Here is a 72089-nt window from a genome sequence, read left to right as displayed (position 1 = left end):
CATTTTATCATGCATCATATTTAATATAATTGTTATATTGTATAGTTGCATGATATATCCTAAGCATGCTCATGCATCATATTGAATATAAATGATAAATTATATGTTTGCGTGCATAATTAACATGTCCATGCATCGTACTATAGTATAAAAGTTATATTATATGGTTTGTATGATGGATATATTTTATTTTCATTAGTTTGTAATATAAGTGTTATATTATATAATGGAAATGAAATTGCATTGAGTATGACATTACTTACTAAATATAAGTGTTATATTTAATGAATGTCATTAGATGCATGATTATAGGTTTTAATTATTTCATTAATTTTATAAGTGTTATAAGTTTAGTGATTAGAATTAAAATCTATAATCAAGAGTTACATGTAAACGTAGATTTCAATTAATTTTAAATGGTTTAAAATTAATTCACCTAGACATATATTGAATATTTCTAATATGATTAGAAATAGTTTAATCTTTTATTTTCTTTTTAATATGATTAAATTGGAAATAATAATAATAAAAAAAAAGTTTATAAATATATAATAATTGTTTGTAAAGGACCTTTGTCCAAGGAAGGTACTATGAAGACTGAGTATTTAAGTTGATGGAAATGAAACACCCCTACCTGGGAACCGACTTGCAAGGTGAATTAGACAAATATTTTATAAGCATGCAATACATAATTAGGTTGATTAAAGTGTAATAAACAAGAATCATATATTGTTAAACTATCCAGCATAAGAGTTATATTGGGCAAATTTAACAATACACCTAGATAAATTGTTAGCCGGGTTTACCTATGTAACAAACCCTAGGTTTAAAACACTTAATGGGAGGAAATGATGTATCTGATATGTCAATTTTTTTCTTGTTCTCCCTAATAATTCACACATTGAGATCTATGCTCGGCCTCATGACATCGTTTGCTTGTGTTCCCCTAAGGAAGATGTTTGCATAAGTCAATATCAAGGTGAATGGAGAAAATGTTTATAGTTAGTGGGAGAAGGATATACCATATGTATACAAAAAACAAACATGACACAGCAAGTTAGTGGGAGAGGGACGTGTGTCAATACATCCAACGGTCTCTTTCATTAGTTTGTAGTAAGGTTTCATGCTCATCCTCAAGGCAACGTTTGCTTGTGTCCCTCTAAGAGATATCATAACAAAAATAAAAAAAAATAAAAGATAATTACGGAGAAGAAAGAAAAGCCAAGAAGCACACCCCCAAATTTTACACTTGTGGTGGGGGCTCGTTGTTGGGAGGAGGTTGTAGTGCTGCTGGCGGCACCTCTTGTAAGTACAATGGCTAATGCAAATGATTGGGTACCATAGGCCCATGAAGGTAAGCAGTTAGAAAGTTGAAGTATTCATGGTTGCACTCAGCTAGTTGTCGTTGGTTTTGGCGAATGGAGAAAATGTTGCGTTACACATTGACCATTGCCTAGCACAACACATCATTGCTAGCGTGTAACTCTGCAAGTAATTGGCAGAAGATGAAGCCCTACATCTCATCGGCTGCAGCAACTAGGGATGTGATGGATGGGTGATGGGGGGAAGATGCCTTCGATGTCTCACAAGCATCATTTTGAGCTGATTTGAGGGGTCGACACCAAAATCGTGTGGGTCATTAGCACGAGGCAAGGATACGGTGAAGAATGGGTTGGTGAGTGTTGGCTGGATGAAGTTGCTAGTGATGATGATCCGAGTCTGGGAGGAGGAGATTTGTAAGAGTTTTAGGGAGACGGGATAGAGGGATAATGGTGCTAGGAGGGAGGATGACAAAAGGTGGAGGCTGGTCAATGGGCTCATCAGGTTGATTGCGTTCAGAGCAACTCTGCACAACTTCCTCCCTTTGTCATTTTTGCACCTCCTTTTGGGCTGAGGAGGTTGCGACGCATTCAAATCGATATTGGGTCGTTTTAGTGGAGGCTATGAGCAATGGGGCGAACCTTTCAACAAAATCCTTAGAATTTTTTTGTTGATTAGGCCGTGGACCTCCAGCATGGGCTTGTCTTCAATACCATAGCCCACTAAAAGGCATACACTAGAGACTGTCCACGGAAAGAAGAAATGTCCTCGAATCCTGCCAACATGACCCCTTATCTGCCTTACGATCAATCTTCCAACATCAATGGGAATGTCGTGCACAATACAATATGTGGCCATGACTCGATCTTTTGAGATGGTTTTACGTGTGTTGTCGGGATGAGTCTCTTCTTCACAAGATAAACCCAAAGGCGCGCTTCAGGCAGAAAATGATTGGACGCAAGTGTTCGAATGTCGATCAGGGAGACGGTCCATGTGCTTCCTCGTTGCGCCAATATTGTCAAAGCATCTTCCAAATGCTCGTCTTCAGGATTATCAATCAACCTTTTGCCTGGTGCCTCTTGAAAGTCTTTTAACCTGTAAAGTTGGTTAATATCCTGGGTGCTGAACGACACGACCCTCCCTTCGACAATTACTGCATCCTCCATTTCGTGCAGGCTGCCTTGGTAGAAGGCCCTCACAACCCTTGGAATGACTATAGATGGACATGGACACAATGTGTCCCATCCAAACTTTACCATTATGCTTGTGATGAATTCTGGTAGTGGGTTTGGCGTAGCGAAGAAGCCTATCTCCATTAGGATATCATCATTTTCTTTTCTGGCCTTTGGGAATCTTCGGGCTAGCAATGATTCAATACCTTCAACCTTCTCCTTGCCCTTATCTTGAGCGGCTGCAAGTCGGGCTTTTTGGCACCTCATACGTGCCCTTTCCCTCTCTTGATCAGCTTTTTCTTTTTCCCAGTCCTATATCTCCTTGCGTTTGAGTTCAATGTTGTGCTGGACCTTCCTTCCGCGCAACTCCTTCTCTTCCTTCTTTCTCCTTTCAGCTTCCTCTTCCTCCTTTAATTCCTCCTCAAACTGTTCAAAGTCGAGAGCAATGCGCCACTCATCCTCGAGCTTCTTTTCGGCCTCTTCTTTTGCCAATGCGTTAACACGATGCACTTCTTCATCGTGAAGTTGTCTAGCCAAATCTGCGGAGGCGATGATTATGCGCGCCTGTTCCAACTTTTCTTCTTTTTCTCTCAACTCCCTTTCTCGTTCTTCCTTCTTCTCTATGTGCTCAAAAAATTCTTTGTGCACAGAGGACTCTTGGTGATTTACTAGAGGTGCGTCCACTATCTCTACCTCCTTATCTTTGGTTGTCAGTGTTCTTGATCACTGGACAAGTGGGGTGACAGGTGTGTCACCGTCTTCTTCCTCAGACCATCTAGGTTAGGTCCCCGAGGTGACCAAGCCATCGTGCGGAATTAGGGATTGGCTTTGCATTGTTTGCTCTTTAGGCGGCGTTGCCACAGATCCATCTACCCTTGCAGTGGTTAATTCTCCTTCTACAACAAAGATCTCAGCCCTTTGTCTACGCTCCTTTTCGCATTTGAGGCGTTTTTCCTCGTGATTGCATTGTTTCTTTCTGGCCCTCATTCTCTCTTTCCTTTCCTTTTTACGCTAGGCCTCTTCTTCATCCTCATCATCTTCTTGCTTATTTTTTTCCTTTTTCTCCCTTTTTCATTGAGCTTCCTCGTTTCACCAGCATCTTCCTTCTCCTTGGCGAGTTGCTCAACCCTTCTCTTTAACTCCACATCCTCTAGCATTGCTCTTCAGTCGTTCATTGGAGTTTGCTGGCGTATTCTCCTTAGGATCAGTTAAAGCAAGGACTTGTCCTTGCGAAGAAATGACTGCCACATCTTCTTGAGGAAGTGGCTTGTTTAGCATTCTGGCCTCCGGTAACTCTCCATCTCACTCCATAGTGCTTAAAATACTTCAAAACGTCTCATAATTATAATAAGTGCAATGGACAGGAGGATGTAGATCGACTTTAACATGGCAACAGGCGAGAAAGTCTCCTCATAGTCGACTCCCTCTACCTGGGTATAACCCTTTGCCACAAGTCGAGCCTTGAAGGTTTACACCTTCCTATCAGCACCCCGTTTACGCTTATAGATCAATTTACAGCCTATAGGACTTACCTCATCAGGCTTCTCTACAAGATCATATACTGAGTTGAAGTACATCGACTCCATCTCGAGATCCATGGCTTTGACCCATTCATCCCGCTCTACATCCTCCATTTCCTTCTGATAAGACAATAGATACTCAACGTCGCCATCTACTACCATAGCAAGAATTTTCGTAAAACTCAGATAGCGAATGGATGGGTTCGCAACCTTCCCACTGCGTCAAGGTTCTCTAAACTCTTGAGGTGGAACCGATCTACTAGATGAACTACCATCAACAGCTCTTGTTGATGAAGCAGGCTCTCCAACAACTCTTGTTGAAGTTTTAGTAGTATCATTGGAAAGCTCACGCAACACGACTTTACTACGTGGACTGTGCTCCCTAATAAGATCCTCCTCTAGGAAAGTAGTGTTCGTTGAAACAAACGCCCTATTTTCCGACGGATCATAAAAATAACCCCCTCGTGTACCTTTGGGATAGCCTACAAAGAGGCATAACCTTGACCGTGGTTCCAACTTCTTGGGATTTGCCTTAAGCACATGTGCAGGGCAACCCCAAATGAGGAAGTGACATAAACTAGCTTTACGCCCGTTCCACAAATCTAGAGGTGTTCTCACAACACTTTTGGAAGGAACACAGTTGAGTATGTAAATCGCAGTCCCCACTGCGAAACCCTAAAACGAGTCCAGTAAGAAAGCGTAACTCATCATCGAACGAACCATGTCCAACAAGATTCTATTTTTCCTCTCCGCTACACCATTCTGTTGAGATGTACCCGACTCTGAGAGTTGGAAAACGATTCCATGTTCTTGGAATGACGAGTCTAAAAACTCTTCACCTCGATCCGATCGAAGTGTTTTTATCCATCTATCCAATGCATTTTCAACTTCAGCCTTGAACTCTTTGAACTTTTCTAAGGATTCAAACTTTCGTTACATAAGATAAACATACCCATACCTAGAGTAATCATCTGTAAAACTACTAAAATACTCGTAGCCACCTTGGGCTTGCACATTCATAGCATTGGGGTTGATGCTCTAAAGTCTCGTGTTCTGTAGTTTGTACGAACGTTTGTGTTGTATAATATATGATATTTACTTGATATCTTGATTTTGCTCAGTTGTATACTTTATTTGCTTTACCACAAACCAATAAACATAAAATTCCTGGTTATCTATATGTAACTTAAGCATGGATGTGGTGACATACAAGTGGATCATGTCTTGAGTGATAACTAAAATGGTCAGTAGTATATGGATATAGGAGGGAAACCTTATCCTGGTAACACTATGGATGCGGCTCACTTTGTGGAATGGTCACAAGTGTTGATTATATATGATATAATTGAACTGGTTTATTGTATATGATATAATTGGCTAAATGTATGAGATACATTATTTTGGAGGAAATTAAATATAAATATGATTTATATCAAGTGGAGAAGAAATTACTGTAGTAGATATGTGATATAAAACTATAGGGTAAGGATATAATATGATTAAATTCATTTATTATTAAATTGGTTAATTATGAGATAATTGGCCGTATTATTCTCCTCAATCGTGTGTTAGTGGGAGCAGCCACATTCCGTTATAATAACCGATGAATAAAATGAAAATTGGTTTCATTTTGCAAAAAGTTTAAAAAATTCGCATTCGGTGTGAAAACGTAATCGATCGCCTAGCTTGAGAGGCTATACGAAAGAGTCTCATTGTCTAAACGATCGCACACCTTTCCCTAAGCGAATGCTTTGCTTTCCTAAATGATCGCATAGCGTGCCGCGTCTTCTAAATGATTGTATATCTTTTACTAAACGATTGCTTAGTAAAACCTACACAATCGTGTAGCTTTATCTAAACGATAATCATCCCTGCTATACGATAGCTCTTTCTCTCCCACTTGCTTATTATCTACACGATCTGTCTTTTCTCCTACCTCTACCAAATTTACCAAAGACCACACTTTGGATTATCCTCTGAGAATACCAAGGGCTCAAGCTGGTGGTGTCACCCTGCTTCTTACTTGTTCGTGACTGTTCGTGTTGTTGTCGTTCATGTAGATGATCGTGCTGCAGCAACCGACTAATTTGTTGAGCGATAGAGTTCGTGTAGAGGTTCTTCCATTGCTTTGAGTTTGACGTTTGAAGATAGTCTTGAACTAGTATGAGAACTTTTTCCCTTCTGTTTTCTTGTTCAAAGCATGTCATTAATTAGTGTTAACTTGCATAATTATCTGTTAGAATGTATGTGTTGTATTTCGGGCACAATGAAATCAGAAAGACCCAAATGCGCTCATGGATGCTGTTCGTTAAGAGTTCCATCAAAATGTCATCTTACCCTCAAGAGGCTCTTTGCAAAATGAAATCGGAAAGGTCAGAATGTACTAACTCAAGAGGCTCTTTGGTTCGATAACCTTTTCCAGTAAAAGGTCTTTTAGTCATCTTACCCTCAAGGCAAGATTCGCACACCGGTAAAGAATTTTCTTCTAACTCACTTAGAAGTTCGTTCTTCCCCAATCTCTCAATCCTATTAAGATTGATATGCCTTAATCGAAGGTGCCAAAGTTGCACATTTTCTTTTCGAGAAATTTGTTGATGTTTAGATTGAGTTACGACAGTTTTAAACAACTCAGTGTTATAGAGGGAACTTATGTCTAACAGGCTTAGCACACTAGATAAGCTGTACAAATATAAACACCAACTTTATGAATAAACAATTTATCCACATTAAAAGAAAACGTATATTTACATTACAACAGGCACTTTACAGAAAAAAAGTTACTTTTAAGTTCAGGAACAACATACACACCATTTAAAACTAGAAACCTATTTTGTAAAGATAACTAGATCCCTCCCACTTCCACAGCTGAGATGACGTGCCTGGTGCCTACTCGCATCGTAATCTCACCAGCCTCCAGCTATAGCCAAGATCTAATCCCCTGAAAAGAAGAACAAACGTGATTAGTGGCACTCGAATCAATTATCCAGGCAGAATAATCATTCTCCACTAAACATGTTTCAAGTACAAATAAATCATATTTACCTTTATCTGCCTTGGCGGACTTCCTTTCCTTAAGCCAGCAAGGACAATTTCTCTTCCAGTGTCCATCCTGATTGCAGTGGAAACATTTTATCTTTTTAACCGGCAGCGGACGCCTCTTGGGACGACAGGAGGCGGGTTAACAGACGCCTTCCCTTTCCCCTTACCACCCTTTTTCTTCTTTCCCTTTTCAGAGTGAGAAGTAGAAGGTGCAGACTTCATTCCTGAGGTCGAACCTCGATGGAACATCCTTTAGGATGAACCAACATTGCCTCAGCCCTCTTCCCCTTCTTACTTTTCAATAAAGATTGGTATGTCTGCAACTCGTTGAGAAGAGTTATAAGGGTGTATTTCACTTTGTTAAGAATCATATTACTAACAAAGTGCAGGAAGCTCTCCAGCAACGAATGTAGGATTATGCTAACCTAACTGCCCTCATCGATCATAGACCCATTCAACTCCGCCACATTGAAGTGGACCATCATGTTAAACACATGTTCACGAATAAAGGTGCCTTCCTCTATCTTAGAGTTGAATATATACTTAAGAGCCTCGTCCTTGAGCTGTTCAGACAATTGTCCAAACATCCCTCGCAGGGACTCCATGATCTCACGCGCTGAGACCAGGGGCTCATGCTTCTCGGCCAAGACGTCATTAAGACTTGCTAAGATATAGGCTCGGGCCTTCTCATTTACCCGTGTCCATCGCTCGTACGCCTCCCGAAAATTTCAAGCGGCATTCGAAGCTGGAATAGGAGAATATGCCTTTGTAAATGCACATGAGAGCCTCGATGATTAGAATAGTCGTGATCATGTGTTTCCATGTTGAAAAATTGTCGCCAGTAAGTTTCTCGACGCTAAGCAATGTTAAAGTGGTTGTAGCCATTTTAAAAACTTGTTGCTAAATAACGAACAAACCTTTATAAGATTTTGCTAAACCACATTTTAACCAATTAATTTTGCAAAACTGTTTCCAAGTACCCTAAGTGTAAGACTTCTATTTTGCAATGATGCCTAGCGAGGCAGGACAAACGTCACCGGTGGGGTGATCAAATGCCCCTTCACTGGGATGAGACATTCTCAACCATTAGGCAGAACCAACACGTGGAACTGAACCTAACAACCATCATTTATTTGGTCCAGAACTGTTAACCCTTAATAATTCTGCATAAGTGTGACCTCTCGCTTTCGGTACCAGAGTCCCGCCCTAATGATCCCACCGTACAGAAGAAGTAGATTAGGACAAGAGACTAAGTAACCTTATCCACTTTCAGAAGATCAAATAAAGAAACGCCGCAAAAATGTCATCCTATAGGGGGACACTCCCAGGGTGCTTCAAGGTGATGCGCAGAAACTTTATTCAATCCAATGAGGGAGACTGTGGGATATGCTGTCGCACTTCCCACTCTCACTTACTATGAACACTCTCTCCATCCACCTAGATATTGACCTACCCAAACACCATACTTTAGGGGGAGACTCCCAGGGTGCCACGAGGACTAGGGTAAATCTCACGGCGTGAACTATGTAGAAGAAACATGAAAGGTTTAAATGAAGTATCATATGCCCTAAGTACCTACCACTGAATGTTCTACTTAGGGGTTCATTAACCTAGACAATCCGGCTACTGATTTTAGTCTAAGTCATCTTTTTAAGTCCACTTATAAAAAACTTTTGTCATTGAAATAAACAAGTTCAAGTAGTCACATTTAAACATTTTAATGGTCTGTCTTTAACTTGCATGCATGCATCAAATCTATCTAATTCGCCTTTCCAAGTAGGTTCCCAAGTAGGGGTGTTACGTTTCCATCAACTTAAATACCCCAGCCTAGCCAGTACCCACCTTAGACAAAAGGTTCCTTATAGATAGATTTGCTACATTTTAACCTTTTATTAGTCAATTTAATCCTATTATACTGATTAAAAGATTAAAACCTAAGGGTTGCTAATTATATTAGAACCGTGATCTTAAGTCTATGTCATCCAAGTTTTAAACATTTTAAAACCATGAATTAAACCTAAGTGAGCATGCATGTCTTTCTTATTGCTTTTAGTTCTAATTTCTCTTAAACCTATAAAAAGAAACAACTAAAAAAAGAACATTGCAACACAATGATGTATTTATAACGCGTATAAAATAACCTATGTGACATGCTTCATGCAATGTCCGATCATTACTATACATAACTTTTATATACAAGTAATAACCAAGAAAACATGCTTTCCATACACCCTTATACTATAACAATTATAATATAAAGATCATGCATGTCAATGCTTTAATGCATGCATAAATATAACTATTATATTATATGATGCATAAGCATGCTCTTACGTAAATAAATCATGCTTCTCTAAATTATAACATTTATAATAAAGAGATGATGCATGACCAATACATAACATAGGTGGGATTTTCTATATGTACATACCATATGATATATAAATGAACCATACATCTCATGTAATAGAACAAAGATTAATGGACTAGGATGAACCTTTACAAAAGCGGAATGAAATAATTCTATCTATTACAATTTTCATCGAGCAAACCGGTTCACAGGCGAACCGAGTCTTTAACGGCCGGGTGAAGCTCTATCGTTTAGTAAATGCCGCAGGTAAATGATCACTTAGCGCACACTAGACAATAGTGTAGAATTGTTAAACTATCGCTTAGACGACATCGAGGCTGCGAAGCCTAATCGTCTAGACGATCGCTGAACACGCAAAGAGGTAAATGATTTACCGTGTGATTTGCTCTGCAATTGTTTAGTCAGGTACTAAGCGATGAAGCTTGCTGAGCTACATGGTCGTCTAGTTCGCGTGCGCGTTAAACAACACCCGAGCATTCGATACTCAGCGATCGCCTACGCCATCGTCTATGCGATCCGACCAACTCTTGATCGTCTTCTTCCTCGAAGAACAGCAACCCTTGCTCTGAAATTCTTCACGAACGACTCAAGACTCAAACTAACTTTGAATTACAGACTTGATAGCAATTAATTATGCCCAAAAAATGCAGGGGCCTTTACAATTAACCGGAAATGTAAAAGAATTAATCAAATCGAGGTTTCATCACATAAAACTCCATTAATCCGCACATCCACAAACGAATTTAACTATTAAAACGAAGACATACATGTTGCACCCACCAAGAATGTATATGCAATTCTTTGAATAAATGAAATTGGAATATCAGAAACCTGGCTGTGACATCAATTGAAGGAACTCTTATACAAGAGTATCCATGAGCATAAACGGATCTTTCCGATTTCATTCTGACAGAATTACAACACATACATTCTAACAAACAGATATGTATTGTAACACTAATTACTGGCATGCTTTAACAAATAAATACTAGAGACGGAGAAAACATACAAGTTGAAGACTATCTTCAATCGAACTCGGTCCAATGAAAGCAAACTCCTCATGCTCCTTATTGTCCAGCAAGCAGTCGCCTAGCAGCACCACGGTCGTCTACACGATCAGCAGCGCACTAACAAACAACAACTCGAAGCCCTCGGTATTCTCAGAGTGAGAATCAAAGGGTGGACTTTGTTGGAAATGGTAGAGGGAAGGAGGAAAAGAAATCGTGTAGAACGAACAAGCAAGTGGGAGATAGTATAAGACTATCGTATAGTCGAGTGTGCTTGATCATTTAATTCGAGGTACACGATCGTGTAGGTTTAGTTAAATGATCGTCTATCAAATTGTAAGCGATCGTTTAGTTCCACTCGATGTGCTAAGCGATCGTTTAGTAAACTTGAGCGATCGTTTAGAAATTGCGGGCGATCGTTTAGCACGTAGATGTGCGATCGTTTAGGAAGACGGGCACTATCGTATAGGCTCTCAACGCTATGCGATTGTATGCTTTCACACCATGAGCAATTTTTCGGATATCTTTCATGTATCTTGTAAAATGAAAACAATTTTCATTTTATTCTTCAGTTACAATAACTGAATTCGAAGTTCCCACTTTCGCACAAATCTGGAGAAAAATTCGGCCAATTATCACATAATCGCCCAATTAATTATTAATGAATATAATAATACTATATTCTTAACCTATAGTTTGATATCATATATCTACTATAGTGTTTTCTCCTCTACTTGATATAAATCATATTTATATCCAATTTCCTCTAAAATAATGTATCTTCTATATTTAGTCAATCAAATAATATATAATTAACCAGTTCAATTATATCATATATAATCGAACTCCCTCTTGTCAATTTGAACATTTCAAACTGACCCAAAAACTGATTCTCAACTTTATCCAGGCTGACTAAACTCTTTAGCCACAAGATCCACCATTTGTTAACTACCAGACATTCAGCTAAAGACCAACAGCTGAACTATTCTTACCACAGATATATTTCTGTGTCCATTGGATATAACCAATCATGATTACGATGACCCTTCACAGATGCTCTAAGTACAGCTGGGCTAATTTACCGTTTTGCCCCTGTAGTTACATCCCACTCCTTAAGTACCACTAATCCCACTAATGAAAAATACAACATAGTCCAACTATGTGTGAACACCTTTCGGTCCAAGAGAAGGTGTGTGGCGCCACATTGTTGCCTTAGAATTAGCCCTTAAAGGTGCTATCTATCTATTTTCCCTTGCTTTTGGGAAAGAGTGAATTCCATCTTGTGTATTTGAGTTCCCAACTCTCAAATCAAACGAATCCCCGAAGTGGTAGGTTTGAGTCGACTACCTGGCCACTCGCACCCATGCAAATCAAAGGACTGCCCTTGATGGCAGGAGTTCCTAACTCACTCAAGATTGAGGACATGTTTCCTATGGTCATCCTAGTGAAGTGAAGTCTATGTCATGAACGGTGTTATATAACGAGACGTTAACACTTCGTGGTCAGGTCTTATACAAACTCTTTGTATAGGACGCCCCTGCTCGCATGTCCCCTAAACAAATGATCAGGATCAGATCATCTATGACAAGTTACAACACTTGTAACTATTCCACAAAACTAGCTGCATCCGTAGCATTACCAAGATAAGATTTTCCTCCTATATCCATATACTACAGACCATTCTGGTTACAACTTAAGACATGATCCACTTGTATATCACCACATACATGCTCAAGTTACATACAGACAACTAGGGATTTTAGTTTATTGGTTTGTGGTAAAGCAAATAAAACATTCAGCTGAGCAAAAACAAGAAGTGAAGTAAAATATCATATATTATACATTACAAGCGTTCGTACAAACTATTTACAAACTATAGGACACGAGACTTTAAGACATCAACCCCAATAGTTTGATGGAATCCTGGAGGGTTCCCTCTATGTCCTTGATGATTCTGTTGTAGATTCCTTTGTCCTCCTTGATCAGTGTTACCTCCCCATCCAAAATTAGGGTGGTTCTCCAGCCAAGGTTATATGTGTTACTGAAGGAGTTATTGTGAATGGAGAATATAGATTGCTAGGTAGCTGGGCAGACATCAACTGAATGGGCTTCACTACATTGAACTCAGCTGATTGCAACAACTTGCGTCAATGTATTGGCTTGTGCGGTGTTTTGGGTCAGTGCACTGTCATTGATAGCCGTGGTTTGAAGGAGAGAAGTGACTACGACCATCAGCACAGCCAATGAGGTCACTGTGTCGACTAGGACAATCGCTCCCCTCGTCTTTCTTCTTTCAGTAGTCTGCTTCCGTACCCATCATCAACCCAATCATCCATATTCCATGAAATAAGATCCAAGATCACCTTCGCTTCAGTATAAGTCTTGTCCATGAACCCTCCCCCCTCCACTATTGAGGCATCTGCAAAGCTTGCGTTGCTCTGTTTAAGCCATTATAGAAGGTTTCCATGAGGACGCAATCTGGAATGCCAATATGTGAGCAATTCTTCACTAAACGACGAAACCTCACCCACGCGGTGCTTAACATCTCGTTATCATCTTGCGTTGACGGTGGGTGGAAAGAATTTCTTCATAAAACGCTCAACGAGTTGGGCCATGAAACGATCTCATTTGGTTTTAGTGAGTGGGCCCACCTTTTGGCCTCATCTCTAAGTGTATATGGAAATAAGTAGAGTCTGATTCCTTCAGGAGTCACGTCTGGTATGGAGAATGTGTTGCACATCTTGACAAAACTGGTGAGATGTACGTGTGGATCTTCGCATTGCATGCCTCCAAATTGGCCTGCATTCTGGATCATTTGCAACATTACAGGCTTGATTTCAAACCTGGTGTTCTCATCAACAGTGGGTCTTGCAATGCCTGTTGAAAAGTCATACAGGTTAGGCGCTACGTAGTTCCGCAGGAATATTACGATCGGCAGCCAACATGACAGGGTCTTGCGGCGGTTGACATATTCCTTCATTTAATCCTGCTTGGTTGTTTTTATTGTTTTTATTAGTTATGTTCCTTTTACGCCTATTACAGCTTTGGCGTACTATTCGGTGAAAGGTTCTCTCAATCTCCAGGTCAATATTAAGTTATGGATTCGTCCTAGTACTCATATACTGTCATCAGTTTTTCGCTCAAGTTTGCAGTACTCCAGAAAGAAAGTCCTGCACAAATTCACAAACAATATCAACACTTACTCGTTTTTGCAAATCCCCGGCAATGGCGCCAAAAACTTGCTGATTCGTACATGGATGCGTTATTCCTGAAGTTAATGAGAGTATGTGGTAATGGTTGTGTGCAAACAGTTCAAGAGTCATGTGCTGGTCACAAGTTTTCTCGTTGATAAGCCAAGTATAACCTAGCAATAAGTGTCTTAGGATGACCTAAGGTCGAACATGGAGATTTGATGCGATAGTGTTGTAAAATGATGAATCATGCGATAATAATAAAGATGCGTTAATTTTGGTAATGCGATAATGAAAATGCGTTAATAAAAGGCGATGTCTCAGAAAACTTAATAAATGCAGGATGAGAACGGATGAGCAATGCAGCAAGTTTTTTAGCAGACTCTATAAAGATGAATAGGTTAAAGGAAAGGCTATTTGGAAATCATTAATCCATACAAGAGATGTGATCGTGGTTCTTACTTCCCATTGGCTTACACCTTTCAATCACTACCGCACTAGTCATATCTCTATGATTCAAAAGGGAAGTGTTGCAGAATGCAAGGTTATTTCTATCTCTAGAAGTACTTCTTGCTTTGCTTAACAAGTTCTATCAACTTTCTCTTTCGTGAAGTTGATTATCATACTCAACTTTGCTTTCACAGGCGAGTATACCTTTTAAGCCTGTGTTAAGAAAACTTGATAACAACTCACGGTATGGATCACATTATTCGATTAACCTTCCTCCATACCCTGGGGGTTTAGTGACTCATAAGCAAGGAAATGAAAGATGAATGAACATGGATAAAGATGGAGATGAACATGATAATAATATTGAATTAGTAAATCGTTATGATAAAATTTAACTAATATCTTAGTTAACAATGTTTTATAAAACGGTAATACAGAGAGAGCGGAATGGTTACGAGATTAATGGCAATCTCTTGATAAAATGAATTGATGGTGAAATCCTACTGGCGTGATGTGTCTCATGGAGTGGATTGGTGAACTTCCTTCTCAGGTAAATTCTCTAGTGGCTTTCTATGTGGGGATTTGGAGTTTTGGAATAGAAGGTTCCCTGCAAAAGTTAGGCTTTCTGATTTTGTTCGCTATATGTCACTTTTCTGTGCTGAGGCTCTATTTATAGAGCCATGTGCTTGTCTGCCTTGATAATCCCACTCTGATTGGTTGCTATCATTGATCGAGGTAGGTGAGAATGTCAGTATTGCATCATGTTCAACAATCAGGACGTACGTCAGAGTATCTACTGTGCGATTTCAGAAATCCCGAGGCATGCGTTGTTTGCATCTTTCTTTGAAGGATTGTCGCATGCGATGATTCCTATTTTCTTGCAAAACATAGACTTTGACATTCTTTTGCCCATGAAATACGGTCAGTGGGTGTGTTTACGATATCTTTATAAAACTTTGCTTTTTTATACTAATTTAGCCATGACTGACCCATCTTCTTCTTATCTATTGTTGCATATTTTAAGAATGTGGTACCAATAACTTGTATTTCTACAAGTTATCAGTACTAGACTTCTCAAAACTGTTGTAGACTTTGATCCCTTTAATCCTCAGTTGATGAGGGAATTCATTGTCCATCTTCCTTCTAAGTTCAACGATCCCAGTTATCCTGATTATAATTGAAGAAAATTACAAACAGAGATCTCCATGAGCAGCGAAAGGGATCGTTCCAAATTCCATTTAGAATGAACATAACGATTACATTATTAAATGGAAACATACAGATTATGAAAAAACAGAATTTACAGCATGCTACAATAGAATTCAAGGGATAGAGTATGCATCTAAGCGATACTTGAACGCACGACCAACACAGCCACCAGCATAAACCCGAACACAACCTCCACGAACGTTTGAATGCTCCTCGAACCCAATCGAGTCCAACTCGATTCACAAACTGAGTTAGAACACCACCACAAGTGTTACCTTGGTATTCTCAGTGTGAAAATCCAAGAGTTGTGGGCTCTGTATGATCTTGGATTGAGGAAGAGAGGAGGTATGCAATTAAGTAGACGATTGAGTAAGTGAGAGATAAGAACATTGTCCATCGTATAAATGATGTACTCGATCATTTAGTAAACGGAAGCCTATCGCATAGACTTTGCTACTCGATCGTGTAGCAATGATCGTACAGTCAACTATCATATAGTCAACTCTCAACGATCGTGTAGTCTCTCAACAGCTATCGCTTAGTAAAACTTTTTTACTTGATAGCCTTTTTCCGTGAGAATTTTTCGAGTGATTCAACACTTAATCTTGGAAAAAAAACAATTTTCCTTTTATATCATAGTTACCATAAAACTACCAATAACCTCCCACTCAAACGGTTTTTAGAGAAAAATAATTAATTATTATATAATTAATATATTATAAATAAATATACTTATCATATTATATTTATAACCTATAGTTTTAATATTTTATCATATGAAACATATAAACCATAGTTCTTTTTCTATTTTATGGTAATTAATATAAATCATATTTATATTAATTCCTCCAATTAATGTATCTAATACACCACATCAATTATATCATATATAATTGAATTTCCTTTTGTTAATTTGAACACTTCAAATTAACCCAAAATCTGATTTTCAACTTGAACCCATTGAGCTACCAAGGGGACCTTACGGACCTGTAGCTTGAAACTCCAATGCTATGTGAATAACTGACTAAACTCTTTAGTCACAAGATCCACCATCTGTTAACTGTTGGGCACTCCACCAAAGATCGACAGTTGCACTCTTCACACTACAGATATATTTATGTGTCTATATGACCAATCAATAGTGCGATAACCCATCACAAATCGCTCGTAAGTACATCTGAGCCAATTTATCGTTTTTCCCCTATAGTTACATCTAACTTCTTAAGTGCCACTGATTCCTCTAATGAACAATAAGTCATAGTCCTACTATGACTGAGTCCTCTCTTCCAAAGAGAGGGTGTGGCCACTATGTTCAACACCTGAAATCAGCCCTTAAGGGAGAAATTTATCTACTTACCCCTGCTTCAGGGAAGGAGTGAATTTCGTCTTGTGTAACTGAGTTTCCAGCTCCCCAATCAGACAAATCCCCAAAAAGGTAGGCTTGTTGAGTTGGCAATCTGGCCACTCTCACCCATACTAATTAAAGAACTGCCTTCAAAGGCAGGAGTTCCCAAAACACTAATGCTTAAGGTCATGTCACCTATGGTCATTTTAGTGAGATGTAAGTCTCAATTATAAACGATGTTGTATAGAGAGACGAATCATCTCGTGGTCCGGTCTTATACAAACTCTTTGTATAGGACACCTCCGCTCGCATGTCTCCACATGAATGGTAAGGATCAGACCATTTGTAGCACTTTACAACACTTGTAAATATCTACAAAGTGGGTCATATTCGTAGTATCAGCAGGATAAGGTATCCCTCCTTTATCCTCATACTACAGACCATTTAGATTATTACTTAATGCATGATCCACTTGTATATCTCACATACATGCTTAAGTTTACATTAAATAACCACGGATCTTAGTTTATTGGATACGAGTAAATGTAAATAAAATAACATTTATTTTATTAATAACAATGTGTACAAAATATTTACAATCTACGAGACTACTGGGAGAATTAGGACACTAATCCCAACAATCAGAAGGTCTATATTAGAGGCACATGTTTCACAATTCCTCCTGTTGTTATTAATGATTATCTTGGGCATATTGATTTCCATCCTCTTGGTGAGCTGATGACATGTAGAAATGCATGTCATCTTAGGCATTTTACTTAGAATTATGAAGGTTGTTAGTCAGAATATGCAACAATCATGATAAGGAATTCACGAGAAAAAGAGTTTGTGTCGATCAGCATGTTGAATCTCAGCTAACTCGTTATTTTGTGTTATTATGCGTTTAATATTCTATTTTTGTAGCTAATGTAGGAAATGAACTTAAACACGAAAATCGGACCATCGCATAGACGACCGCATGCAGAGAAACACTCAATCGCAAAGGCAACTACATCGATCAACGCATGGATGTTGCGGTAATCAGTCGTATGCGTCCATTGCATGGGAGTTGCGCTCGTCAAGCGATTGCGGTCATCATGTAGAGTTGCAGTGTAAAGCAAATGCGGCCATTGAATGATTGCGGCTATGAAACAACGCATTCTAATGGGATCAACACAAGGTAGGTGGAATGAACGCATCAACGCATCTACCTCGAGAAAATCCAAAGTTGAAGCTGACATTTCACCTACTGCATTGTTGGTGGCAGAGGTTCAGAAAGGACTAACACGTCGAACGTCAGACTCAGAGCAGTCCAATTAATGTTGTCGGCGGTCTAAACTCTATAAATAGAAGCCGATGAACAAAATTCCAAGTCATCTGGAGATTATCCCTCAACTGGGGATTTTCCCCGCGATCTAGACAAAATGCATGAGAAGATGCCTAAGAGTTATTCACCTCCTTCATCCATTCCGAGTGACGACCGGAGCCTTCGTCCGGAGCTAGATCTCGAGAGAGTCAGCTCTTCCACCCATCCATGGCACCACTAGTAGCCTTGACGCACATCCGCTGGGAGCAAATCTTTGCTTCCAACCAGCCATTTCTTTTTCTTTTCTTTTCCTAAAGTATATTGTATGACATTTTGAATTAAGAAATTAATACAATGTGTTTTCAATGCATTTTTCTGTTTCCTTCGACTCCATCTCCATCTTCTTGCTTAGCATATTTACTTTCATTGCAACACTTAGTGGGAGTGCTTGGGTATTGCATACTTAGTCATGTGGATTAGAAATATGAAGCATGAAGCAACTCACCGAGAGGTGCACGTTGCGCGAGTATATGAGTAATCTTATTTGCTTAGTGTGAAGCTGCTACAATACCTGTCTATAGGCTAACACATTGCTTGTTTATGAGTGAAGTTAGCAACAATCAACTGCCCGAGAGTGTAAGTGGTTGGACGCATTAAGCAAGGTATGCGTTGTTCACTAGGGATAGTAAGAACCTTGCGTCAACCAAGTTCATGCGTTTGTCTTGTTTTATGTTGTGCTCAAAACCCCTTTAGAGCTACTCGAGAGAGAGTCTAAAGAAAGAACCTAATGACTCAAGAAAGCTGGGTTAGAATCTAGACTCGAGAGAGCGAGATTAGATCGACATAAGCAAGAGATACGGACTTAGGGATAAGCTCTATTTGTCAACACTACATCGCATGCACCCTAAGAATAGGAATGATGATATGTGGTCGCCTTGTTTTGTATCATCGCATAGACAATAATTAGAGGCTTATGTGTAGGCCCTATAGACACCTCTGCACATACATCGCATGCATTCTAGCTTTAAAAGCCATAGCATTTGCACCTCTCGGTGGTTTAATATTGTATGAGTGTTGCATGATCGCATTAGTTTGTGTTGACTAAGGTTGCCCTTGCGATCACTCTTAAGTATTGCAATGAAAACATCTCCGCATTTTATCTATTTTCCCATACATTTATTTTATGTCAAGGTTTGTCGCATCTCTACCTTTCATGCATATTCTTATTGCGTTGTCTGTTAGATAGAAGTAGGAGTAGGATTAACTTAACAAAATCCCCTCCATTCTTTTATTTATACCGCCGTATGCACATCACTGCAAACATATAGTTACAAATCCCTATGTTTGATCTCGGATTATCCGAGAAACTTGCATTCATGTTATACTTGCCGTGAACGCAAGAAAACTTGTGGCAAAACGCATGGTCATCACATACATTTGTTGGCGCATTTTCATTCCAACACATGACCATCGATGCATGACTATCAACGCATATCTTAGGAACATGCATCACATAACACGTCCACGGGATTTTGGTTGTCAAGTAAAATTGACTTCCAATCTACCATGCACCATGAGCCTCATCCCTCCACTGCAGATCTTGTTGTTGAGCTTACAAGTGGTACTAGGTCTGATAGCCTCCATCTGGACAATTGTCTGCCTTTACCCTCAGTGTGAAATATGCTATTTTGTTTCGAATTGGCATTGCTAATTGGTGCCCTTCAACTCATATGTCCAGTCTTTCTCTTTCTTAAGCCAATTTTCTGTATCAGATTAGAACTCTGTCTACTTTTGATTTTGATGTGTTTGTGTACAATAAGCTTCTTCGACGTGTTGACTCCTTTTCTATCAAGCTCTCTATCTGTTTACCATACTTATTCACTGGTATCTTGATGTCTCAGTGTCCTACCATTCTTGGTTCGAATAATGGCCTTGGACCTGATCCCAAGTTTCTTAATCTAAGTCACAAGATTTTTCAGGGTTCTCATGTGCCTAACATTGTGCATAACATCCGCTCTCCCAAGACTTCTGACATTTCACTTCTTGAGGATTTGTAGGTTCTGAAAGGTGATTTATTTATTATTACTGTGCTTGGGACTTGCATCTTTTTCATTTTGGCTTCTAAGTCTCGTACTCTGATCTCTATTATTCATGATTTGACTGATTGTCGGGCTGAAATTGATGTGTTAGTCCACACTTAAATGTGTCGCTTTTGCGCTTTGTTGATGCTTCATCTTCTTAGCCTCCGCCATTTGATTGATTTTCTTCTTGGTAAAAAAGGGAGATGATTGAATGGGTTAGTTGTTGTGTGTTTGGGCTATTCTGATTGTTGTGGTTTTGGGTTGTTTTTGTTTATGTTGTTCCTTCTTCTTCTCTTATCTAGTTTTGTCTAGTTGTTGTTGTTGCTCGGGCTGTATTCAATTTTTTTTTATTAATATGATTTGGTGTGTACTTTCGCCCTGATGTGTCTGGTTGCCTTTCCAATAAAAGAAATCTTACGCTAAAGGGGGAGCTTATTATTGTTGGGTTGTATGTCCTAAAACTCACAGTTTGTAATGTTAAACATTTTCTATTATCAATAAAGATGTTATTGACGTTTATTCAATAAAATTGTTGTTGAACATGTAAATTGCACTTGTAAAGACTAAATCTAATAAACTAAAGTTCTATGGTTATTATATGAATACTTGAACTTTATGTGGTGACATAAAGATGGATCAAGTGTTAGGAATGGTGTCCTAAATCTCATTGTAATCTCATAGTTTGTAAACTCTGTATAAACATATTGTTGTTAATAAAACAAGTCTTATTTTATAAGCATATACTCAATCCAATAAACTAAGATCTGAGGTTATTTCATGTAATTTAAACAAGTATGTAGAGACATACAAGTGGATCTTGTTTAAATAATAACCTAAATAGTCTTTAGTATATGGATAAGGTTGGGTACCTTATCCTGGTGACACTACAGACATGCCCTAATTTGTAGATATTTACAAGTGTTGTAAAGTACTACAAATGATCTAATCCTGATCATTCATATGGAGACATGTGAGCGGGGGTATCCTAAATAAAGAGTTTATACAAGATCGGACCACGAAATAATTAGTCTCTTTATATAACACCGTTATTAATAGAGAGTTTCATGTCACTACGATGACCATAGGTGACATGACTTGAATCCTAAGTGAGTTGTGAACTCCTGTTCATGAACGTGGTCCTTTGAATTGTATGGCTGAGAGTGGCCCGATTGCCAACTCAACAAGCCTACCATTTTTGGGATTCGTCTGATTTGGGAGCTGGGAACTCAACTACACAAGACGGAATTCACTCCTTCCCTGATGCAGGGGCAAATAGATAAATTGCTCCCTTAAGGCCTGATTCTGGATCTTAAACATAGTGGCCACATCCTCTCCTGGCTCGAGAGGTATTTGTCATAGTGGGACTATGACTTATTATTCATTAGAGGAATCAGTGATACTTAAAGAGTTAGACGTAACTACAGGGATAAAATGGTATTTTGGCCCAGCTGTACTTACGAGCAATTTGTGAAGGGTCATCGCACTGTTGATTGGTTATATCCAATGGACATATAAATTTATCTGTAATGCAAAGCTGTTGGCCTTTAGTGGAATGACCGCCAGTTAACGAATGTTGGGTAATTTAACTAAAGAGTTTAATTAATTATCCGAGTACCGTTGGAGCTTCAATCTACAAGTCCATAAGGTCCCCACTGTAGCTCAATAGGGATTTAATCTTTGGATTAGTTTGAAGTGTTCAAATTAATTGACGGAATTAATTATATATGATACAATTAATTATAATGTATATGATACATTATGAGAGAAATTTGAATATGTTTCAAATACCAGTTATATGAATGAGATTCATGTAATTAAATATAAATATGATTTATATTGAGAGGAATAAAATGTTTGGATATGATCGAAATATCATTTATATGAATGAGAATCATATAAGTGAATTTAAAATAAATGTAATTAATATTAAATACCATGTATAGTTAAGAGAGAATAAAAATCTATAGTTTATATTGTATTTGATGCAATATAAAACTATAGGCTATATGTTATATTTGATATAACATATAGGGTATATATAATAAAGTAGTAATTATATATTCTACTTTATTAATTCATTTGAAATTAATAAAAAAGATGGAGTTATAACTCCCTCCCATTATTCTCTCAATAACTAACTTATGATAAAAGAAGTTGAGAGATCATCTTCTTCCATCGATTCATAATCTGAAAGATAAAAGTTTTCTGTGAAATCTTCCCTAACATCCTCTCCTTCTCCTTCCCTCTTCCTAGGACTCAAGCAAAGCCCACAACTCCTACTTGAGTCTTTGAATCCCAAAAGAGAATAAGAGGGTTCTCACTTAGTAGTGTCCGTGTGAGAAGAAGGAGATCCACAAAGAAGAAGTTCTGTTCATGGCTAGTACGAGGGATTACTTGAAGAAAGGTTGTTCAAAGGTGAGGTTTCTTGAAACCTATTTACTTTGTAAAAGCATGTTGTAATTTAATTTTGAAAGCATATCTATTTGCATGTTTACTGTAAATTTTGTATTCAATAATTAATGAAATTTGGACAATCCGCTTCCGGTCAAGGATCTCCTCATATCGAGTTCCCTTCATCAAGTTCGAGTAAATAGCCAAAACAGTCTATAGTATATGAATAAGGTTGGGTACCTTATTCTGGTAACACTATCGGATGCGGCCCACTCTGTAGTTATTACAATTTGTTGTAAAGTGCTATAAACGAAGTGATCCTGATTCGTTCTTGTAGTGACATGAGGAGCGAGGGCGTTCTATCAATGAGTTTGCATAAGATCGGATCAAGAAATAAGTCACTCTTACTTTATAACGTTGTTTACTATTTAAGATTGACTATTTCAAATTGATGACCTAGGTAACTCAACCTTAATCTTGAGCTAACTATGAACTCCTGAAGCTTCACATTTCAGGGGTAAGACCGGATAGATAGCTGGAGACATAGGGTGCAAGACGAAATTCACACCTACCCAATTTAGGGATAGTAGAGAGGTTGTTCTCTTAAACACTGAATCTAGGTTTTGAACAAGTGGCCTCACTCTCTCATTGGCTCAAGAGGAGCTCGGTTTAGTGATTAGATTACAAACCAATTGTTCATTAAAGGATCCGTGGGACTTAAGGAGCAAGATGTAATTTCAGGGGTAAAATAGCATTTGACCCAGCCGATATTATGAACAACTTATGAAGGGTCGACTTATTGTTTATGGTTAAATCAAGTGGACGAAAATATATCTACAGTGAGAAGAGTGCAACTACTGAGCTATAGTGGTGTGTCTCGATAGTTAACGAATATTAATTAATTCGGTTTAAAGAGTTCAGCCAATTAATCTCAAATTGTTGGAGCTCATGATCTGTAGGTCTATAAGGTCCCTTTACTAGCTCATAAATCATGTATTATTATATTGAGTGAATTTGAAGCGTTGAAATTCAATTTGGGAATTTAATTTGAACGGTTCAAATTTTAAATTAGGATTTGAATTTGAATTGTTCAATTTCAAATTAGGGTTTGGATAATTATATTCGATATGATTAACGTTTAATTTATCGAAATTAAACGTAATTGCAGAGTTCAAAAAATTTAAATGATGATTTAAATACTAATTACATGAATAGGATTCATGTATGAATTAGGTGTTTGGTTAATATAATATTTGATATTAAATTATTTTTTTAATTAATTAATTAAATATATTTAATTAATTATTTAAAAATTAAATTAATTTTCAATTATCAAATTCAATTTGAGAAATTGAATTTGTATTTGATTAAATTTTTGAAAATTAATCCATAAAAGTTGAAAATGAAATTGAGATAGTGGAAATTTCCAAGCTTTTTTGTTGTGAGGTGGATTAGTCTCAAATCCAACAGCTAACCTACTTTCAAGTGCCAATTAAAGTATCAATGGTTGCTTCATTGAGTGCTTTCATAAGTTGAAAGAATAAAAGCTTCAAATTTTGGAAATTGAAGAAGAGGATGTATGCAAAATTTATGAAATTCTGAGAAACTCTTCACTCTCTCTATAACCCTCTTTGTTTCCTCACTCAATTCCCTTCATTTTTTTAGTTCCACCACTCAAATACAAGTTGAAGAATAGTAGAGAAGACTCTCTTGGTGGTCTACTGTTGATTTGAAGCTCAAATTCGTAGAAAATAGCTTGGATTTCGAGGAATTCTTCAAAGGTATAAGTTCTTGAGACCCTATTCTTTGAAAATCTGTTTTTGCATGCTTTTAGAACTCAAATTAAATATAATTAGAGTGCTTATTGATTCTGATTGCTTCCGTTGTCTGTTTATACTTTCCATCAGTTATGATTTTGATTGGCTGATAATATTTTTTTTTTTTATTATGTTGGATATTTTGTCTTTTTCCTTATTGGTGGTAGATTTGTTGATGTGGTCTTTTCCTTGTTTGAGTTGTCGTCTTTGGTGATTTTCTTAGCTTATGACAATTATATTTATTTATGTCTCATCTGTAGTTTTAGGGCAAGCCGTATTTTTTGTCTCGAGGGCCGATCAATTGAAAAACAGAGAATGTATGCATTGTGTGGCTACTTAATCAATGTGATAACAGAAGTCGTGTGGTTCTTTTGAAGCTTGATCTGACTAAGTAGATTTTTCGTAGTGTTGTGGCAAAGTGTTGGTTGAGTGTTCTTTCAACTAGTAGGTGAAAAATGGGTAAAGTTATTGTTGTGGCATCAAATTTATGATGAGCCTAAATTTATAGACAAATCAAAAGCAATATCAATATTAGGGGAGCCTAACTTGCTCACTAGTATTCAGTTATGAGTATACTGATTTTATGTAATCTCAGTTGAAGTGTATGTAGTAAAAACTAAGTTACATTCTAATGGATCTCTTTTCACCTAGGCGGATAGCCTCCCAGACGTAGGTGTGATTACGCCAAACTGGGTTAACAAGTATGTGTGTGCATCTTTTCTACTTATTACTTCTGTCTGTTTTTCTTTATTTTTGTCATTGCCATTTTTTCTAGCTTGTGGTATGATTGTGATTCACCTAATTTTCATATCGATTTTTATCAATGTCTATCACCGATAGACATCTATTAATGTCTATAACTGATAGAAGAAAAAAGAAGAAGCCTATCGCTTATAGATCAAGGTAGATTTCTATCAGTGTCTATCCCAAATAGACATTAATAAACATCAGTGTGATAGTAGAAACTATGATCACAACACAACCAATTACAATATCCCGACGATAAGGAAGACGGTAATGGTTCTCTCATAAAGACAGGGAAATTTGTAGTGTTGATCTCTCTAGCAACCCTAGTGTCACTAAAACTCCAAGCCAAAATCCTCCTCGTCTCAACCCATTTTGTCTTCAATGCTGAAAATCCCACTAACATTTCAGTTGATACATAATTTTGCTATCACAGGATCTCTAAAACTAAAAATGGGAATTAAAGGGCGAGCAATTTCCAATTGGGGCAATTGTGACATTAATTTCGAAATTGGACCCATTTAATTTGATCCAAGCGCGAAGATTTCGCCCATTTCTCATCTAAATTGGAACAAATTTTCCAATAAAGTCAAAATATCTAGAGTCGTTTGTTTGACTCGACAACATATTATTGGAATAAGCGATCGGAATCCCACCGAAATTCGTCGTTGCAGTCACGAAAAAATCCACACACAGAGAAGGGGTAGGTATAACGCACGTTGTGTCGTTTTAAGTTGGGATGGTTTCCAGGAGAGCTTGCATGGGGTGAATTAGGTTTTTTTTTTTTTTTTTTCATTCTTATAATTTTTCTGCGTATTTACTGTATTTGTAAATTATTTTGGTCCAATTTACTATATCTAAAATCAATCCCAAAAAAAGAGATTAATTCAATATTATCTTTTTAAAAATTTCTAAAATAGTTTATACGAAGGAAAAAAAAAAAGGAGGTGATCGAGCCTCTTCAAACTAGAAGAAAAATTGATCTTGATATCCAAAAAAAATAAAAATAAAAATAAAAATAAAAATGACCATTGAAACATGTCAAACGTTGACAAATTCAACAGTTAACTATAAATTCTGAAATTTGAAAATTAAAAGTCAAATCAAATTTGTTTTAATGTTTTGACTTTTTTTTTTAAAAGATATCCAATTTACAAAAAATAATTAAAAGTCAAAATGCGCCTCATTCAAAACATACCATAACACAATTACTTAGAAAAAGACCTTTTGAAATTTGAATATTTTCTCTCCCACATGCATATTACATATCTTCATAATCTTGTGGATAGCATGATTTGAATGGAAGAAAGTGATTTGAAAGAAGAGTGAACTCAAAAATGAGGAATGATGCGCGTATTAAAAAATAAAGAACGATATCAATTAAAGAAAATAAAATTAAAATAAAATGAAGTTCATCCAATGCATCAAAATCGATGCAAAATGTGATAGTAATAGGTATTGATCTACATGTGACTGCAGGAATACAATGTTTATCAAATTTTCGGCTTATCCAAATATTTGCAAAGTAACTATCACAAAATCAATATCACACCTAAGAAACTTTGCTAATAAAAAAATACACACGTTTGTTACAGCTCTCAAAACAATTTTCCTTACCACTTTTATAATTGGTAACACCAAAACATTGAGATGGTAAACTATCAAACTTGCTCACCATCATCCTATAAAATAATTGACACCAATTTCACCAAATTTTATTTTGATCATCCTTTAAATCCTTAATTACAAGTGGTGATAAAAGAGATTCAAATATTGGATTTTAATTCTAAAATGGGATCCATATATAGTTAGGATTTTTGGATTAAATATTGGAGTTATTATTTTTTAAAAAAAAAAAAGAAAAAAAAATACATATAGTAGGTGAACAGATGCACCTGATTATTCCAATTAAGTTGGCATAACCGTAGCATCTTCATTATCTCTCACTTTCCTTTGTTGATATTCAATATAACATGGAAAAACTATAAGGGCTAGTGCGAAGCTCCGAACATGACTGAAAATGATGAAGAAATAAAATTTAGAGTAATGATTAGGTGCAGTTAGATTGCACATAATCCTTATATTCCCCACTTATTGACCGCATGAAAATAGAATTTTAAAAAATTATCTTTTAGAAAAACAAAAATGCCACATGGTAGTATTTTATTAGATAATAGTCGGGATGTACCAATATAGATGCATCTAAGGGAGCACCCAAGTTTTTTTTTTTTCTAAAACTTAATCGTTTAAGTGTTTATTTTAAAAATATATATTTTGGTGATCCAAAATTTTTATTTGGTCCATAAATTTTGAAATATTCACTCCTTTAAATCTATGTTCATTCTCCCACTTCAATTTTTTTTTATACAATAATAAGATGGAATATCGAACATTTTGACTTCTAAAAAAGATCATACCAATTATATTATCGTATGGAATGAAACGTTATTTTCTATCAAATTTAGATATCAATTTTATCCATTAAAATTGATCTTCTTTCTTCAGTATATTTTATTTTAAAATATAAATTATCAATAAAAAAAATATGTAAATTTTGGTAGTGAGTCTATTTTAGTAATTATTGTAAACCACAATGATTCAACTTTATTATGATCCATAAACTTCAAATTTAGTCCCTTTCGTGCATGAATTCATACTTGATCAATCTGTACTTCATATATTATTTGATATTAATTAAAAGTTTTTTTTTTCAAAAAAAAAAAAAAAAGTGTAGATTTATTTTTCATGGTTCCTTGAACCAACCCTCAACCCCAATATAGAAATAGAAATTGGTACTATAGGAAAATAGGTCTATTGCAACAATTTTTTTACAGCGATTTGACAAATGTTGCAAACGATTATAACATTGCAGCATTTTTAACAACACATGACCAAACTGCTATTCTTGATACAAATTGTAACAGTTTGGTTATATCGTTTATTAAAGTGTCGTAATTGAGATTCTATTACAACAATCGTGTCAATGATGTATTTACAATATATTTATTGCAACATTTGTTTTTAATGTAGCAATAAAATCAACTGCAATAGTTAACTTACAGCAATTAGTGCATTGCCCCGATAGTTTAGTACAACGGCAATAATTAAATAGCAATGCTTAAGATTATCGTTGTAGTCTATAGTTGAAAGTGAAACTTGGTATTTTTCTTAAAATTAAAGAAAATAAAATAAAAGACGGGAAAATAAAATAAAAGAAAAAATATATTTGTTTTCTATTTTTCTTATAACACAAAAAGTGGAGATCTCAAAACAGTAATTTATTAAGAAAAAAATGTAAAAATAAAAATAAAGTAATAACAGCAATTATAACCGTTGATTAAAAGAATTGAGTCCTGCCGACGGCTTCAACTCGCATTAAGGTAAAAAAAAAAAAAAAAAAAAAAAAAAAAAAAAGTAGTGTTGCTCCACATCCTCATTACAGCAATAAATTATATAAATTTAAAAATAAGAAAATAAATAACAAGTTGCATTTTGTAGAGAATAATAAAAAATATATATATTTTTTAATCCTCTTGGACAAGTTGATCAGTTAATTAAAAACTCAAGCCCTCTATTCCAAAATTTCCCTCAACATTGAATTCTTCAAAACCCAAAAGTTAATTGGGATTTCTTTCTCCCTTTTTTTCATTTCCGTTCATCCTAATTCCTACATTTATATATTAATCAAATCTTCTCATCTAAATTACTTCCTTGAAAATAACTCTTCAAAATACTGTATTTTTAAAGTAAATCCTCTTAAATTATTGATTCAATTTCCATTTTAATAAGAAATTGACGGAAATTAAGCTAGTTTCATGATACCAAACACGGAAATTCAATGCCCCATCACTTATACATCCAAAATGAATAATATCTATACATATATAGATATAACAAAAAGAAACATATATGGATTTACATTCTCATTTTTCACCACCAGATCAAAGACCTTAAGATCAAAACATGCGCATCAAATTTCTATAATATTGAGTGAAAATGCAATCAAAATCTCACGTTATATCATTATCGAGATATCTGAACATAGATTTAAAAAAGGCCCAGTCCTTAATAAAGATCATAACTACCATTAAAAAAAACAAAAGGATGATATCAATGGAAGTTAAAGTCTGGACCCAAAAAAAGAAACAAAAAAATTGAAGCGATTTAGCATTTGATTATCCACATTATAATGCCTAAAATAGTATATGATTTCTTTTTATATACTTTTGGTCTTTGATTTGGCAATATTCTCCGATACTCGAGCCAACGATTGTAAATTGCACCGCACGATCGTATTTACGAACACGCACGTTTCTTCTTTTGTATTTCCCGGCGGCACGTCCACCACGTACGACTCCACGACCACCGTTCCTCCGCCACCCGGTGCCACGTGTAAGCTCGTCACCGACCGGTAATTCTTCAGCCTGTGGTCCCCTCCTACAACGCTGAAGCTCATCACGTGCTTTTCGTCGTCCAGAATCTCCAACCGTTCTTTACTCGACAGCGCTGGCAGACCTGACACCACGTGCACCTCACGCACCGTTCCAACCGTTTCCCCATCGCCGTCCACAATCCGGCAACTCTTCAGAAAGTGCTTGTACGTTTGTGGGTTGTCGAACCGCCGGACCAACGACCAAACGACAGCCACCGGAGCGTCGATCGTCTGCACCACGACGGAGCTGCACTGGTCCGACGCCACCGCATGTTTGTGATCAGCGACCGGGCACGGAGGCGGCACGAATTGGTTTTTTGGATTAACGGCGGCGTGATGACAATTGAAAGCGGCGGTGGGTTTAGTGGCGGTGTGGCGGTAGAATTGAAGGGAAGACGGCATATTTGATTTTTGAGGTTAAGGGCTGGGTTCAAAGAGAGGATATATAATTAAGAGAAATGATATATAATATATATTTATTGGTTTTGGTTTGAGGGCATTTAAAATCTTTAAATATTTTTTTTGTATAAAGAAAATTGGAATTGAGATCCACTTGGAACAAATTTGATGTTATTAGAACTTACTTTGAGCAGTTGCCTTTGCCTTAGAATTGCAAGTGGAATTAGCAAGTGGCAAGCCCTTTGTTTGGACTTGGTATAATAATTAAATTTTCCACCTTATTTCCAATTCAAACTTCAATTTTGCCATTCCAAACGATTTATATGAAATACGTATAATTTCTAGACGTTTAAGGACTTGTCTAGAAACAGAGCATGTTCATTCTCTTGTCGATTGCCTTTACTTTTTCCTTCTCTTACCAAATTAAACACTAATTTATGTTCTCTATAAAATGAGATTTTCCCCAAATTTTCAAATCATTCTTGACCAATTTAAAACAATAGTGAGGATTGAAGCCTACTACAGTGTGTATTCACGTCATAGCATTAATATAATTTATCAATTTTTAATAATAGTATAAAATGTCCGGAATGATCATTTCCACTATGTTAAAAGGGTTATGTGAGAGAATTTTTACATCTCCCTCCTATTCTTACATTTTTCATAAATTTTCATATTATCTTTTGTCGATTGATTGTGATTTTTCGAATATAAGTGTCTATCTCAAAGACAGTAGAGGTGACTTTTCCAATTTTAGTTTACTATATATCTAGTCTTATCAAATAAATGCAATTGATATTAACGAGATGCCACTCTTCGAGATAGGATGCAATAGATGTCAATTGGATGCATTTGTTTGAGGTGGGATGGTCGTTACACATATCAAATTGGTGCATTGATTCTTCTAATGTATATGTGTGAGATGCAAAATAATTCCATGTTGTCCAAAGTTTAGAGAAAAATAGAAAATTTTTAAAAAAAAAATAATAATTTAATTGAATGAAAGTAGTAATTAATAAGGTAAAACAATGCATCCTTTCATGCAACTTCATAGTAGATATATAATAACATTAGAATAAAAATTATTCCATTATATATACTAACAATACTAAAATATTAACAAATTAATTCGATAATTTAATTGTTAGATCAATTTTTTCTCTTTTTATTGGATATAAATTTTTTTCTTTTTTTTAAAGACGATAAAACAATAATATTAAAATAAGAATTATTACATTATCTAACTTTTAAGAGTTAAGGGTAACTAAAACAAAATTGTATAATATTGATTTATTATATGCTAAAAATTACTATTTAAAAAATAATTACAACTACAAAATTTTACGTGCATTCTATGTATTCTTTTACTAGGTTATATAAATATAAAAATTTGTGCAGTAGGTGCTCGTATTATTATGCATTATTCACTGAACTATATAGCTTAAGGTGTTGTGAAATGAGGAACACAACGGAGCACACCGGAGCACAATGAGAATATAGATATAGAGAAAATATAATATAATAATAAATAAAATAATTAAAATTATGAAAATTGGATATATGAAAATTTGAGTAGAATTTTGAAGTGGATTTTCTCACCAATGTGTGTACTTTCAAGATCCACCAAATGTCACTATTTATACATAAAGTGGCAAGTAGGATGTGATCTTACATGCACACCAAGCATGAATAATTACAAGGCACATGGACAACATGAAGATTGACATTTAGCTTTTAGCACACTAAGCATTGGGCATCTATTTTTATAATATTTATAATATTCTTCCTTAGATACCCATATATATATGAAATATGCCTTGTCAAAAACCTTACTAGAAAAAACCCAATGAGAAAAACCCCTAGTGAAGGAAAAAAATTACATATTTCATATAATATATACTCCTAAAAGAATACAATATATTTACTCCCCCTCACCAAAGAATTAATTAAGATGTCTGAGTCTGCATTCCAATATTGTGTACTAATTTTTCAAAAGTTACAATTGGTAATGTCTTTGTAAATAAGTTTGTTAAGTTATCCTTTGAATAAATTTATTGTACAGTGATGTCATCATTTTCTTCAAGATCATGAATATAGAAAAACTTCAGTGAAATATGTTTTGTTCTATCTCCTTTAATATATTCTCATTTGATTTAGGTTGTGCAAGTTGTGTTGTTTTCATAAAATATTATAGGAAGATTTTATTAGAAGACAAGCCACATGTTTCATGAATATGCTGAGTCATTGTTCTTAGTCATACACATTCTCAACTAACCTCGTGAATTGCAAGAGTTTCAGCATGTTTTGAGGAAGTGGTCATTATGATCTATTTCACCGATCATCATAATATAGCAGTTCCTCCACAAGTAAACATATAATCTATTTGAGATCTAGCTTCATGTGAATTAGATAAATATCCAGAATCTGCATAACCAATTAGATCAAATTTTGATTTATTTGAATAAAACAAACTCATATCAATTGTTCCTTGAAGATAATGAGGTATATGCTTAATTTTATTTCAATGTCTTTTTGTAGGAGAAGAACTATATCTAAATAATAAAATTATTAAAAATGCAATATCTCGTCTTATATTATTCACAAGATACATAAGTGCGTCGATTGCACTAAGATATGGTACTTTAGGACCAAGAATTCTTCATTATCATCTTGAGATTGAAATATATCTTTCTTTATATCCAAGGAACGAACTTCCATTGGAATATTTAATGAATGTGCTTTGTCCATATAAAATATTTTCAAAATTTTTCCTGTATAAGTTGACTGATGAATAAATACCCCATTTGCTAAATGTTAAATTTATAAACCAAGGCAAAACTTTGTTTTTCCAAGATCTTTCATCTAAAATTCTTTCTTAAGATATTTTATTACCTTTGAAAGCTCTTTAGAAGTTCCAATTATATTTAAGTCATCAACATATACAATTATCATAGTAAATCTTGATTGTGATTTCTTTATAAAAACCCATGGATATATTCGATTATTTTGATATTCTTCTTTCAACAAATATCCATTCAGGCGAGTGTACCACATCCGTCCTGATTGTTTCAATCCATATAGTGATCTCTATAACTTTATTGAATACAATTCCTGGGAATTTGATCTATATGTTCTAGATACCTTAAATCCTTCTGGGATTCTCATATATATACCATTATCAAGAGATCCATATAAATATGTTATCACTACATCCATAAGATGCATATCCAGACTTTCATACATAGTCAGGCCAATTAAATATCTTAATGTAATTGTATCCACCACTGGAGATTATGCCTCCTTATAATCAATATCAGGTTTTTGTGAAAAACCTTCTGCAACTAGTATTGCTTTATATCTTGTCACCTCATTATTTTCATTTCTTTTGCTCACAAATACCCATTTGTATCCCACAGGTTTGACACCTTCTGGTGTTTGAATTATTAGTCCAAAAACCTAATGTTTTGAAAGTGAGTTTAATTCTGCTTCGATTACTTCTTTCTACTGAAGCCAATCTTTTCTATGTTGACATTCTTCAATGGATTTTGGTTCAGAATCCTCATTTTCAGATCTAATATCAAAATTAACATTATACACAAAAATGTTGTCAATAATTGCACGAGTTCGGTTCCATCTTTTTCCTATCATGACATAGTATATTGAAATCTCATTATTATCTTTAGGGATTTCACCTTCCTCACTATCATGTCAAGGGTTTCTTTATGGGTATTTACTGTTGGGGTTGATGCCTTAAATCTTATAGGGTCCTGTAGTTTGTAAACACGTGTATGAACATGTTGGGTTTTATGTCCTAAAACTCGCAGTTTGTAAAATAATAAACATTTTCTATTATCAATATACTTGTTATTGATCTCATAAATTGTTTGAAAGTCTAAATCCAATAAACTAAGACCCATGACTATTGTATGAGTACTTGAACTTTATGTGGAGACATAAGAGTGGATCGGGTTCGAGTAATAGTCAAAATGATCTATGATACATGAATGAGGTTGGGTACCTTATTCTGGTAACACCATTAGATGCGGCCTACTCTGTAGTTGTTACAAAGAGTTGTAAAGTGCTACATACGATGTGATCCTAATTCGTACATGTTATGACATGTAGAGTGGGGGCGTCCTATGCAATGAGTTTGCATAAGATCAGGACCAAGAAATAAGTCACTCTTACTTTATAACGTTGTTTACTGTTTAAGACTGACTATTTCACCTAGATAACCTAGGTAACTCGATCTTAATCCTGAGCTAACTATGAACTCCTGTTTATTCGGGATTGCTCTTAGATTTGCATAGTTGAGGGTTGGCTCAACAGCGCCAACTCAATAAGACTCCCATTTCAGAGGTAAGACCGAATAGATAGCTGGTGACATAGAGTGCAAGACGGAGTTCACGCCTACCCGATTTAAGGATAGGAGAAAGGTTGTTCTCTCAAGTACTAAATCCAGGTCTTGAACAAGGGGTCCAACCCTCTCACTGGGCTGAGAGAGTATTGGTTTGGTGATTGGATCACAAATCAGTTGTTCATTAGAGGATCAGTAGGGATTTAAGGAATAAGACGTAATCTCGGGGATAAAACAGATATTTGACCCAACCGTTATTAGAACAACTTGTGAAGGGTCGACTTGCTGATTATGGTTAAATCATGTGGACATAATATATCTACAGTGAGGAGAGTGCAATTATGGGCTTTAGTGGAATGACCCATTAGTTAACGAATGGAGATTAATTTGGTCTAATGAGTTTAGCCAATTAATCTCGGATCGTTAGAGCCCATGATCTGTAGGTCCGCGAGGTCTCCCTACTAGCTCCTAACGGACTAGATCTAGAATAGCTGATAAGTTAATTTGAAACGTTCAAATTAGAACTAAAGAAATTAGTAATTATATGAGATATAATTGTTAATTTTAGAATTAAACGAAATAGGAGAATTTATTTATTTAAATATGATTTAAATATATAAAGATGGATATGTGTTAAAATTAATTTAATATTTGATATTAAATTAATTAAGTTTTATTTAATAATTAATTCATGAAATTAATTAATTTTTCATTTTTGAAATCAAATAGATTTTTTAAATCAAAATTTGATTTTTAGATAAAATTGAAAAAATTACAAAACAAAAACAGAAAATGGAAAAATGGATTTTTCCATTATCCATCACCAAGTAGCTCACACATATTGCATTGTCTTGGCCTTGTCTTCTCCAAGCATGAGTTGCAACTCATACAACTCTTCTCTTTGCATGTTGATCTACAATATAATGAGAATATTTGAGTGAAAATCGGGCATGCAATCAAAAGAGTTTTTAGAGAAAAACTGGTTTGAAGAAAGGTTCTTCAACAAGGTTGCTGCAGTGAGCTTTTCTCCTTCATCCCTTGATTCAAGCTTGTTTTCAGTCCCACAACTCAATCTAGAGCACCAAGAGAATAGTGGGGAAGATCTTAAGGTGGTCTACAACAAGATATGGAGAAGATAGCAGCTGGAGATGGAGCTTTGAAGAAGTTCTATAAGAGGTATGTCTTGAAATCCATTTTTCTACAGAAACATGCTTTATATTATGCCAGAATTAGTGAATTCGAGTGCCTAGATGATCCTTGTGCTTCCGCTGCTGTTGATACAATCCTACAGAATAAACATTTTTGATGTAATAATATGAGATATTTTCTTCACTATTGTCTATGAAATATAAGATATTTTAGTTTCATTGACCACAAACCAATAAACAAAGATCCCTGGTTATCGTTGTAACTTAAGCGTGTATGTGGAGACGTACAAGTGGATCATGCCTTAAGTGATAACCTAAATGGTCTGAAGTATATGGGATAAAGAAGGAAAACCTTATCCTGGTGACACTACAGATAAGGCCCACTTTGTAGATGTTACAAGTGTTGTAAAGTACTACAAATGGTCTGATCCTAATCATTCATGTGGAGACATGCGAGCGAGGGTATCCTATACAAAGGAGTTTGCATAAGACCGGACCACGAAATGTTTAGTCTCGTTACATAACATTGTTCATGAAAGAGACTTTCATTTCACTCGGATGACCATAGGTAGCATGACCTTAATCCTGAGTGAGTTAGGAACTCCTGCCTATGAGGGCGGTCCTTTGATTTGCATAGGTGTGAGTGGCTAGATCTTCGACTCAAACCTACCACTTTAAGGATTCGTCTGATTGGGGAGTTGGGAACTTAGTTATGCAAGACGGAATTCACTCCTTCCTCGAAGCAGGGGTAAGTAGATAAATTACTCCCTTAAGGGCTGATTCCAGGATTTGAACAATGTTGTGCCACACCATCTCATGGCCTGAGAAGTGTTCACTCATAGTAGGACTATGATGTATTGTTCATTAGAGGAATCAGTGGTACTTAAGGAGTTAGATGTAACTACAGGGGAAAAACGGTAAATTGGTCCAACTGTACTTACGAGCGATTTGTGAAGGGTCATCGTACTATTGATTGGTTATATCCAATGGACACTGAAACATATTTGTAGTGCGAAGAGTGCAACTCTCGGTCTTTAGTGGAACGCCTGACAGTTAACGAATGTTGGATATCGCAATTAAAGAGTTTAGTCTGTTATTCATATACCGTTGGAGCTTCAAGCTACTGGTTCATAAGGTCCCTTTGGTAGCTCAATGGATTCAAGTTGATAATCAGTTTTTTGGTTAGTTTGAAGTGTTCAAATTAACAAAGGAAAATTTTATTATATATGATATAATTAAATTAATTCAATTATATATGATATAATTGATTTGATGTATTAGATACATTAAATAGAGTAATTAATATGATAAATTAGTTATTAAATTTATTTATAATAAAACAATTATGAGATAATTGTTGGTTGGTTATTATTTTCTCCTTTAACCGTGTTTGAGTGGGAAGTTACTATCAATTTTAATAACTGATGAATAAAAGTGAAAATGTTTCATTTTTTTCATAATCGGATCACATAACGATCGAGTGAAAGAAAGAGCTATACGATAGGCTTTGAGAGAGTGAAAGATGAGACATCGAGTTTACTACACAACAGCTTCTCGTTTACTAGACGATCGAATACCCTGTCTATACGATAGAATTAGACATTCTCCCACTTACTCGATCGTTGAGTTCCTCCTTCCCTCTACCAAGTCCACACAGAGCCCACACCTCCTAGATTCTCACACCTAGAATACAAAGACAATCGAGTGTTAGTGTCGAGTGTTTCTGTTTGAGGATTGATTCTTACTCGATTGGGTTCAAGGATCTGACAGTTTGTGAGTTGCACTAGTTGTTCATTGCATTCGTGCTTGTGATCGAGTTTCTTGGACGTTGAACTAGTGTTGATCGAGGGAACACACAAAGAAGAGTTCTTCAAAGGTATATCACTCGATTCTAGTTGGTTTTAAGAAGAAAACATGTTGTAATTTACTCGATGATGCATAACTGTTCTTTTTTGTTTGTAAATGTGTTGTTCTTTCACAATGGTTTTTCGAATGATCTTACTTTCGTTCACTGACTCTCTTGTATAAGAGTTCCTTTATTTACATCCTCAACCAATTCTTTTTTACTATTAGTTATTTTTCCTTTTTAAGGATTTTTATTTTTGGAACCCATTAGTCTACCACGTTTCTAACGTGTTACAAACTCATTAATGATAACTTGATGTGCTGGGATATCAATTTTCGATGGAGCATTTGCAGCTGGTGTATGTTATTTTGCTACCTTTTTTAGCATCTATAAATGCATCTGGTAACTGATTTGTTATATTTTGCGAATGAATTATTTTCTGAACTTCAAATACACATTAATCTTGTACGGAGACCTGAACAATGCATTCCATGTAATTTTTTTCTAATTTCTTAATTCCTCCCCTTAATGTTGGAAAATTTGTCTCACATAAAATAATAATCAGCAAATCTAGCAATAAATACATCACCCATCAGGGGTTCAAGATATTTAACAATTTATGGGGAATCATACCGAATATATATTCCTAACCTCCTTTGAGGACCCATCTTAGTGCATTGTGGTGGAGCAATTGGAACATATACTGCATACCCAAAAATTCTCAAATGAGAAATCTTTGACTCAGAGCCATAGGTTAATTGTAATGGCGAGTACTTATGATAAGCTTCTTGTTGGGGTTGATGCCCTAAATCTCGTAGGGTCCTATAGTTTGTAATTGTAATGTACAAACATTTTTTTATGTAATAAAATATTTTATGTTTTATTTCAAAATTAATTGCATTAACCACAAACCAATAAACTCACATCCAGGGTTATCTTGTAGCTTAAACATGTATCTAGAGACATACGAGTGGATCATGTTTAAGTGATAATCTAAATGGTCTGTAGTATATGGATAAGTCTGGATATCTTATCTAGTGACACTACAAGTATGAACCGCTTTGTTGGTGTTACAATTGTTGTAAAGTGCTACAAATGATTTAATCATGATCATTCATGTGGGGACATGTGAGTGGGGATATTCTGTACAAAAGAATTTGTATAAGACCGTACCACGAAATATTTAGTCTCATTATATAATGTCATTCATAATAGAGACTTACATTTCACCAGAATGATCATAGGTAAGATGACTCCAATCCTGAGTGAGTTGTGCACTTCTGTCTATGAAGGCGGTCCTTGGATTTGTATGGGTGAGAGTGGCCAGGTCGCCAACTAAAAAGCCTACCATTTTGGGGATTCTTCTTATTGGAGAGCTGGGAACACATCTACAGAAGATGGAATTCACTCCTTTTCCAATATCGGGGCAAGTAGATAAATTGCTCCCTTAAGGGTTAACCATTTTCTTCAAACCGCGCCAGATCTAAAGACTTCAGCCATTGTCGGTCTCATTCTGTTGTTCGTTGCACCGCCGTTGAAGCCCTAAGTCGTGTGTGACACCTACTCCAGCCTTTGACCTCAATCATCAACCAATCGTCGTGCGATGCCTTTTTTTTAGATCAGACTAGTCGTCTACCATCGTCTTTGTGGATGCTGGTGAGCGTTGTCCAGCAGTTGTAGATCATTTCCATCGTCGGTCAATCTTTTGGGTAATTTTTTGGTTGTTCTGATTGTCTTGGAATGCCCATTGAAGTTGGTGTAAGTTTTGGCGAAGATTTAATTTATCTATAATTTTGGCATAGATTGAAGGAATTGTTTGCGATTGAGGTAAAATTGGAGAGGGCCACACTTTGGTAAGTGTTTGGAGTTATTTTGGACTGGATTGGGATTTGGTATTAGGCCATAAATGCTAAATTAAAATTTTAATTTATGTTTAGGGTTGATTCGAGTTTTCCAAAGGTATTATGGAGATTAATTGTTTGGATTAAAATTTGTGAGCAAATTTAAGGTAAGTAATCTTACTACTGGAACCACCTTTGTGCCAGGCGATAAGATTCAAGGATAATTTTGATGATTCTGAGACTGTATGAATCAAAATGCCTGATTAAAGAGGATATATGAGCTTATTTTGTTATGTATGATATATGTTATTTATAGGGGCAAGATCTTATTGGACAAGATATTTACAAGAATGTATGAGCATGATCTAGATCTTGTTAGGCATGTATAAGAATATATGAGCTTTATGTTATGATTTATGTATGGGACTCTGTTTAATGATGTATGACATTTATATTAGTGATAGTTTCCCCCTACCTGATAGGCTTGTACCCACCAGAGGTTTGTGTTTCCTTGAGGATTTACCAGAAGTTAGTGATCTCCTTTGGGATTTCACCAGAGGTTTATGTTTCATCAGGATTCACCAGATGTTAGTGATCTCCTTTAGGATTTTACTTGAGGTTGGTGATCTCCTTCAAGATTTCACCAGTGGTTTGTGGGTACATCTCACCTACAGTAGATCGAGTTAAACTATTTACTAAATGGTCATCCATGAAAAGTAGAGGTTTATGCATGTCCCACTAGATAATAGCATTTATTGGACATAAACGCCTAGCCTGACCTAGGTAGTGGGGTTACTTATTGAGTATTTTATACTCATTCTTTTTCATGTTTTTTTTAAGTAAAGGTAAGAACATGTCGGAAAATGACAAGCGGAATCCACGATCGAGCCACTGAGACCAGTCAATACTTCTGTTCATCTTTTTCTATGTCTTCATGATTTTAAACTTAGCCAATTGTTAAATTTAGAGGATTTTTATTAGTTATTTTCTTTTTGCACATTGGATGTTTTGGATGATGTTTTATTGTGATATTTACTTTACTTCATTATTTAAGGGTACCTTGTTAAATGAGCTTCATTTATTTACTTTTAAATAAAGTTATTAATTTTTTTCTTTTATCAAATCATAGGAAAGCACATTTTGAAATGTAGCCTGCATGTCTATAGTAACAACCTGGTTTAAGTTCTAGGGAGCCAGGTCATTACAAGACAACTAAATACCAAAGGCTTGGTCTCCTTTTATAGGCTTCGAGTCCATAATTTTTCTAAGCCTTTTCGATGTAGGACAAGCCCATGACTTTCCTAAACCTTTTTAATGTACGACAAGCCTAGTAGTGGAGCCAAAAATTTTATCTAGGGGCATTTATGCAAAAAAAAAAAAAAAAAAAAAAAATCTATAAATGAACGTAAAAAAGTATTCATAACTTCATAAATCAACTAATTTAGCACATTACAATTCCCCTCTACGAGTTTTCATGTTTTGAAATCGATCCATGTTAACTTCATATCTAACTTATCAAATAAATCCTTTTCAATATAGACTATAAGACAATCATTCATTCATTGATCTCCCATTCGATTATGCAATCGAATCTTCACAATATGCAAAATGTTCTCTCCATAGTAGTTGTGGCGACAAGTAAAATCAACGCCAAGGTGAGTAATATCTAAACTAATGGATGGACCTTATTTTTATTGGTCGAGACCATTTTTACTATAAGATTACATATGCTTTTTAGCTAAACAAACTCAATATTTGAACGCATATAAATAATGTAATTTTGAAGTTGATCCTCAAGATAGATAGCTCAATAGCTGAAAAGTCTCTTAAGTCAAAATGAGCAAGTTGACTAAGCTTTTTTTTTTTTATCAAAAGAAGCAAATAAATTACTCAGATTTAGACATGCCACACGGAGAAGAAAATCAGTATTTGTTTCAGTAAATCGATTATTCAACTCTTGAAGTTGCATATCAATGACGACATAGAAAACTTCAACACGATAATAATGAAAATTTGCAACTGGTTAAGATTTTTGCCTTTATTGTCCTCGAATTAGAAATAGATCATCAATTTTAAGGACTTCAATATGATGACTATGACTGGAATCAGAGACCATAATCAACAACGAATCCTAATCAGACTATCTTATTTTATGCAGTCTTTCTTTACAAATTTTGACTAAATTCATTGCATTCACAATATCTTGATCTTTTCTTTGTAATGCTTGAGACAAGGCATTTGTGATTCCCAAGATAATTTCATAAAATGAATATGAAAAACAAAGTCAAAAGATAGAACCAAACTTATTAGAGTCTTTGCTTCATATTTTTGTTCTGAATTTGATCCACATCGCACAATTGTCTCAAGTACATTAGCTACTGAAGAGAACATTGTCATAAAACTCATTAAAGTTTAATAATGTGATCCCCATCGAGTATCTCCTGGTCGTTTAATCATTATCTCTTAATTTAATCCTTGACCACTTAATATTTCACCATTGTTTCAAGTTTAAAAAAATGAATATGTTTCTCTCGTAGAATATCTCGACATTTTGCTGACGCCCCAATTACATTTACCATATTTGTAACAATAAAAAACATGCTAGCAATTTCTACATAATTTTTAGCAGTAGCTATAAGAACTAATTGAAACTGATGAGAAAAACAATTAATATAAAAAGCACATTCATTTTCTTTCAGAATATGACCTTACATATTACTTACTCCATCATATCCTTGTCCTCGTAAACTAGTGATGCTTAACCCATGTTGAGGAAAAAAATCATCTATGGCTTTCTTAAGTGATATAGAACTTGTATTATTGACATGTATGATTCTACCAAATCGTTCCATCACATGACCTTTATCCACATATCGCAATACAATTGACTTCTGCTCCTTTAAAGATACATCTTTTGATTCATCTATCAAGATAGAAAACTGTTTGTCACTCATATCTTTTATAACCATGTTAACAACTTCTACTGTAATGGAATGCACTATATCTTTTTGAATATCGAGTGAAGTCAATTTCAAATTATTAGGGGCATGTTTCAAAGTCATAACCTCAATATCCTTATTATGGTTGCATAACCATTGTAAAAGTTCAAGAAAATTACCTTGATTCTTCGAATAATTTGTCTCATCATGTCTACCGAACGCAAGTCCTTGTTGTAAAAAAAATTGAATACAATCAATCGATGCACCTTATAGAGTTCGATACTCAACTCGTGCTTGGTCAGATATCCAATTTAAAAAAGTTTCAATATGTTGTTTTTGTTTCAAAAGAGTCTCACATTTACCCAAAACCTTATTGTGTGCACTATTAGGACCACCAACATAAATATGCAATTTCTCTTTTTTCTTCCAATTAAAAAATCCTTCACTGACAAAGCAGACACCTCCTGACTCTTTACTTACTTCTAGTTTCAATAGGTAGCAATATAAACAGAATGCAGAATCCTTTGAAATGCTACATTCTAGCCAATTAGAATATTCACTAAGCAAAGCTGGATTAAATCGTCTTGACTTTCTACCAAATTTCTTAAGTGAAAAAGTGTGATTTTTAGGTTGACACAGACCTTTTAGAAAATATGCTCTACAAACTTGATCTCGAATATTATAATTATAATCATAAATTTGGTTCTTAGACCAAGATCTATGGATAGTTGTTCTAGATTGAATTCTGTATATACTCAAAACCTTTTTCTTCTTTGAAGATGATGTCTGTATTGTCTCTACTGTTTTTTTTTTCTTTTATAATATCTCTCCATATTAATTTTGAATTAACTCTATAAAAATATTAATAATAAGAATATTACATTCTATTATATAGATTTAAAAGCATCTAAACTTAAAGTCTAAGAAGATAATAAAACTTACTTGTTGAGTTCATATATCCAAACGAGTTACAACAAATAATCCTCTAACTTGAACTCTGAAATTAATTTTAATGTAAATGTAAAAATGACATGGAAACAAACAAAAATATATAGAGAGTATTGTGAATATAAAAATTACGTACAAAAAATTAATAGCACAATAAAAATATCTCTTCATATTGGATTAGAGCTAACTCTACAAAAGTATTCACAATAAAAATGTTAAAAAACTATTATGTAGATGTAAAAATATAAGAATAAAAAAGTCTAAGAAGAATTTCAAACTTACATATCAATTATGCGATACGTATAGCCTAACGAATAATAAAGAAATTATCTTGTACAACTCTAAAACTAATATATATAACAAGGAAAAAAAACTTCCACAGAAGATAAATGAATTGCATTGATTTTGGAAAATTTGTACGGATGACCCAAAAATTGGGCCCAAAATGTCAAATGATCCATTTTTAAAAATTAGTGTCAATTGACTCTCTGCTGACATTATCACTATACAAAATTACGTAAATTGCCCTTACTTCTTCGTCTTCTTACCTTTTTACTGAGAACCCACCAAAACTAAACTATTCTTCATTCAAATTTTCCAAGGCTAACGACTTCATATCGCTCATAAATGAAAAAACTATTTCTGACTTGCAAACGATTCTACTGCCGCCGACAAATCAAATCTTATCGATAAGTCTGTCAATATGGTTTTTTTGGTTTTCAATGTGTTCTGTGGTTGAAGACGAGTAGAAAGAGTTTGTGAGCGAGATAAATGAGAGTGAAATCGGTAGAGCAACACCGGAGAGAGCGAATGTGAGCGATATAAGTGAACCTATGGTTTTTTTTGTTTGTTTTTCTTGTTTTCGATGTGTTCTGTGGTTGAAGACAAGTAAAAAGAGAGAATGTGAGGGAGATAAGTGAGAGCGACACCGGAGAGAGCGATACTAGAGAGAGCGATACTGAAGAGAGCGATGCCGAAGAGAGAGATGCCAGTGAGAGCGATTTTAGCGAGAGCGATGCCAGTGAGAGCGAGTCTAGCGAGAGCGAATCCAGCGAGATTTAAACAAAATGTTGTTTTACATTTTTTTTTTCTGAATGAGTTTATTTATTGAATTTTTTAATAAATGCTGGAGGGATTTAAGATGGCTACACGTTTCAGAATAGCCAAAGCCGACCGATTTCCCGGTCAAGAAACCAGCTTGGCCCACATTTCTAATGCAAATAAGATTGTCAAAGAGAAGCTCACACCAACGCAGTTAGCCATGTTCAAGAGAACAGTTTTTGGGCGATTTGTAGACGTTGACATGGTGTTTAACATCTCAATTATCCATCACATGTTGCTTAGAGAAGTGAAGAGGACAAAATCAAACTCAATGTCATTCTTTGTCTGTGGGAAGGTTGTCACCTTTTCGAAGGATGACTTTTTGGTGATGACTGATTTGTGGCAATCCCCATCACGAGTTGATCGGAACCAGCAGTCCTCATATGAACTTGCTATCAATTATTTTGGTAATCGAGTGACGAAGGACACTTTACACCTCCGTCAACTTAAAGAAAAATACAAGGACTTAAAGTTTGAAAATGATGATGATGCTGTGAAGATCAGCCTAGTTTACTATACTAAGGTCGCAATGATGGGGAAAAACAAACAGAAAAATGCAGTCGACCTCAAACGTTTCAAGGACGTTCAAAACTTGGAGTACTATAATAGTCTTAATATACCATTATTTGGGAAAGGACATTGGATGCCCTAAAGACTGCGTTGAATGATAAGAGCAGTCTATACAAGACGAGGGTCAAAGAAAATAAAAACTACGTTGTGAAGTACTCCTTACGTGGATTTTTACAAGCGTTCCAGGTAAATTTGATTAACATAATAATCGTGTTGTTTGATCTAACATTACTATTGTTCTTAAAATATTTTAAATTTTATTTAGGTTAAAGAGGGCACTGTGATGTCAGATAGTTCTAAAAGTGGCAATAGGTCGACGAGTGAGGGAGGTAGTCCTGAAAGTGAAAGTGATGGTTATGACCATCGTGGAGATGACAATGATGAGGTTTTAGGGTGGAGGGAGAGGATGAACTCGAGCATTCTGAGCACGAGGATGCTGAATATGGAAGGGTAGAAGGAGAGACATACACACGTAGTGATGATATGTTCCATGATATGATAGGGGACGTACACGAGAAGGACGAGTTGAACCAAGTTGATGTCTTTCTTGCGGACTCCGGTACAGAGCGATCTGTGGATAAGGAGTGTCTTGAGTATGCAGCCCGCCGTAGGGAGGGAGCCAATGCCGGCGAGTCTATTTATTCGTATCTGCGGTCCATTGACAACTCACTATCGAGGTTGGATGGTCGTATATCGGGTTTAGATAGTCGTGTATCCAGTATGGAGGAAAACATGACTAATATGAAAGGGCAATTGTCGGCCATCATTGTTTAGCTTTTACGAGTTCATAAACTCACCATTTTACTTTACTAATTGAAGGGATCCACGGTGAATAAGGAGACGACCAGGTCACCCATCCCATCTCGGGATCCTGATACGACTGCGACTGCCTCTGACACTCTCATTCCCATCCCCCTTCTACAGCCGATACCACTACTTCACCTACTCCCACCCCCCATGTACAGTCCGATACCACCACTGCCACGACATCACCGATTGATGTCGAACCTATACAAGTCGATGTCCCACAAACAGAGCTCGACATGTCTACCTTACTCACCATGCCACATATAGAGGCTGACATGTCTGGCATCCCAGAGGCAGACACTTCTAGGATTGTTACGACCACAGAAGGAGTTCCACTGGTGAGTAATTTATTGATCAGTAATCTTTGTTAATATTTTTATATTTCTTAATGAGTAACGTTTTGTTATTTGTTTATGTAGGAATCTCGAAGAATTAGTCGTAAGAGAAAGCCGGTTGATAAATATACACCCCAAGCCCAAGTAAGGAAGAAAAGTGTGGCTAAACATCCTCTCCCAGGTGTAGCTACCTCAATATCCAGATCGATCGTCACATATAACGTAGCACACGATGTTCCACACAATATCCTGACAGAAATGATGGGCTGGATCTCAGACGACAATACAGACAACGAGGTTCGAGAGAACTTCTTTAAACCACTCGCCAAGCAATTCTTCAAGGAATTGATTACCCCAAATTCGTTGGTCGGGTGCGATGTTAGTATCCTAGTCTTTACGTCTTTACATGTTGGCTATCTTGTACTTTTATTGACATATTATTTTTTCATGCAGACATAAATACTTTATTTTATTTTATGAAAGATAAATTTTATACCCAGCCTGACATGTGCATGCACAAGTTCACCATCTTGCCAATTTGTGTAACAGTAAATTTTGATATTTTGTTTCTTAACTTCTCATTTCGTTAAGTTTCCTGATCTTTACTTCTTTACTTAACTTCTCATTTTATTTGACAGAGTCACCTTAATGCTCGTGGCGGGGTATTTAAACGAATAAAGAATAAGTCACTTCTGGAGGTTGCCCTAGCTTGGGAAGATGAAGACACGTATAAGGACTACGTCACCGATAAATTCGATGTCAAATGGGCAGATGTTGATTTTGTTTATACGGCGATGAATATCAGTGACCACTGGATGGTTCTTGCAATGGACATTAATAGAGGCCACATGTTCGTGTTCGATTCACTTCCGTCATACACACTAATGACAAAGCTGGTGAATTGACTAGAGCCATTGACGATCACATTACTATCCCTACTTCACTACTGTGACGTGGATCGATCGAAGCCGGACCTATCCACAGCCCGTTAGAAAATCTTGCCATCTATGAACGCCGACATACAACACAAGTCGCTTGATTGTCACATTTTCGCAATAAAACTACTGGAACACCTAGTGACTGGTGCTGATCCATCCGTAATCACTCAGGAGAAGATGAGTGAATATAGGATGCAATTAGCGTGTCAGCTATGGACAAACACTCTATATTTTTTATATGTATAGAACATTGTATTTTTTATGTATGTAAAAACATTCATTTATTTTTTATGTATGTAAAAACATTCATTTATTTTTTATGTATGTAAAAACATTCATTGTATAATTGAACCTATATTTTTTATGAAAGTTCAAAGTTCAAAGTTCAATATCATAATTTTATCAGAACATGTATTTTTTATGTATAATGGAGCTACTGCTCTTTTCATTGTATAATTGAAAATCTATTCTTTTATGTAAGTTCAAAGTTCAAAGTTCAATATCAGAATTTTATCAGAACATGCATAATTGAGCTTAGAACATTATATGGTTCAAGGTTTGAAGTTCAAAGATTGAGAGAGCGAGAAGTTGAGAGAGAGCGAGATTGTGAGAGAGAGCGAGATGTTTAGAGAAAGCAAGATTGTGAGAGAGAGCGAGATTGTAAGAGAGAGCGAGATTGTGAGAGAGAAAGAGATTGTGAGAGAGAGCGAGATTGTGAGAGAGAGCGAGATTGAGAGAGAGCGAGATCGTGAGAGAGCGAGATTGTAAGAGAGAGCGAGATTGTGAGAGCGAGATTGGGAGAGTATTTGTTATCCATTTTTGTTACAAGTATGAAGATTGAGAGAGTATGAAGTTATTGTTTTTTGTTACAAGTATGAAGATTGAGAGAGTTTTTGGTATCCACTTTTGTTACAAGTATGAAGATTGAGAGAGTATGAAGTTATTATTTTTTGTTTTCAGTATGAAGATTGAGAGAGTATGAAGTTATCCAATTTTGTTACAAGTATAAAGACTGAGAGAGTATGAAGATGGATAGAGTATGAAGATTGAGAGAGTATGAATATTGCTATTATATAAATGCTCCAACTTGTTATTGTTTTTTGTTTACAAGATGAAAGTATGAAGTATGAAGTGTTACAAGTATGAAGTATGTTACAAGTATGAAAAAGTATGAAATATGTTACAAGTATGAAAAAGTATGAAGTATGTTACAAGTATGACGTATGAAAAAATGATCAATGGTATTTATAACTAAACTGGATAAGGGGTGTTTGTGTCTCGGTCTCTGGCATTTTTGGCACGTCGCACGGTTGTAAGTGGTTCAGTACAATTTTGGCGGTTATGTCCATAATTCCCACACCGACCACATTTCATTTGTCTACGAAATTCTCCTCTGGATGGTATTCTTCTCACACTCTGTCGCCCAGCTTGTGGCACAAACTTCGGAGGAAGGATAATCTTTTCTACGTATCCAGAAGGTCTTTTTCATTCAGATATGTGGCCAAGTGGATTTATAGGCTTTGCATACGCAGTCATTAGAGAGTCCACTGTATAAAATCAACTGTAAAGACTGTGGATGGGTATATTTCTTTCCTTGGCAGCAACAATTGCATGGGAACACGGGATACCAAGTGAGTCGAATTCCTTACACGTGCATTTCTTCATGTGAAAATTGATGATACTGTCTAATCGATTATCTCGTACGTGTACCCGATAACAATCAATAGGCTCCACCCGATATCGTCTGCCCTTATCGGCATCACTTGCCAATCAGGTTTCACAGTAGTTAGAGTGCAATGTCGTTCTAGATGTCCAATAATTCCTCCGTTCATAGAACCACAATTGGAGCATTTCACTAACATGTTCAATCAAGCATACTATGGACATTAGTCGATACTCTTTAGTTAAGGAATTGAAACACTCTGCACTATTTGATGTCATGTTATCATATTTTTGTTCTATTTGGTAAACTCGTGCCCACCTTTGAAGACCGATGTCTTTCAAATATTTCGTGACAGCACCGTCTTTAAAACTATGGAGTTCGTCCCATTTTGTCTGGAACTCTGTCATGCGAAATGCTCTTGCTGCTCTTTAAATATCCCAACAACCGTGCTATCCTTAAAGTTTATAACCAGATTCTGTTCTATATGCCATGTGCACAATCCATGAATGCTGTGGGAAAAAATGGACGAATAGCATTGCCGATAGATACCATCCGATCAGACACAAATACCAGATTATCAGGTTCTCCGATATTGCATTTCAAGTTTGACATAAACCATTTCTATGATCGATCGGTTTTATTGTCCACTATTGCATATGCTAGTGGGTATAATTGATTGATCCCGTCCATAGAAACCGCAACCAACATGGTGCCATTGTATTTTCCTTTTAAGTGCGACTCATCAACAATAATACAAGGCCGAAAGCTCGTAAAACCTCTAATACAAAGCCCTAATGCCATAAACATATACTTGAAATGCACCTCATCTTCAAGTTTGATCTCAAAGACTATACCCGGATTCTCTATTTTTAGCGCTTCTCTATAAGAATGTAGTATGGAGTATGAGTATTCTAGAGTACCTCTAGTGAGATCATATGCGGTTTCCCTTGCACGCCACGCTTTATCATAACTTATGTTCACGCCATAATCTCTCCTCATATCCTCAACGATATGACAAGGTTTATAAATACGTCTTATGCCCGTGAACTTATCTTTGATGAGTTGACCAACAACCGTAACAGTTGCTTGTCTATGGTCGTGATTCAAAATTCCTATGGAACATGTGTGCGAACTGCAGTACTTTGTGATCTTAAATATATCAGACCCTTCCATTTTGACTGCACGAAGACTCCACTTACATGTCTCCTCAATGTATTTGACAGTGAACAGAGATTTGGTTGATTTTCTGACCTTAAATTCAAAATTTCTGTTGATGGACAGAATAAATAATCTCATTTTCAAGTTCTTTTTGCTCAAAAATAGTTGACCAACTTCAACGTCTTCTGTCCCAGATGAAGAGGTGCCAGACATAATCAACTCTGTCCTATGACTTGAAGACACAGATGGTGGAACCACTGAAGCTGCTATAGAACGACGCACATCTCCATGATCACGATCCATTTCATTCAATCCTACTGGTTGCTCATTCACATCTACATCCACTGAAGGACCAAAATCCATATAATCGAATGTTGATGGTATAGTGTTGGTAGATAATGAAATATCAGTGTTGGTAGACAATGGAATATCATCCTCTTCCTAACGAAACTGATATGATTTCTCGTATTGTCTGTCCACAGCCGTATCATCATAACTCACATTTCCAAATCCCATTCCAACCCTTTCGTCCTATTTAGACTTCAACGTTACAGCTATCTGAAGTCTACTAAGCTCTTCTCGCAAAAGAAGGAAGTGAAAATCATCATCATCCGTTATGCATTGTGGTGGGCTTCAAATTCAAGATTATATTTAACTTTCAGGATAAGATCAAATTCTGAAGAACTGACTTTTGTAACCCTGTAAATGCGAGATTTAAGTTCTTCATAATTTACTGTAGGGGGCACAACGATTCCTTTCAACTATCCCCCAATATACGAACTTTCATTCTCATCCCAATCTCCTCCAAATCAAATAAATAGACACTTTTTTGTCATCCTATAAAGCAAGAGAACATTTGTCATTAAGTTGTATAAGAAATTGAAGTGTACTCTTGCTCTCGCTCAAAATCTCGCTCTCTTTCTTACTCTCTCCCAGTACAAAATTTCGTAATGCTACCTTTCCAAAAATAACACATAAAAAATAATTAAACAGACTCAAAATAATTCACCTTTCTGAAAAAGCTGTTCCTTTCTGAGAAAGCCTCGTCTTGGAAATCCCCGTTTGAAAAATCTCCGTTCAACAAAATACCGTAAAAAACCAGAGAAGTAATCACCTTTGAAATGGAGTTTAGAGTTTAAAAACATCATCATTGTATTGTGTTTAGGTATTATTGATTTGATTTGAGACTTCCATCGTGACATTTTGTCAAATCAACAGTATACTAACGAGCAATCACATCAAATCAAGGAATTTCAAGCGAGAGTAAGAGCTAGAGCGAGAACGTTTAATCAGATAAGAGCAAGATTTACCTCGTAAGACTAGTGTAAAGGCAATTTACGTAATTTGGTATGACGATGATGTCAGTAGAGGGTCAATTGACATTATTTTTTAAAAATATGTCATTTGATATTTTGGGCCCAATTTTTGGGTTATCCGTACAAATTTCCCACTGATTTTCTAATTTTTTAGAGATTGATTTGCAATTGCAACCTAAAAATTTAAAACCTATTTTATATTTTAATTTCATATTTAGATTTTTTTTAAAAAAAAAAAGTCTCACTTTTATTTCCAAGATAAACCAATTTGGATTTTTGTTTCCATCAAGATAAATCCGTTTTGATAAAGGAATCTCATTTTTAAATCAGATTTTTTTTAAAAAAAAAAATGATAAACCAGTTTTTAAGCGGGAATTTAAAATCAAAGTTAAAAAGGATCAATTAGGAATTGAACTCAAGTCTTGTGCAACTTCCATCAGCCCCTTAACCACCGAACCACAAAAAAATTTATTAATAATATTATTAATTATTAGTTAAAAATTTATATTAAAAATATAAAAACCGATAATTTGAGGGAGTACGTGCCCCAACCTCTATGTGGTTCCGCCTTTGGACAAGTCTATGACTTTCCTAAATCTTTTTTTATGTGGGACAATTGCACTTCTAATATTTTATCAAAAATCTAACCGTTCAAGATAGAAATTCTTATTGATAAAAAAATTTCAAAAATATTTACACTTTGTAGCACAATTTTGGAATTTTTTGCTATAAAGTATAAATATTTTTAAATATTTTTAATTTTAAAAAGATCCCTAAAATAATAGATAAGTCTTAGATATCGATGAAAATGGGGTTTAATTATGTGATATATGTTATCTTCTTCTGAAAACTTCTCTGAGAAAGATTCCCTTGTATTAAAATGGTCTCAACGAAACTGGATTGTTTAATGGATAAGAAAATATTTTTAACTTCAATTAATAAATCTCATTATGCAATTATTTCTCATCATCAGGTAAAACTTTTCCAATTAATAATCACAATAAGCAATAAATTAATAAATAAACGCAGCGCTATGATTAAGGTTTGCCGTATTCTCATGCACCTACTCTTTTTTTTTTCAGTTTAATTTAGAGAGACAATACAAAATTTAAATTTGCACCTTAATTAATCGGCCACCAACTTTTATAAATTGAATTCTATAAAGAGAAAGCTAGAGACTATAGGCAAGTTGATCTTATAATCTCCCATAGATTCTATTATGAGAGATGACTTTTGTTTTGTTTTCTTTTTTTTTTTCTATTAATAGTGGAAAATTCAATTTATTTCATTACTTTATTCATTCTATTAATTATATATCTAAACATGGTTAAAAATAATAATAACCCTTCAATCCTTATATAATTAAAAAATTGTTTTAATTGACAAAATTGCTAAAAATATTTTCAAATATAGTAAAATGTCTATCAGTGATAGAAAATATCTATCAATGTCTATCCTGATAGAGATATTTTACTATATTTATAAACATTTTAATTTATTTTCCTATATTCGAATAGTCCTATTTAATTTCATGCATAACCATTTTAGTCATAAGATCATATTAAAAGGCATTATAATATCTAAAATATACCATGGACATAACAAGTATACAAAATAATATTCAATTATAAATTTAGTCTTTTAACTTTTTTTTTTTTTTTTATATTTGTGAGTGTTGTCCGAACCAGCTTACATGCACATCGACTAATCTCACAGAACAACTTGTCTGACCCTACAACATTTGGGTGTCAAGGAAATCCGTAGGATATTAAATTCATGAACCCTTATCCCTTTTGGCCTTTCTTTTATATTTTCATTGCCACTAGAACTACTCATGGTGGTTAATTTAGTCTTTTAACTTATATTAATCATATCATGTTGATAAAAAACTCATGAAGTAATTCTAGTTACATTTTATTTCTTTATTTCAAGATGTGAGTTTACACTTATGATGGTAGTAAAAAACTAAAACAAACTAAACAAGATATGCTACTTTGGTAATTTTATTTAATTTTTTTTAAAAAAAATAATAATATCTAGATGGGAGAATCGATCGATCATTTTGAAATTACTAGTATAAGCATTATACCAATTAAAAATACCTATCATTAAAATATATATATATATATATATATATATATATCAGTTAAGAATTCATTTATTCCGTACTAAAAAAAATTAAAGATCTATTATTGAAATTATAAACATAAAAAAAATATATATATATATAATCAAAGTTGAGATAGATAAAGTTAATGGCATTAAAAAGAAAAATCAACTAGGCAATTGAGAGAGAAATAGAGATTACTTTATATTTACCAAGTCCACCAAAAAGAGCTAATAATTTAATTAGATGTGAAGAAGCGGCTGAACTGACCATTGAATCGGCCTCCACCTAACATTGCAACATGCTAAATAATCATTTTCCATTCCCTTTATATATACCATACAACCGATCCTATATTTTGAACTAAACCCTCTCTTACCTTATGTTTCTTTTTAATCTCCTTTAAAAAAAAATCAAATTGTTTTTTTTAATTAAATAAATATCAATTTTTTAAAACATAAAAGTGATCTAACATAGAATACAAATGTCAAGTACGATGTTACAGATAATATGTATGATATAGGTGGCCAATACCAAAACAAACAAAAATATAAAAACATAGAGATTGATAATCCAACTCAGTGCAATATCATCTACGTCTAAAAAACTGTTTGCTCGATGGAAAGAAACTTCGCTATATAAAGAGTTTAGCAATTACAACAAAAAGTATTTTATTTGATAGACTCTCTATTCAATGACTCATGTGTAGCTTTCTCTTCAGTTTCAACTTAGGTTCTCCCTAAGTTTGAGCTTCCATCATTTCCACAATAACACTTCTCCAAACTCTGTATGAGATCCCTTCAATACAATATACTTAGGCTTTTCCTAAATGTGAGATCTTCTTACCTTCATAAGCAAGCTTTTTTCAAGTTTTCATTGAGCTTCCCACAATATATCAAAAAAAAGAACTCATCTTGAGTTCTACAATGACCGACAAAAATACAACATCAAAGAGAAATACAAAGATTTTTAATAATGATACATGAAGGTTAAGGCTTAGACAAACCCTAAGCTCAAAACTTTCATAAAACACACTTTTTTAAAAATAAAGAGGCTAACTCTAAAAATGAACAAAACCACAATATATATGGGTACCTTTGAGAAGATCTTCAAGAAAAGAATAAATCATCTCTACATGAAAAAATACAACAGGTCATAAAAACTATAGAATCTCGCTGACAGATAAAGAAAAAGAATTATGTAGAATTTGTTGCTTGTCACGTGATAATGTTCTAGAACATGTTGTTGACATACAATTCGAGACATGTTGACAAATATGTAACTTAAGTTTTGTCTGTAATAAAATTAGTCAATTGTACTTGTTTATTTTTTGTTTTTATTTTATTTAAAAAAAAAAACAAATTGCGGCTATGATGTTTAAAATTGATGTAAAATTTTAATTAGAGGAAAGAAGATTTAAAAAGTTTTAAGGCTATCCAAGTTGTTGCCTAAAGTTTAGGCTAAATCCACAATTCATATGGTCGAAAATCAAAGTTTAGAAAATTCTTGCTTTCTGTATATCCTATTGTCCAAGTTGCCTGACAACTTGATTTTTCTTTTATTTTGATTAGATGTTTGATTTGGGTAATCCTCTATTTAAAGAAAAGGAAAAAGGGCTTATTCTTATATCCCGTTTTATAAGAACGAGTTTTCTTTCTTTCTTTTTTTTTTCTTTCTTTTTTTTTTTTTCTCTATCGAGTTTTATTTTTGTTGGATGATTTCTAAATTTTAAAAATGTAGTTTATATCGTTGAGTTTTGACCAATATCCATGTTAATCCCTTGCATTAATTTTTTATTAAATTAATTTTTTACTATTAAAATTAATTACAAATTTTCACAATACAATTATTTTAATTAAGTAGTTAGCGAGCATTAATTATTGAAGTGTAGAATCTAACATATAAAGATTAAAATATAAAATTTTAAATTTTAGAAGTTAAATATACACACTAAACTTAAATTTTAGTTTACATTGAGAAAACCTAAAATTTTAGAATGATTGATGAAGTAGGTATAATTTGGGAAATTTTCACAGATATAGAAAATATCAAACTATTGACAAAGCCAAAAAAATATTGATAAACACTATAGACTTTTATCAATGTCTATTAGTGATAGCTTGTATCAGTTTCTATCACTATAGTATCAATAATATACATCTATCAATTTCTATCACTAATAAATACTGATAGATTTTTATTCTATTAGCTTCTATCAATGATAGACTTCTATCAGTTTCTATCAATGATAGACATTAATAGACTTCTATCAATATCTATCAGTGATAAACTTGCAATAGTTTCTATCATTGATAGTATTAATGATGGACTTTTATCAATTTCTATCATTGATAGACACTAATAGATTTTTATCCATCCCTATCAATCTCTATTAAAGAAGATTAAATTTTGTTGTTTTGTATAAATAATTTTCTTTATTTTTCTATTTTTAAAAATCTCCTTATAATTTTCTGCTTCTTCTTTTGTTTCTTATGCTGTTTCTTCTTTTCCTTCTTCTTATGCTTATTTTGTGTGGGTAGGAAATGTAGGTATCAAATTTTGATAATGATGGTTTTACAAAGCTCGATAAAAACAATAATAAACTCTACTAAGGGATTGGTTGAGATTATTCTTTTAGTATTTTAACTGTTTTTCATATATTATATTTTAACAGAAATGCTTGATTGTACTTGTATTTATGTTAAATATATTTTTTTAAAAAGAATCTACTATGATTATATAAAATCATCTTGTCCTTTTCGGCAGTATGGTTGGTCTTTCGAGAACATACACAATTGATTAGGTGTTCAAAAAGAAATAAATTCCTGCAGTGAATAATAATATTCTTAATAACAATTTGCACTTTACATCACTTTACATAATATTTTAATTTTAAATTTTTTTAAAGAATTGTTTACAACAATTTGCTATTTATATGATTTTATAATTTAGAAAGTAAAAACGCCAAAACTCTATCTTTAAAATCTTAAATTTAAGATCCACTTGATTTTTTTTGCCTGTGGTTTCGTTAAAAAACTTAAACAAATTCCATCTTTTCAAAATGGGTTTAACCCGATTTCATAAACTTTAACAATTTTTTTAGAACCATTTTTGGTATTCAAAGTTTAGTTTGGATTTTAAAATATATTTAATAAATAGATAGTAAAAAAGATTAAATCATACAGTATGTTTCTAAGTTTAGAATATATTTAAACTTTACTTTCAAAAAACCTGAAGTTAATATTGTCCTAAAAACTATCTTTTCGATGAATACAAATAATAGAAGTATATTGTATGAAATAGTTATAAGGGTGAAAATATGAAACACTTCCAAATCTAGATTTCAACCTCCCCTAAAGTTAAATATAATTCTTTTGTATATAATTCAACAAAACGAAACACACATATTTAGAAGTACTTTTATAACTTTAATTTTAAAAGAAAACAAAAAACAATAATTACCTACTATTAGAATGGTAGAAGATGAAATCTTGGAGGAAAAAGAATTTTTCAATCATATTTTTATTCCTCAGTGATTATATATTTATACATCATATAATAATGTAAAAAGACCATAAAGGACATAACAAAAACTTTATTAACAGAATGATATAACTTATATCTAACTAATCAGTTTTATATCTACTATCCCCCCTCCCCTGATGATGTCCAACTTGGATAGAATGGAGAAATAAGCTGGAGCAGGGGATGCTTTTGTAAAAACATCAGCTAATTGACTTTTGGATCTGATAAGTAGAAGCTTGAGAGATCCATCGCAACTTTGTCTCCAACAAAATGGCAATCAAGTTCTTTATATTTGATTCTCTCATGGAAAATCGGATTAGTAGCAAGATAGACAGTTGCTTGATTGTCACAAAAAGTAATGGAAGATTGAATAACAAGAACATACAAGTCTTTGAGTAGCGATGTCAACCAGATGAGTTCACAAGCTGTTGAAGCAAGAGCTCTGTACTCTGCTTCAGCTGAGGAACGAGAAACAACACTTTGCTTTTTAGATTTCTATGATACAAGAGTATCCCCTAAAAATATACAGAAATCAGATGTGGATTTTCTGGTATCAACATAAGATGTCCAGTCAGAATTTGAAAAAGCTTTCAATTAGAAAGTATTTGTTGGTGATATGGTAATACCTTGCCCTGGTAAAGATTTTAAGTATCTCAACAAATGATAGGCTACTACAAGATGTGATTTGCACGGGTAGAGCAACAAGTTGGCTAAGCTTGTTGATAGCAAAGATAATATCTAGTCTTGTGATGGTTAAGTAAAGTAGCTTGCCAATTAATCTTCTATAAGGAGATGGGTCTTTCAACAAATCAACATTTGAATTTCTCCACTTAATATTGGGATTCATAGGAACATATACTGGTTTAGCACTCAAAAGGCCAGCTTTATCTAGTATCTAAAGTGTATAATGTCTCTGAGAGATGGTTATGCCTTTATGTGATCGTGCAAGTTCAAGACCTAAACAATATTTGAGAGATCCAAGATCTTTTAGTTTGAAATAATCATGTAACATGATCTTGAGTTGAGTGATCTGTTTTGTATTTGTTCCTGTGATGATTATATCATCAACATAAATAAGAAGAGCAATGAAGGTTTCACCTTTTCCACGAACAAATAGAGAATAATCTGCCTTTGACTGAGTGAAGCCTAGTTCAACCAAAATATCTGAGAAATTTGCAAACCATTGACGTGAGGCTTGTTTCAACTTATAGATCGGCTTCTTCAGTTTGCATAGAAGCTTTCCATTTTGGGAAGAATACCCCTGAGGTTTGTAACCAAGAGGTGGATCCATGTTAACTTTTTCAAATAGATCTCCGTGGAGGAATGCATTATTGATATCTAATTGGATAAGATTCCAATTGTGTGAGACAGTCAGTCTGAGTAGCACTCAAATAGTGACTATCTTTACAACAGGTGAAAAGGTTTCAATGAAGTCCAATCCTTTTTGCTGAGTGTATCCCTTTGCAACAAGTTTTTCCTTGTATCTCTCGATTGTGCCATCAGCTTTATGTTTAATCTTATAGATCCATTTGCAACCAATTGTGTGTTTGGTTAGAGGAAAAGGTATAACATCCCAAGTATGGTTGTCTTCCATGGCTTGGATTTCAACTCACATAGCTTCCTTTCAATGTTCAAAAGGGATGGCCTAGTGATAGAGCTGATGTTCATAGTGAGAGGATACAACTAGAGAGAAAGCTCGAAATTTTGGGAAAAGTTTTCAATATGATAAGAAAGGGGATATGGGATAGCGAGAAGAAGATGAAGGTAAAGGTTGTGATTGAGAAAGGCTACAATGGTAATCCTGAAGATATGAAGGAGGTTTTGATATTCGGTTTGATTTTCTTGGTTCAATTCTGGGTAAATGGAATGGGTTGAGAAATATCAATTTATATGTTTGGCAGAGGTGCTGTTGGTGTGTCTTTTGTAGGAGAATAAATAGGCTTCAAGATTAGGTGAAGATGGTGAGGGCAGAGGGTTATCAGTAGGTTAATTTATTGGATTGATATTGGGTGAAGATAAATCACTAGGTATGTTTGGATAAAGGATAGGTTTGGTTATTGACTAGTGGATGATATATAGGTCGGGTTGAGATGTCGATGTCAACTGACTTGGGAAGTACAATACTCTGAAAAAAAATAAGGTTGTTCATCTATAGGAGTGACTTAATGAAAAGGAAAAACTAACTCATGGAAGACTACATCTCAGGATGTAAAAAATTTATTGTTTTCAATATCAAACAATTTGTAAGCCTTCATACCATATGGATATCTAAAACAACAGGTGTAGCTCAAGGATCAAACTTGTTTCTGCCATTTTGTAAGGTAGATGTAAAACATAAACATCCAAATATTTTGAGAAGAGAATAGTCTGCTACTTTGCCATATAAGATCTCATATGGAGTTTTTCAGTTTAATAGAGGTGAAGGTGTTTGATTGATGAGAAATACAAATGTTAAAATGCTTTCACTCCAAAATTTCATTGGGATTCGAGACTGGAAAATAGAGTTCTAGCAACATTCATGATGTGTTGGTATTTTCTTTCAACAAAGAGTTTTGTTCTGGTCTTCCCACACAGGACAATGTATAACACCTTTTTGAAGAAAAAATTCAGTAAAAGACAACTCTGGGGCATTATCAAAATGAAAAACTTTGATTTCTTGTTGTATTGAGTTTCTATATAGGCAAAGAATTGTGGAATGATACGAATTACCTCAGATTTATTCTTCATTGAAAACACCCAAGTATATCTATTATGGTCATCAATCAAGTAAGAAAATATTTATAACAAGAATATGAATGTGTGGCAATAGGGCCCCAAACATCAGCATGTATAGTATAAAAAATAGTAGATGCTTTGTGATTATGATATTCAAATGATAATCTCTTTTGTTTGGCTAAAGGACATATTTCACATGGATGTGACTTATGCAACGAAGAAAAATCAAGTGATAGTATGTTCTTTAAAGCTGATAAACGAGAGATAAAGGGATGTCCATGAAGGAAATCAGACATGAGGATTTTCATGAGCAGCGGAATGATTGTTCCAAATTTCATTCGAAATTGAACCCTAACAATTACAATTAAGAAACGAAAACTTATAGGTCATGCACAATACAAAATTACAGCATGCTTTACAATGAGATCAAGGGATAAAATATCATACCTTTGAAGACTCATGCTTCAAACTCCCTCAATCACGAACGCTCGTTCCATCTGCAAGATAGCAACACACGAACGCTCGAACACAATGACCGCAACACAGCATGATCAACTGCAAACACGAACTCAACGATCTCCAAGATCACGAACCCAATGAACGACCTCCAAAACTTTGAACTCAGTCGAGTTAAATGAGGACACCACCACAATGGCTACCTTGGTATTCTCGTTGTGAGAATCATAAGTGTAGGCTCTGTGTGGACTTGGTTAGAGGAAGAGACTGGAGGAATAACATTCATGTAAACGATTGAGCTAGTGGAAGATGAGAAGAGTCTATCGTATAGACAAATGCTATATCGTTTAGAAGAAGGCAATCTATCGTATAAAAAATGGCCTGCGATCGTTTAGCTACAACCAGCTGAGTGAACTATCATATAGTGTCACTTCACGATCATTTAGTCTCTCTTTCAGCTATAGTTTAGTGAATTCAATTCACTTGATAGCAAACCATGAGTACTTTCCAAATTGAGTAACTCTCTCTAAATTTAGGGAAATATTTTTTCCTTTTTATCTCACTGTTACCATAAAACCACCAATAACCTCCCACTCAATTGGTTATTAGAGAAAAAGAGATAATTATTCAATAATTACTATTATTATAAATATATATGATGACCAACTTACCATATTATATTTATAACCTATAGTTTTAATATTTCATCTCATAAAACATATAAACCATAGCTCTTTTACTATTTTATGGTACTTAATATAAATCTCATTTACTTTAATTCTCCACTTGATGTATCTCATACATCACACCGATCATATCATATATAATCGAATTTTCTTTTGTCAATTTGAACATTTCAAATCAACACCAAGAACTGATTCTCAACTTGAATCCATTGAGCTACCAAGGGGACCTTATGGACCTGTAGCTTGAAGCTCCAACAGTATGTGAATAACTGACTAAACTCTTTAGTCACGGGATGCACCATCCGTTAACTGCTAGGCACTCCACTAAAGACCGACAGCTGCACTCTCTTTACTACAGATATATTTTGTGTCCATATTAATCAATCAACGGTGCAATAACCCTTCCCAGATCGCTCGTAAGTACAGCTAGACTAATAACCGTTATGCCCCTATAGTTATATCTAACTCCTTAAGTACCACTGATCCTTCTAATGAACATAAGTCATAGTCCTACTATGACTGAGTCCTTTCTTCGAAAGAAAAGTTGTGGCCACTATGTTTAAGACCCGGAATCAGACCTTAAAAGAGCAACGAAAAATCAAACATGTTGCTGAAAACAAAAACACATTGACCTACGTTAGGTTTTAAGCAAATACTCGTTGAAAAACATACAACATCCAATACGGATTAGCAAAACTAACATGAACCCCATGTGACATCTAGTTTCGCAATGACGCTCCAAAGGTTTAGGACAAAAGTCGCCGAATGGTGGTTAATTTATCCTTCTTCTGAATTGAGACATTCTCAACCAGCCATTAATACCAGAACAACTCTTGTTCCTATAATGACTGGTCATCATTGAGTTGGTCAAGAAATCATTAACTTACTTAACAATTTTCTGTCAGTGTGACCATTTTAGGTCCTAGAGTTCCACCCCAGACAGCCTATCCGAAGGGAAAAAATCTGATTGGGGCAAAAACTAAAGTGACCCTATCTATTTCTGGAGTTCATCTTGATATTGACCAACTGCACAAAACCCATCTGAAAGGGGACGCTCCCAGGGTGCCATGAGGTAGTGCAAGAATGATCTCACGGTGCAAACCAATGAAGAAGACCGTAGGACGTATTGACACACACCTTTCACCCACTTACTATAAATACTCTATTCGTCCACCTTCATATTGACTCATGCAAATACCATCCAAAGGGGGATGCTCCTAAGGTACTACGAGGCCAAGCATGAATCTCACAGTGTGAACATTTAGGGAGAAACGTGAGTGGAATCATTGACATATCATATACATCTCTTCCTCCCACTGAGTATTTTATAACCTAGGGTTAGTTTACTTAGAAAAAACACGGCTAAGAATTTTAACTAAGTGACTTTTTAGGTTTTCCCAAGAGTAACATTTACCTTGGATAGTTGAACAACTTTTGATCATCATCCCTTAAACTCTTTAACGGAGTCTTTGATCAACTGTCGCATGCTTGCAGAAAATCTATCTAATTCACCTTTCCAAGTAGGTTTCCAGGTAGGGGTGTTCCGTTTAGCTACGACCAGTTGAGTGAACTATCGTATAGTGTCAATCCATGATCGTTTAGCCTCTCTTTCAGCTATCATTTAGTGAATCCAATTCACTTGACAGCAAACCGTGAGTATTTTTCGAATTGAGTAACTCTCTCTAAATTTAGGAAATTTTTTTTCCTTTTTATCTCACGATTACCATAAAACTACCAATAACCTCCTACTCAATTAGTAATTAGAGAAAAAGAGATAATTATCCAATAATTAATATTATTATAAATATATATATGATAACCAACTTACCATATTATATTTATAACCTATAGTTTTAATATTTCATCTCAGAACATATAAACCATAACTCTTTTTCTATTTTATGGTACTTAATGTAAATCTCATTTACATTCATCCTCCACTTGATGTATCCCATATATCACATCGATCATATCATATATAATCGAATTTTCTTTTGTCAATTTGAACATTTCAAATCAACACCAAGAACTAATTCTCAACTTGAATTCATTGAGCTACCAAAGGGACCTTATGGACCTATAGCTTGAAGCTCCAACGGTACGTGAATAACTGACTAAACTCTTTAGTCATGGGATCCATTATCCGTTAACTGTTGGGCACTCCACTAAAGACCGATAGCTGCACTCTCCTTACTACAGATATATTTTGTGTCCATATTAACCAATCAACAGTGCGATAACCCTTCACAGACTGCTAATAAGTACAGCTGGGTCAATAACCATTATGCCCCCGTAGTTACATCTAACTCCTTAAGTACCATTGATCCCTCTAATGAACATAAGTCATAGTCCTACTATAACTGAGTCCTCTCTTCCAAAGAGAAGTTGTGGTCACTATGTTCAAAACCTGGAATCAGCTCTTAAGAGAGCAATCAATCTCTTGCTTTAGGGAAGGAGTGAATTCTATCTTGTGTAACTGAGTTCCCAGCTCCCGTATCAGACAAATCCCCAAAACAAATAGGCATCTGGATTTGGTAATCTGGCCACTCTCACCCTTACTAATCAAAGGATGGCCCTCAAAGGCAAGAGTTCCCAAAACACTAAAAATTAAAGTCATGTCACCTATGGTCGTTTAGATGAGATGTAAGTCTCAAGTACAACGACGTTATATAAAGAGATGAATCATCTCATAGTCCAGCCTTATACAAACTCTTTGTATAGAACACCCCTGCTCACACATCTCCACATGAATGGTCAGGATCTACCATCTATAGTAGTTCACAACACTTACAAACCTCTACAAAGTGGGTCGTATCCATAGTGTCACCAAGATCAGGTATCCCTTCTTAATCCTTATACTACAGACCTCTTTAGGTTATCACTTAAGGCATAATCCACTTGTATATCTCATATACATGCTTAAGTTTACATATAATAACCATGGAGCTTTGTTTATTGGATATGAGTAAATGCCAAATAAAATAACTCTTATTTTATTTATAACAATGTGTATAGTTTACAAACTACGAGACTCCGGGAGAATCAGGACACCAATCCCAACTGTCCAAGCCTGGAATGTCATATTTGTGAAGTATGGGACACAACATTGATAATAGAAGATGCTTGCACAGGATCAACAGCTTCATATGGCTTCTCTAGTAGGTACAATCCATCATGTAATCTATTCCTTCCAATCGTACTCAAAGTGGATCTTGCCTGAATATCACAACATTCATTTCAGAATTGTACAAATAGGGTATTATCAGACATAAGAGCACTGATAGATAGTAAATTGTATTGAAATTCTGGTATAAAGAGCACGTGATGGAGAGTAATTGATCCAAAGAGAACAACTGAACTGTTAGGAAACTTCAATCCTGCAAGAAAAGCAATACACATACACCACAAATCCCCAAAGAACAGAGATCTACTCTGGTAAATTTATTTATATGCTTCTTCAGGAAAATCAGTTCAATTAAGGGAAAACTCTCAAGGAACAAAAAAGAGAAAATAACCAGACAATTTCCAGCTTTCCAGAGGCTGGATCATCTCCTCAACAAATCCTTGCTTAATGTTCAAAAGATCCCCTCACCAATCTGTCACACACTCTTTTAAAATCGTTCTTCCTACCCTTAATGGTCCCCACCTTTAACAACCTCTTTGTAGATTCTGTTTTCTAATTTCCTATTTCTTCTATATTTACTTTCTTACCTCTGTATTTATTAGTATGTATTATTGGTGGCCTTACAATACCCCCCTGTTTTTTAGTCACCTTGTCCTCAAGGTGTAATTAAGGGTACTATTGCTTTATTCCCTCCATACTTTCCCATGTTGCCTCACTTTTCAGATATTTTCTCCATTTAGTTAGCCATTCTTCTCTCATCATCTCTGTATTCCATCGTAATCCTTTCTAACACCTTGTATGGCCCACAAAATCTCAGTGCAAGTTTCTCACATCGTCGTCTAGTTAATGTTTGTTGCCTATATGGTCTAAGTTTGAGGAAAACTAGATCTCCCACTTCATACTAAACTTCTCTCCTATGTTGGTATGCATACCTTTTCATCCTTTCTTGGGCTAGCTGTAGGTGTTCTTTTAAAGCCACTAAGGCTCTGTTCTTTTCAACCAATTGTTGTTCCAATGTGTTGTTAGTTGTCTTCTGATCCCCATAAGAGACTAGAGGTGGAACTAGTCTTCCAAAAACAGTCGTATATGGTGTCATGTAGATTGAGGAGTGGAATGCGGTATTATACCTAAAGGAACTCAATTTAAAGAGATCCTTGTGCAGAAGCGGATAGTCCAAATTCCATTTTAATTGAAAAAACAAATTTACAGTAAACATATAAAATATGCATTTTAAACAAATTACAGCTTGCATTTGTAAAGAAAAAGAGTTCAAGAGATTATACCTTTGACAAACATTTATTCATGTAAAATCCTGGAACTGTCACGAACTTAAAAACAACAACAAGCTTGAAAACCCTCTTCAAGAATCTCGAATCAAAACAGAAGACATGAGTTGTGGGCTCTGACTATTTTGGTAAGGAGGGAGTTTGAGTTTTTTAGGAAGAAGATTAAAGAAAATACATAATATTTATGCTCTCTATCATATAGAAAACTTCAATCATGTAGTGTTTCTTAACCGTATTGAAGAAAAGAAAATTATTTTTCATTTATTCCAATTTGCCATAAAACTATTTAACCACCCACTAAGGTGGTTGGAGAGAAAAGAGGAATAATGATCCAAAATAATAAAATAAATATAAATAAATATGATAACCAACTTATAATATCTTATTTATATTAAACTATATGTTATATCAAATATAATACATAATCTATAGTTTTAATATTGTATCATATACAATAAAAATTATAGTTCATTTTCTCTATTTTATGGCATTTAATATAAATCATATTTATATTAAATTTTAATAACTATTTGAATCTCATTCAAATATTTATTTCCTCCAATCAAATAATAATGTATCAAATACATTAGAAAAATTTATCATATATAATTGAATCAATTTAATTATATCATATATAATAAAATTCCCTTTTATTAATTTGAACAATTCAAATTAACCCAAAAATTGATTCTCAACTAAATCCTTTGAGCTACCAAGGGGACCTTATAGACCTGTAGCTTGAAGTTCCAACGGTACATGAATAATTAATTAAACTCTTTAATTAAATTATCCACTATCCGTTAACTGTCGGGCACTCCACTAAAGACCGAAAGTTGCACTCTTCGCACTACAGATATATTTCTATGTCTATTGGATATAACTAATCAACAGTATGATGACCCTTTACAAATTGCTCGTAAGTACAACTGGGCCAAATTACCGTTTTGCGCTTGTAGTTACATCTAACTCTACTACTGATCCCTCTAATGAACAATAGATCATAGTCCCACTATGACTAAACTCCTCTCGGGCTAGGAAAGGGTGTGGCGCCATATTGTTCAAGACCTAGAATCAGCCCTTAAGGGAGCAATTTATCTACTTATCCCTGCTTCGGGAAAGGAGTGAATTCCATCTTGTGTAGCTGTGTTCTTAGCTCCCCAATAAGACGAATCCCCAAAATGGTAGGCTTTTTGAGTGGCGATCTAGGCACTCTCACCCATACAAATCAAAGGACCACCCTTATAGGCAGGAGTTCACAACTCACTAAGGATTAAAATCATGTTACCTATGGTCATCCTGGTGAAATGAAAGTCCCTATTATGAACGGTGTTATATAATGAGACTAAACATTTCGGGGTCCAGCCTTATATAAACTCCTTTGTATAGAATATCCCCGCTCGCATGTCTAATACATGAATGATCAGGATCATATCATTTGTAGCACTTTACAAAATTTGTAACACCTACAAAGCAAGCCATACTCGTAGTATCACAAGGATAAAGTACCCAGTCTTATCCATATACTACAGACCATTTAGGTTATCACTTAAATATGATCCACCTGTATGTCTTCACATACATAATTAAGTTACAATGATAACCTTAGATGTTAGTTTATTGTTTTGTGGTTAATGCAACTAAAATATCACATATTTTATAGACAAAGTGAATAGAAAATATCATATATTATTAATCACATAAGAGTTTGTTCGTTCAAAGTTTACAAACTATAGGACCCTACGAGATTCAGAGCATCAACCCCAACAATCCTAATATTTAGCCCAAGGAATAAATTTATACCATTTTCTAGGTTGCTCATTACAGAAGCATCTAAGATATGTTTACACAATATGGTTTAACTCTTTCAGTTTGTCCATCTGTTTGCGAGTGAAAAGCTATACTCCTTTTCAATGCTACGTTGTGTACTCTACATAGCTTGACCCAAAAGCTACTGATGAAAATTTTGTCCCTATCTGAGGCAATCAATCTAGGAAACCCGTGATGATGGGCTACTTCCCAAATAAATACCTTAGCTACTCTCTTTGTTGTGAATGGATGACTTGGAGGAATGAAATGGCCATACTTGGATAATCGATCGACCACCACCATCAACGAATCCTTGCCATTAGACTTCGATAAGCCTTCTATGAAGTCCATAGATATATCTTCCTATACTCTATCTGGTATAGGTAATGGTTGGTGTAACCCCACAAGAGCTAAGGCCTCAGATTTATTCTTTTGGCAGATCAAACATTCAGCCACGTATTTCTTGACATCCTCTTTTTTACCTTTCCAATATAGCTCCCTGCCAGTCATTTATATGTTCTTAAATAGCCCAAATACCTTCCTAGTATTGAGTCATGGAAGGTTGACAACAAGGTTGGTATATAAGTTGAAGTCCTCGACATAACTAGCCTCCCTTTGTAGAACAGAATCCCTAGTGACAATGAGAACTTTTTAATACTTAAAGGATCCTTTTCTAGCTGTTCTCTAATTCCTTAGAGTTCCTCGTCCTCTCTTACTTCCCTTTGCACCATTTGAACATCAATCAGAGAGGGAGTTACTAAGGTGGTCAATTCTACTGATATAGGCAGGCGTGAGAGTGCATCTGGGCCTTTATTGTTCAACCCCGGTAATAGATAATTTCAAAATCATAGCCTAAGAGTTTGGTCAACCATCTTGGGTACTGAGGTTGTATCTCCCTTTTCTCTAGTAAGAACTTGAGTGTTTTTTTATCAGAAAACATGGTAAACTTACATCCCAATAAGGATATGGTCTCCATTTTTGGACTGAAAGAACCACTGCCATTAGTTCCCGTTCATATATGTGAAAGATCTCTTATTCAAGAGAACCCATGAGCGGAAGCAAGATCTTTCCAAGCCCATTGTGACAGAATTAAAGGCATTCACAAACATACAGAACAGTTATGCATCTTCTAACAAATTACAGCATGCTTTCATAATTAAATACAAAAGGAGGGAGACACTTACCTTTGAAGAATGTTTCTTCTGAAGAATCTCACTCTCGTGAAGAACTGGAACAACAACCTCTTGCTGTCGCTACAATCGTTTAGTCAATCTCTCGTTGTCGCTTAAATCATGAACTATCTTCACCACGAACAAGCACTCTTAGACACCACCACTCGGCAACCTTGGTATTCTCAGAGTGAGAATCTAGGAGATCTGGGCTATGTTGGATTTAGTAGAGGGATGGAGGTAGAAAAAAATTGAACTATACAATCAAGCAAGTGGGAGAATGAACTGGTCTATCGCATAGATTGAGATGCTTGATCGTTTAACAAATCTAGCTAAGTACATGATCGTTTACAAAAACAAACTTGATTGTTTACACGATTGTTTAGTAAATCTCGCTTGGCACGCGATCGTTTAGTAAATCACTTTACACGATCGTTTAGAGAAATGTGCTTACATGATCGTTTAGGCTCTTGCTTAGAAGGTTATCGTGTAGTCTCTCGTCAGCTAAACGATTAATAATGCTCTAATGAAGCGATGTATCTCAAAATGAAAAAAAAAAAAAAAATTCATTTTATCCTTCAGTTATGAAAACTGAACATAACCTCCGACTTTCACGCATGGTTAAAGGAGAAACCACCCACAATTATCATATATTTTTTTTTAATTATAAATAAATATAATAACTAACTTATCATATTATATTCATAACCTATAGTTTTAATATCACATCATATGTAACATTTAAACCAGACTTTTTCTCCTTTACTTAATATAAATCATATTTATATCAAATTCCTCCAAATCATGTATCCTATACATCATATCAATTAATCACATATAATTGAACCGTTTTAATTATATCATATATAATCAAACTTCCTCTTGTTAATTTGAACACTTCAAACTAACCCAAAAACTGATTCTCAACTTGAATCCATTAAGCTACCAAGGGGACCTTATGAACCTGTAGTTTGAAGCTCCAACGGTATGTGAATAGCTAACTAAACTCTTTAATCACGAGATCCACCATCCGTTAATTATCGGGCACTCCACTAAAGACCGACAACTGCACTCTTCTTACTACAGATATATTTCTGTGTCCATCGGATATAACCAATCAATAGTACGACAACCCTTCACAGATCCTCGTTGAGATCCGCATCTCCATGCTTCGAAACTTCATCACGAACGACTCGACTAACTCAAACTCTTTGAATTACAGACTTGATTGCAAGTTAATTACGCCCAAAAGCACATGGGCTCTTACAAATTAACACTTTGTAATTGAAGAAAGCTTTAACTAAAAGCAATTAAACCCGAAAACATTCATCAACGCCATCCACAAATGCACTTAACAATAAAACACAAATGCAGAAAACCCATCAAGGTTGTAAAAGAAGTTCAAAACCGAATTGAAATTTGGAATATCAGAACAACCTGGCTCTGATACCAATTGAAGGAAATCGAACACAAGAATTACCATGAGCAGCGGAAAAATCATTCCAAATTACAATCGTATATGTACTTTACAATTACAGTCACGAACAGAAACATACGGCTATGCATGAATTATAGAAATTACAGCATGATACTACAAATGATCAAGGAGAAACACTAATTCATTGGCCCAACTTCACATTTTGGCTAACATACCTGATGTTTTGGCCAAGAGGCTTGAGAACATGGTTATTGCACGCGAGATCATGGACTCACTAGAAGATTTGTTTGAACGTCAGTTCTTACTTTTCAAGCATAAAGGGATGGATGATGAAACCAGTAGTGTCAGTTGTTCTAACACTGATCCCACTACTCTCTAAAAGAGAAAACAAGACAATAAATCTAATTTATTGGTCTTGGAGACGTGTTTGGTAGAGAATGATGATTCTGTCTGGATCTTAGATTCGGGTGCTACCAATCATGTTAGTTTCTCTTACCAAGGATTCAGTTCCTGGTAAACTATGCCACAAGGAGAGATGACTCTATGAGTCGGTACTAATGAGGTTATTTCGGATGTTGCTGTAAGCAGGCTGAAGTTATTTGTTGATAAGAAACATTATCTGTTACTGTATGATGTTTTAGTAGTTTCTCATACTAAGAGAAGCTTAATCTCGGTTTCTTGTCTCAATGAACAAGGGTATACCGTCTTCTTTTCTAAGACTAAATTGTTTATTTTTAAGAATGGAATGGAGATTGGTTATGGTTCAATGGAAAGTAACTTATATGTACTAAGGTCGTTAGTCATCAAAGCCTTGTTTAACACTGAAATGTTCGATACGGAAACAACAACTAAAAGACCAAAGGTTTCTCCTAAGAAAAACACCCATCTTTGGCATCTAAGGTTAGGTCACATCAACCTCAATAGGATTGAGAAGTTGGTGAAAAGTGGACTTCTAAAGAGTTTAGAAGAAAACTCCTTGCCGGTGAAGGCAAGATGACCAAACGACCTTTTACTGGAAAAGGTTACAAAGCCAAGAAAGCCTTAGAGCTTATACATTTAGACTTCTGTGGTCTGATGAATGTTAGAGCTCAAGGTGGGTATGAATATTTCATCTCTTTCATAGATGATTATTCAAGGTTTGGGTATTGCTACCTAATATAACATAAGTCTAAAGCCCTTGACAAGTTCGAGGAGTATAAGTCTGAAGTTGAAAACTTGTTAGGTAAGAAGATAAAAATACTATGATCTGATTGTGGTGAAGAGTATATGGACCTCCAATTCCAGAACTACATGATAGAACATGAAATTGCGTCCTAACTCTTGGCCCCTAGTACACCTCAGCAGAATGGAGTATCAGAAAGGAAAAACAGAACCTTGTTGGACATGGTTCGGTCTATGATGAGTTATGCTCATCTTCCAGACTCGTTTTGGGGTTTTGCAGTGGAGATTGCATGTTATATCCTGAACAACATTCCCTCGAAAAAAATTTCTGAAACACCTTTTGAGTTGTGGAGACGCCGTAAATGTATTTTACGCCACTTCAAGATTTGGGGTTGTCTGACACATGTGCTAGTAACTAACCCAAAGAAGTTGGAACCGCATTCGAAGGTTTGCCTCTTTGTAGGCTACCCCAAGGAAACGAGAGGTGGATACTTCTATGATCCAAGTGAGAACAAAGTGTTTGTTTCTACAAATGCTATCTTTATGGAAGAAGACCACATGAGGGATCATAAGCCACAAAGTAAGCTCGTTTTGCGTGAGATCTCTAATGAGACTGAGACTTCTGAGGGTTCAACAAGATTTGTTGAGCAGGTCAACAGATCAACAAGGGTTATTACGGTCGGAACATCTAGTCAATTAGCTCAAGAGTTGAGACTGTCTTGATGTAGTGGGAGGGTTATGAACCCACCGAATCACTACATGGGTTTGACTGAAGCCCAAAACATCATTACGAATGATGGGGTCGAGGATCCGTTGTCTTTTAAGAAAGCAATGGAGGATGTTGACAAAGATGAATGGGTTAAAGCCATGAACCAGGAAATGGAGTCTATGTACTTCAATAATGTCTGGGAGCTTGTTGATCCACCTGATGGGGTAAGACCTATTGGGTGTTAATGGATCTATAAGCGAAACAGATGTGTAGATGGAAAGGTACAAACCTTTAAGGCTAGACTCATGACAAAGGGTTATACCCAGGTTGAGGGAGTTGACTATGAGAAAATTTTCTCACCTGTTGTCATGCTCAAGTCTATCCGGGTTCTCCTATCCATAGCCACATTTTATGATTATGAAATATGACAAATGGACGTCAAGACTGACTTTCTTAATGGTAATCTTGAGGAGACTATCTATATGACTCAACCAGAGAGGTTCATAGTTCCAGATCAAGAGTAAAAAGTTTGCAAGCTTAATAAGTCCATTTATAGGCTGAAACAAGCATCTAGATCGTGGAACATCAGATTTGACACTGTGGTCAAGTTGTTTGGCTTTGATCAGAACATTGATGAGCCTTGTGTTTACAAGAAGATCATCAAAAGCTTAGTAGCTTTCCTGTTACTGTATTTGGATTATATCCTACTCATTGGGAATGATATACGGTATCTGACTGACATTAAGAAATGGCTAGCTACCCAGTTCCAAATGAAATATTTGGGCGAGGCATAGTACATTCTAGTGATCCAGATCATTCTGGATCGTAAGAAAAAATAGTTAGCCCTATCTCATGCATCATATATTGATCAAATGTTGATCAGTTATAGGATGCAAGATTCCAAGAAGGGTTTGTTACCCTTCAAGCATGGAATCATTTTGTCTAAGGATCAATGTCCTAAGACATCTCAAGAGGTTGAGGAAATGAGACGGATTCCCTATGCTTCAGCTATAGGAAGCTTAATGTATACGATGTTGTGTACCAGACCCGACATTTGCTATGCAGTAGAGACTGTCAGTCGGTATCAATCCAATCCATGATTTGATCACTTGACAGCGGTTAAGACGATCCTCAAGTATATTTGAAGAA

General features: G+C 35.1%; 3 pseudogenes across 1 annotated transcript; all 3 read right to left on the bottom strand.

The window, feature by feature from the left end:
- Nucleotides 1-28957: 28957 nt before the first annotated feature.
- LOC120076267 (abscisic acid receptor PYL4 pseudogene) lies at nucleotides 28958-29853 on the bottom strand (annotated as a pseudogene). Its single transcript, XR_016528950.1, has one exon. The product of XR_016528950.1 is annotated as an abscisic acid receptor PYL4 pseudogene (transcript).
- A 10979-nt stretch (nucleotides 29854-40832) lies between these two features.
- On the bottom strand, nucleotides 40833-41485 carry LOC150036876 (uncharacterized; annotated as a pseudogene).
- A 206-nt stretch (nucleotides 41486-41691) lies between these two features.
- Nucleotides 41692-42877, bottom strand: LOC150036875 (uncharacterized; annotated as a pseudogene).
- Nucleotides 42878-72089: the final 29212 nt, after the last annotated feature.

Source organism: Benincasa hispida, chromosome 4, assembly GCF_027475165.1.
Source record: "Benincasa hispida cultivar pf3 chromosome 4, pf3_genome.v1.1, whole genome shotgun sequence".
NCBI lineage: Eukaryota > Viridiplantae > Streptophyta > Magnoliopsida > Cucurbitales > Cucurbitaceae > Benincasa > Benincasa hispida.
The sequence above is the reverse complement of the archived record's forward strand: the minus strand, read 5'-3'. Positions and strand labels throughout refer to the sequence as shown.